Source organism: Vigna umbellata, chromosome 2 (assembly GCF_029865625.1).
Source record: "Vigna umbellata cultivar VRB3 chromosome 2, Vumbellata_1.0, whole genome shotgun sequence".
NCBI lineage: Eukaryota > Viridiplantae > Streptophyta > Magnoliopsida > Fabales > Fabaceae > Vigna > Vigna umbellata.
This window is the reverse complement of record NC_142166.1, coordinates 34,306,231-34,378,319: the sequence shown is the minus strand read 5'-3', so window position 1 is coordinate 34,378,319 and position 72,089 is coordinate 34,306,231. Positions and strand designations below refer to the sequence as shown.

The following is a 72,089-nucleotide window of genomic DNA, read 5'->3' as shown; positions in this document are numbered from 1 at the left end:
TATGTGTGTTTTGAAATGTAACTGTATGTGTTGATTGTATAAATTAAATATTATAAGCTTACCCTTGCATTTCCATTGTGTTGTCTACTGTTCATGTATATCCGTCTTGTCCAAATGCAATGATCATCCGTTGTGGATGTGAGCAGATGGTGGTGCATCCCTTGAGCAAGTGCTGGAAGAAGAAAATTTGGATGAAGCCAATCTGGTAGAGGTTGAAGTGAAGGCCGAGCCTTAGAGGCGCTCGTTAGAATAGGAATTGTAAATGTTAGTGCTTAAAGAACGTTCGGCCCAGTATTTTGTAAGGCCGTTCGTCTTAATCATGTATCCCCCTATTTTGCGTACGTTGTTTTGTGCATATAAGAACGTCCGTTTTGGGTTTCCTTTGTATGCGTTTATAAGCGTTCCTGTACTGATGCTGTTTAGGCTTTTGTGAATCTGATTTAATACAAAGACTGTTTGTGATTACTGTTAATTGTAATTAATTCTGATTTATGGTGATTACTGTATTTTGGGATGTTACAGTAGTAAATTATATTAAAAATATTAAATTTTAAAAATATTATTTTAATTTACTAAATTACAATTTTTTATATTTTTAAAATTAATTTTAATAATTAATTTTAACTTTTTTTCGCTTTATAAACATTTTTACAATTAAGTATATTATTAACAATTATAATTTTATACTACTTTTATAACTAGAGATATTTTGGTAATCTTCAAATTTTACTAATTAAACAATTTTTTTATACGTCACATCTATCAAATCATACACTAATTTTCACAAACTTTATTTTCAATTTTACTCTCACTCATTTCCAAATTTACTCAAAAAAACAACAATCAATTCATCCTTAAATTCTTTTAAATTCATTCATTCACTCTTCGAAATCAATATTTTAAAGCGAACACACTCTTAATACGATTTATAAATATAAACATTAATGTAATTTATCTGAAAATCAAATATGTAATATTTCGTTGAAACAGGATATTGATTAATTTGAATTTTTTAAAGATTAAAATTGCCGAGTAAGTGCAACTTATAGTCACTTATAATGGTAGTTTATATATATTATCTATTCATTATTTTATTTATTTTTAGTTATATATACGACAACAAACATAAATTCATATATACTATAATTTCTTTTAAATTGTTTTTTTCTCTTACTTTTATATGAGATTATGAGGAAGTTATTTGGTTGTTTAAAAATCAGAGTACTATAAGGACTACAATATTAGTTTATAAAGTAATCTCATCTCTTTTTTGTTGGCATTTTAAGAAGGGAAATGATACTTTAACAACAGGTTTTGGCAACATTTTGACATGGGACAGGTGTCAAAATGTTACTGGTCCAAGTGGAAAATTGGAATGAAAATTTTAAATGACGTGGAAAGGGAGTGCATAAGGGGTTTGAAGTTTGGCGGTTTCAATTTCACTTTTCAGAGTTTGAAATTGGGAGCTTCGTAGAGAGAGAAGAGAAGCTTGAGAGAGAGAGTCGAACCCTAGATAGCCCGTGACCGACGGAAAGCCGCTGGAGTGCCGCCGGAGTTCCGATGTTCGGTCGGCTTACAGACAACGTTTAACACTGTCGTATTTCTTCCACCCAGCCAGTTTCAATTCGGGGTCGCTGTAGCTCCGGCGTTCGCAGACGAAACGAAGACGACATCGTCTTCCCTCCGACCCAGCCAACTAAGGGCGTGTTTTGAGTCTCGATTCCTCCCACCCGCTTCCTTCCTTGTGCCTGACCCTTGCGGTGGCCACAGGAGTGCCGCCGGAGCATCGCCAGAGTTTCGCCTGAACGGAGGATGAAAAAGAAAGCTTTTCGGGATTGTTAGTCCACCCCACACATTTTTCTTCGTGTGTGTTCCCACTGACAGACGTTGTGTTCATTAAAGGTTGGTTTATTTTTCAACTTGTGTGGAATGAATTTATAATAGATATATGATGTTGTTTATGTATGATGTTTAGGCCTTTTGTAGAATGTTGGGGAATATTGATGAAATAATACTTGTTCTTACATTTCATATTTATGTATTGGTTGAACATCACATTTTATTTCAGAAATTGTTCAGAAATATATTGGGCAGCTGAAGTTCAGTTTGTTGCACTTAATTGACTTTCATGTGCAAAAAGTTATACCCAAGTACCCACTTTTTTTGCCTATGGTACCATTTCTGTTCCTGGTCTATGAGTCTTACAAATTGTGGTTTTTGTGGCACGAATTTGTTAATAAATTCTTAAATTATTGTTTCCAAATTACTTAGAAATATAACAAATGAGGGAAAAGAAACTAGGCACCCCAAAATGAGTGTGGTGAACTTAGTTGGCCTTGCTGTGCAAAAAGTTATACCCAAGTACCCACTTTTTTTGCCTATGGTACCAGTTCTGTTCCTAGTCCATGAGTCTTACAAATTGTGGTTTTTGTGGCACGAATTTGTTAATAAATTCTTAAATTATTGTTTCCAAATTACTTATAAGTAGAACAGATGAGGGAAAAGAAACTAGGCACCCCAAAATGAGTGTGGTGTACTTAATTGGCCTTGCTGTGCAAAAAGTTAGACCCAAGTACCCACATATTTTGCCTATGGTACAACTAAATATAGTTTACATATAGTTTATCATTATAATATAATTATTTTAATATTTACCAATTAGTGGTTATGGTAATAATTACTATTACCGTAATGTTATTGACGATGATGTAAAAATGTGGCTATTTAATTTTTCATTTTTATTTAATTCGAAGGAGCGTTTCACAATTTATTGAAACGTTACATTATAAGTTATTTATAGTAGTGATCAATGCTAATTAATAAATTACTATTAATTTTTTGTTCTCTTTTGCTTGTGTATTAATAAATGCTGACAATGTATGTTATCATTTTCAATTTCTTCTTTTACTTGATTTTGTATACTGTAACATCCCAATATCTCACATTGGATAATTCATATTATTACATTTACGGTAACATCCCGTAATCTCACACTTAAAAATTCACAGTTGATATACATATTTTAAACTCAGATTTCAACTATAAACTCCTAAGTATAACTTGAATCCTTCTAACTTATCTTCGATCTCTTTCTTCATTGGTATTGCTTCAGACGACATTCCTTCATCTGCTCCCGTATAATATCACGCATTATACGATCATCGCATTCACATGCACACACATGTAAGGGTGAGCTAACAATTCAATACAATAAACATACCTCGATATCAAACCATACTATGCTCACTATACCAGATCAAATTACATAAACAAATATGAGTTACACACTAAACCACATTGCATGCATCAATATATATCAAACACCAAATCAGAATGCATACACCAATATGCATCATGCATACACCAATATGCATCATGCATACACCAATATGCATCATGCATACACCAATATGCATCAAACACCAAATCAGAATGCATACACCAATATGCATCACGTCCATCCATCCCAAAAGTCATACAAATTGACTATATCGCATACATTCACATACTCTCCACATAAATCACATCATTATAATTCACAATCATATTCAGATGCATAAATTCAAATCTAATAAAGTCCAATTATTTCAGAAATCATACAAACTGAATATATTCCAACAAGATATATTACACAATAATTTAACAGTACATAATCTGTTCAATAGGATTTAAGTTAAAAACTCGTCGAGTATACTTCCAGGAAAGAGAGGTGCGTCACAATGGACAACTTAAGTACCAAATCTTTCCTTAGCCAAAGCGTTCCTCAACTAGTTTTTAACAAATTTCTTATTTACAGATTTAAAACAATAGCATATAATATTAACACCGAAAGTTAATATAGATATCAAAAAATAGAAATTAAGCAATATTGAGATCCCTGAGAAGATACGAAATTAATATCTATAAATCTGTAACTCCGATTTCAAATCTGAATGGTCACAATAATTCACTATTTGTTATAAATTACATATTAAAATTTCAGGTTGATCCAACGGTTAACTAGATAGATATTGAGGTTTTACCGAGGTAACTCAGGTGCAGAATTTTAAGTGGTTTTTGGTTATACTCAAAATGCGGAACTAATTTCCCTAATCACAGACATTTAATTTCAAATCTGAACGGTCAAAATGACTTAATATGTCTTATGAATTACATACTAAATTTTGGGCTCAATCTAACGGTAAATGAAATATATATAAAATTTTTACCATGATAACTTAAGAACAGAAATATAGTGTTCATCAGATTTTTCAAAACTTAAAACTTATTTTCTCCAACCATAGACTTTCAATTAAAAATCCGATCGGTCAAAGTGTATTAATATATCTTAGGAATCATATATAAAATTTTCAAGTTGATCTAATGGTCAAATGAGTCATAATATATATTTTACCGAGGTGACTAAGTAACAGATTTACAGGGGTAATTAATTTACTCAAACATGCAGGATTTATTTCTCTAAGTACAGACTTCTAATTACAAATCCAAACGGTCAAAGTGAAGAAATAGGTCTTAGGATTCATATATTAAAATTTTAGTTAAATCCAACGGTCAAAATAATTAAAAGAAAAGTTTTACCATACTAACTCGAAAATAAGAAAATTATAATCATGAAAACTAAATTTATATAACTGAATAGATAACTACCATTACCAAAATTTTAACATACTCATAACTCATATTCATTATCATAACATGGATAAAAATCATATACAAGAAGGATTAGCTCCCCTTACCTCTATTCCAGACTTAATCTCCTACTCCGAATTTGTTTCCCTGAAATTCTTCAGAACCTCTACTCTTCTTGCAACTAAAAATTTCTCCCTAACTCTTTCTTCTCTATTTCTCAAGCTCTCACTTGATTCCTCTTTTTTTTTGGTGCCAAATACCCTTCCCTCCTATGGCTATTTATAGGTAAAAAAAATTTACTATTCATTAATATTTTAATATTATTTATTATTTTAATATTATTTAAAAAATAATATTTTAATCATTTACTCACCAAATCTGATCTTAGTTTCTACCTACTAATTTCTTCCATGCTAAGGAATCTTAATGCTGAAAATTTATTTTTATTATTTTTTTTTTTTACTATTTACTATTTACTATTCACTTTTTACTATTCACTATTCAATTTTTACTATTCGATTTTCTTAAAAAAAAATACTAAATAAGTTATCAAAAATTTTAACTTCTCCTTATAAAATTACTATAATTTTATATCCAAAATTTACATTTTTCTATCCACTAAAATTATTATTACTAATAAAATGCTAAAATTTACTACTATATATATATATATATATATATATATATATATATATATATCTTTATTTTTATGGGTCTTACATTCTCCCCAACAACAAAAATTTTCGTCCTCGAAAATTGGACATAAAATAAGGTTATGATTATTTCACCTTATCTTCTAATTTCCTTGTAAATTCATTTACTCTTCTTTCCCAAACTACTTTGACTAAGTAGATGATCTTTCCTCTAAGTCATTCTATTCGATGGTTTTCTATACTTAGGGGTTGCCCTCTTAATGAGACATCTTCTTTTTTTTTTTGTAGTCGCATCTACTTCTAAAATGTGAGAAAGATCTAACACACACTTTCTTAGTTAAGTAGCATTAAAACTAATTGAATGTTGACTGATGTGCTTAAGAGAAATTTCCTCGTGTGAAGAGCTTCTCCCACACTCGTGGTTGAACTTACTAATAAGAAGATATTACTCTAACGGTTTTCTCCTAAAATCAACATACGACTTCTACCTACTGAGATTCCTAAGTCATAATTGACTTAATAATAGACCCAAAATCTCCTCTTTTTACAAAAACCTTTTAATTTAAAATCTCATCACCTAAAACAAAAATAATCAACCATTAACTTCCATACCAGATTTATGTAACCTAACCACTCATAGTAATAACTTATGCCAAATCATCACTTATAGCTCAAAACTTTCAACTTCCAACTTTTTACTCTAACCTATAATGAACTACTCTTGGTTTTAGATTAGATTTTCCCCTTAACTTCAGGATTTTGTTTTTGTCTTTAGTTGACAATTGGCAGCCCCTGAATTCTTAAAATCCCTTGGATGTATGAAAATAGGTGGGGCTCTCTCCAAATTGCTTGTCCGTTTCTTCACTTGTGCCAAGATCACTCATAAACTATAATCACAAGATTCGAGAAAACTTTTCATTCCTACTATAACTAGAAAGTGATTCTCCTTATAGATCCTTATTTAAGACTTCCATGACCATGTAAAACTCTAAGAATCGTTCTTTTTCCGTAACAATTTTCCATTATATTTTCTCAACACAGTTTCTACTCCTAGAAATTGTACGCCTCCAAAAGCCACTTATGTTTACCAAAAATTTTACTAGATTGCTCCACCTTACCCTATACTTCTATTTTCCGTAAAATTTCTAATTACTCTGATGATTACACGGAGTCCAAAACACTATTACTAAATAATTCATCCTTATGTTTTCTTTTCTATACCCACTTAACAAGAACTTGTCCAAAACTAATACCTATATTGAGTATGCTTTATAACATTCATAGGAACCCTTCCACACTTAATATCATGCATCATTTCCTTCACTCGTCCTTGATGGACTTATCTGATTCTTGGTAATATTGCCTTCACCCTTAACTACACTTAATGTTCAACAATCAACTCACAATTCTTTAAGACCATAAACTTCTAAAAACATATTGAAACATGACCAAACCATCCTTTCGATCATACTCTAGACTACAATATCTATCCTTCACTTGCATTGGTCAGATATCCCTAAAATACTTGTCCTCATCCTTTATTTAACTCACACTAAATGTTGAACCACTATTTTCTTCACCTGATAAACACTTCTGAAATACTTAACAAAAGTAGAATAATCAAGCTTCTTTCATGATTATACTCCAAATTACCTCAACCTTTATTTAATTATTTTCCTAGCAACCATTACTAGCCTAAGTTAAAACATTCTTCAAGAATTAACTTATAAACTCTAAATCTTAGGAATATAAATTGTGTCCTCAAAATACCTTCCCACATCCTAACCTAATATGAATCCACAAACTTAATGTTATCCGTAACCCAGTACCTAACAACTGCGTATCTTTGATAAGACTCAACAGATCACTCAATCAACAATGTTATAATTTATGAAACCACTTATATCAATAAGGCCGAATTTAAAACTAACTAGCTTCCTTATCAGTACTGCACCTACCCATTTAAATAAACTACGTATGCCACATAAGTTAAATCCATCCTATAACATTAAAATATAGCTTAATGGTTACACTAATTAATCCTCTAATACTTGAAATAACTCCCATAGATATAAAGAATTAATGGGTCATCAAAAGATGTCATAGCACAAAACCATTGTGCCAAGTATCCCTTCCTACCACTCTATTCAAGAACTTTTTCAGGCAAGTACACCTTCCCAACCATTTAACCACCATGTTACTTCCTACCACTCGTCTATAGAGATTATCAGGCAATCAACCACAACGCAACCTCAATTATAATGTGCTCCCCGAGATCAAAACCATATCCCAAGGATATTTAGTGTTAACCAAATCTCAAATTTTTATCTTATGCGAACTAAAAGTAAGTATAAACAAGTTCACTCATACACATCACTGGATAGAGATCAAGGTGCGACATATAAATCTTTACTCATCCTTTACATCACTATTGAGGTTTGAATACTACCATATAACTATACCTGATGAAATTTCTCCAATCACAACCTACAACTTCTTAATTATTCCAAATTCCCTAATCACATTGCAACCCTCCTTTTTATCTATTTCCAAACTCTTCTTCTTCCTTATCTTGTCATGTTCATAATAATATCAATTCAACCTACACTACCTCTACTAACTTTAATATTCCAAAATCAATAAAATTTACAACCATAAATCATGACATTTTAATCCTATCATAAAAATACCAAATATTTGCATAAGTCGAAAGCCAAAATTTTCGTACCTGGATTTTCTCCACTACTCCTCATACCACAATCACATACTCTCAAATCTTATCTCTAATACATTTACTAAAAAAATCTAACCATCTCCTTTTAATCATCCATTTAGCTTAAAATCCTTCCAATAAAAGATCTCGTGTCCTCTTAACTTATAAATTTCTCCTCCTATTAAACTTTCTCTCAATCCTCTTTATTCCTTATATAACTTCTCATCTACTCTTCTTCGTCTAATATTTGATTTATTCTTAATCTACTTCAGTATTCCTATCCTTTTTTTTTTTTTTTAACTTTCTCTTCAAATCTTCCACCATTTTCTTTCTTCAGATTCCAATCATCACTGATACATCAATCCATGTTACCAATCTCACACAATGTCATTCCGTTTCTCATCAACACTTCCTTCTCTTCTGACTTTTAACGTTATTGATATACTAAACCAAACTGATTTCTCAAACCTTGCTACATTCATGCTTATCCAAAGCTTCTCTAAATCTAGCCTTTGAACTCAACTCCTTTTTGTGAAACGTAAGATATCTGATCTATTAATTTTTGTTCTAGAAACTTCTAAAAATTTTACTTCTAAACACCAACATCTTCACTCATCCTTTGAAACTTAAACTCTAGTATTATATTTCCCTATCAAGGCTTTAACTAATTCTAATATCTTTCCTCAAACCCTCAGAATTAAGAAAGGAAAATCATCTATGGTAAAAGTCATGAGTAGTTAGACACAATACTCTACTACCTAGATTTGGAGGAAATGGTAAATTATACCATTTAGACTCAATTCTTCACAGAGAAGACACGGAAGACCCACAACACAGAGGTCATCCTAAGGACGAACTGCTCTGATACCATTAATGTAACATCCCAATATCTCACATTGGATAATTCATATTATTACATTTACGGTAACATCCCGTAATCTCACACTTAAAAATTCACAGTTGATATACATATTTTAAACTCAGATTTCAACTATAAACTCCTAAGTATAACTTGAATCCTTCTAACTTATCTTCGATCTCTTTCTTCATTGGTATTGCTTCAGACGACATTCCTTCATCTGCTCCCGTATAATATCACGCATTATACGATCATCGCATTCACATGCACACACATGTAAGGGTGAGCTAACAATTCAATACAATAAACATACCTCGATATCAAACCATACTATGCTCACTATACCAGATCAAATTACACAAACAAATATGAGTTACACACTAAACCACATTGCATGCATCAATATATATCAAACACCAAATCAGAATGCATACACCAATATGCATCATGCATACACCAATATGCATCATGCATACACCAATATGCATCATGCATACACCAATATGCATCAAACACCAAATCAGAATGCATACACCAATATGCATCACGTCCATCCATCCCAAAAGTCATACAAATTGACTATATCGCATACATTCACATACTCTCCACATAAATCACATCATTATAATTCACAATCATATTCAGATGCATAAATTCAAATCTAATAAAGTCCAATTATTTCAGAAATCATACAAACTGAATATATTCCAACAAGATATATTACACAATAATTTAACAGTACATAATCTGTTCAATAGGATTTAAGTTAAAAACTCGTCGAGTATACTTCCAGGAAAGAGAGGTGCGTCACAATGGACAACTTAAGTACCAAATCTTTCCTTAGCCAAAGCGTTCCTCAACTAGTTTTTAACAAATTTCTTATTTACAGATTTAAAACAATAGCATATAATATTAACACCGAAAGTTAATATAGATATCAAAAAATAGAAATTAAGCAATATTGAGATCCCTGAGAAGATACGAAATTAATATCTATAAATCTGTAACTCCGATTTCAAATCTGAATGGTCACAATAATTCACTATTTGTTATAAATTACATATTAAAATTTCAGGTTGATCCAACGGTTAACTAGATAGATATTGAGGTTTTACCGAGGTAACTCAGGTGCAGAATTTTAAGTGGTTTTTGGTTATACTCAAAATGCGGAACTAATTTCCCTAATCACAGACATTTAATTTCAAATCTGAACGGTCAAAATGACTTAATATGTCTTATGAATTACATACTAAATTTTGGGCTCAATCTAACGGTAAATGAAATATATATAAAATTTTTACCATGATAACTTAAGAACAGAAATATAGTGTTCATCAGATTTTTCAAAACTTAAAACTTATTTTCTCCAACCATAGACTTTCAATTAAAAATCCGATCGGTCAAAGTGTATTAATATATCTTAGGAATCATATATAAAATTTTCAAGTTGATCTAATGGTCAAATGAGTCATAATATATATTTTACCGAGGTGACTAAGTAACAGATTTACAGGGGTAATTAATTTACTCAAACATGCAGGATTTATTTCTCTAAGTACAGACTTCTAATTACAAATCCAAACGGTCAAAGTGAAGAAATAGGTCTTAGGATTCATATATTAAAATTTTAGTTAAATCCAACGGTCAAAATAATTAAAAGAAAAGTTTTACCATACTAACTCGAAAATAAGAAAATTATAATCATGAAAACTAAATTTATATAACTGAATAGATAACTACCATTACCAAAATTTTAACATACTCATAACTCATATTCATTATCATAACATGGATAAAAATCATATACAAGAAGGATTAGCTCCCCTTACCTCTATTCCAGACTTAATCTCCTACTCCGAATTTGTTTCCCTGAAATTCTTCAGAACCTCTACTCTTCTTGCAACTAAAAATTTCTCCCTAACTCTTTCTTCTCTATTTCTCAAGCTCTCACTTGATTCCTCTTTTTTTTTGGTGCCAAATACCCTTCCCTCCTATGGCTATTTATAGGTAAAAAAAATTTACTATTCATTAATATTTTAATATTATTTATTATTTTAATATTATTTAAAAAATAATATTTTAATCATTTACTCACCAAATCTGATCTTAGTTTCTACCTACTAATTTCTTCCATGCTAAGGAATCTTAATGCTGAAAATTTATTTTTATTATTTTTTTTTTTTTTACTATTTACTATTTACTATTCACTTTTTACTATTCACTATTCAATTTTTACTATTCGATTTTCTTAAAAAAAATACTAAATAAGTTATCAAAAATTTTAACTTCTCCTTATAAAATTACTATAATTTTATATCCAAAATTTACATTTTTCTATCCACTAAAATTATTATTACTAATAAAATGCTAAAATTTACTACTATATATATATATATATATATATATATATATATATATATATATATATATATATATATATATATATATATATATATATATATATATTTATTTTTATGGGTCTTACATATACAATTTTGGCCATTGTTGTTTTAGTCACAAAATGATGAAAGGATCAAGGAGTTTTGATTTAGTGCAAATTATGTTGTTTTTAGTCTTATGTTTTTCATTTAATGTACCCCAACCACCATGTCAAAAAGTTTGGCACATTTACAACTTATTTATTATGAAAGAAATGGGTGTTCAAACGATTGAACACATTTAATGCTTGGTTGAACGGATTCAAATACGGCCAAACTTCTCCCAATGCCATTTAACATTCTTGTAATTCTAATATTACTTTATTGTACCAATTGAATGGACACGTCTCACGATGCAGTGTTGAGACTTTTCGTCAAACCTCTTCATTGTGTATATATTTATCGTGTAGGCTTGGCTAAATGGAAAGAGCCAAACATCTGGGTTTTGCATTTTGAAATAATGGCTTCCTCAACCTCCACTCAAACATTAAGAATCTTGTGGAAATTTGGATCCATCCACTTATCTCAATTGGTAAGCATGTTCTTCTTAATTAATTTACTGTCATGAAAGTTAACTTATACTTGGTTACAACTTCTTCAGGACATTGGGTACGTTGATAGGCACTTTGTTGCGGCATTTGAAAATGAATTAGGATCGACGTGGTCGTTGGTGGACAACAATGGTCACACACATGTGGTGACTTATAACATGGATAAAATCAATCCTAAAGTAACTAATGGCTGGGGTGAAATGAGAAACATATACCCTCAAAGGTTGAAAGATTCCCACATAAGCTTCGAGTATGTGGGTAATAATAATTTTCATATCACCATATATTTGGTGCTTGCTCCCAAGAGAGTAGGGAATCTTTCATTTATGATTCTACCAATTATCCTGATACGTCATTGTTTGCGGTGAAGTTGACAAAATCATAATCACAGGGAAGTCATTTGGTACGTGGTCAATACAATTTTTTTTGGAATATACTTTTCATAAATTCCACAATGTCCATTACTTGATATTTGTTACTCCACAGGACTTGCAAAGTGCATTTGGGAATTTTATCAGGAGCAAAGGCTTGACAGAGGTTATGCTCCTTGGACACAAGGATGGCATCATGTGTAGAGTTTTGGTTTCTGTCACTCGCAATTCAACAAAGTTTGGCAAAGGATGGAAGGCATTTTGCATGGAATATGGGTTGAAGGAGGGAGACGTCCCTGTACTCTTATACATCCAATCTCAGTCTAAAGCATAATCTACAATATCAATTTATGTTAATGTCTTTCAATATTTATGTTCTAATGAAAATCCAATTATTACTTCTTTGTGTCAATCACGTTGGTCTTGATACAATTGTTCTATTTCAACTTGCTTATATTTTACTTAACTTCATTTCGTATGGTCAAATAAAATAAATAAATTTATTAAAAGCATTGCAATAAAACATTTGTCGTAAAAATCATCACTAACATTTTCCATTTACTTTATAATATACTAATAAATAATCAAAAACAATAATTTATGTGTAACATGAATTAAAATATTGTAACAAATACAAGGTTTATTACTAAATATTTGTTTACCTTTTAGACATAAAAACACATGTCCTAAGTCAAATATTGTCTTCAATATATTAAATTTAATTTTTGTACATAACTAGGACTTTAGTTAAAATATTTGGGTACTTATGTTATCAGTTTTGCACATAGGGGTTTGTGAACTTCTAAAACCATCTTTCAACCTCACAAAAATGGCTTCCATGTTCTAATAATATTTTGTTACGGCATCCTAGCATTTCCATCAACGTAAATTACACCTTAAGTCACCAAATAATGAACACAAACAACAAATGTAACTTTAAAATAAAATGTGGTTTAACACTGCAAATAAATGGGTACTTATGTTATCTATTATGCCCACTACGGTAGACTTACTTCGACATCAAGGTTTTCAACTACTCTTGTCAGTTTCAAAAAAATCGATGCTAATACACAATGAAAAAACACACAGCATGTAAATTTTCTGAACGAAGAACAATTGTACATTCCAATAACGTGTGGGATCGAAGTTCATATAATTGGGTACTTACTTTATAACTTATGCACACCAGGGTACACTACCTTTTTCATAAACGGTTTGTACTTGTAATATTCACCATCATGTCGAAAATTAGTATATTTTAACAAGGTTGCTAAATTATGAATAAATAACACAACCTAGGTCCCAAAATTATGTTAAAAACAACAAATGCACCTATCAAAACACAAATGGGATCATAGTTCAATTATGTGGGGACTAATGTTATTACTTTTGCTCACCACGATAACCTAAGTTCAACATTGACTTAATCAATTTGTAATGTTCAGTTTGAACAACGATGTTGTATGACCAACAATATATTTCAATTTAATTCCTTTGTTATGATTTCCGGTCTAACAAAAACAAGAACCAATTCCAAAACCTAATTTCTTTCAACAACTATGCCAAAAACTCCAAAGTCATGCCTCAAATTCACCATCATTACCATACAAACTTCATTTCAAATAAGTATATTTCATGTTCATCACACTTCATTTCAACTCCCTAGTTCTGTCATAAACCATTACAGACAACAAAAATCAAATCATGACAATTCAAAAAAGGATTCCAATGTTTTCAAAATTCAACCAAGTTTTTTAACAGGATTCCAAAAATCATAACATTATGTAACACTTAAATTCCTATTGTAATTCAACTTATTGAAGTACTCATTGTTTTCTTCTACCATCTGCAGTATAAGGACTTCTTTTTACGACACTCTTAAGTCGTATTTAGGGTTGCGCTTTCATACCATCATACATTGTGCTTTGTTGCATTTCAAAACCACCTTCAAACATCGGGGTTTGCTGCTCATGTTGAACCGGTGTACTTTGACAACGATCTTCACTTCCCCACAACGGTTCTTCCACAAAATCTTCACCCTTATCTTCATTTTTTGCTTCAACCAACTTTCTTAAATCATTAATACTACTTTGCATGTTCGCAATAACCTGTGTTTGTTCTTCTACAATAGAAATTAAATTTTCCTTATCTCCTTTATTTTGCTTCTTAAATGGAATATGAAATTTCTCACAAGCGTCTTTCACCATACCATAACAAAGCTCTTCTTTGGACACACCAACATCAATAACAACCTGCAATGTCATTAACAAATTTTATTTCATAAAAGCACAAATCATAAATTACTTTGCACCAACACATTCGTCTAATCAACAACTACTCATCGATCCCTTTGCCAAAGCAGTTTTGATAAACTTCTCCCCAATATTGATATCAATCCAGTTCAACAACCTTGGGTATTTTGTTACCCGTGTACTATAAATGGACTTCGATGTCACAAAATGGTGACAAAACCATACTTGCAAATTTTTAATCCATCAACAATGACAATAAAAATGATGAAAACAATAACAAATCATTGTCTTTGATTAAAAATTACATAACAAACATGTACCTGCAACAGGTAAGCACATCATTGAACACGAAAATGGCTTTTGCTTGTTCCATTCTTCATTGTTGTTGAAGCACTACACACACTTTTAATAAAATACTGAAAAACTAAACTGCCCTAATTGTACTTACCTACACACCCCAACTCCCAAACAAGGTCAAAAAGAATTGGAAATACTACTCCACTTCGATTGGGAAACAAAAACTCTGATATCCCTACCAATATATACAACCTGCAAAAATGTTCTATTGGAAAATTTTCATGTTCCTCTAACAAAAAGTCATATACCATGCTCACATCTACTTTCCCCTCAGGGAAGTACTCCCTACAAACACTACGATGCCCAACTTTATTTAAATCTATCACTTCACCAACAACAGGCAACCCTAACGACAGACACACATCAAATTCAGTAAACTTAATAACTTTGTCACCAAAATAAAACCTATTAATGTTATCTACCCATTGACCACATAACTTAGATAACAAATTTCTACCTATCTTAATACAACCTGACAAGTATAACAACCAATTAAAAACAGTCTTCTCAATGTAACCCTTATGCTCGGAAGTCAACCGTTCGTTCAAAAGACCTATCATCTTGGTTTTGCAATAGTGTCTGAACACTAACTGCATAAGAAGTCATGCTTACTATTTAAATACAATCAAACAATAAATGTATGCAAATCAAATACAATCCTACGTACCTTCTTCGTTGTCTCTCGACCTTTACTTTGTTCATCAAGTTCATCCATCACACTACACCAACACAAAACAACCATAGACAATATATCAACCACAACCATCAAAATAATGTTACCAAAATCGGGCCTCAAAAATTACAAATCAAATAAAACACACCTACGCACAAAGGATTGTCACGCTCGACACTCCGTCGGTCACGGGTTCGGACAATAGTTCCACAACCGGAACTCCGGCGGATAGGACACCGCGCCAGTCAAGGGAATGAACCAAGTGGGAACACGCTACTACCTCAAAAAGCCACAATGTCTGCCTAGGTCGGAGGAAGAGGGACTCTATCTACCGTTCACGATTCCTTCCACAATCGACACTCCGACGATGCCACAAAAACCACAATTTGTAAGACTCATGGACCAGGAACAAAACTGGTACCATAGGCAAAAAAAGTGGGTACTTGGGTGGAGCTTTTTGCACAACAAGGCCAACTAAGTTCGCCACACTCATTTTGAGGTGCCTAGTTTCTTTTCCCTCATTTGTTCTACTTGTAAGTAATTTGGAAACAATAATTTAAGAATTTATTAACAAATTCGTGCCAAAAAAACCATAATTTGTAAGACTCATGGACCAGGAACATAACTGGTACCATAGGAAAAAAAAGTGGGTACTTGGGTGTAACTTTTTGCACAGCAAGGCCAACTAAGTTCACCACACTCATTTTGGGGTGCCTAGTTTCTTTTCCCTCATTTGTTCTACTTGTAAGTAATTTGGAAACAATAATTTAAGAATTTATTAACAAATTCGTGCCACAAAAACCACAATTTGTAAGACTCATGGACCAGGAACATAACTGGTACCATAGGCAAAAAAAGTGGGTACTTGGGTGTAACATTTTGCACAGCAAGGAAAACTAAGTTCACCACACTCATTTTGGGGTGCCTAGTTTCTTCTCCCTCATTTGTTCTACTTGTAAGTAATTTGAAAACAATAATTTAAGAATTTATTAACAAATTCGAGCCACAAGAACCACAATTTGTAAGACTCATGGACCAGGAACAGAACTGGTACCATAGGCAAAAAAAGTGGGTACTTGGGTATAACTTTTTGCACAGCAAGGCCAACTAAGTTCACCACACTCATTTTGGGGTGCCTAATTTCTTTTCCCTCATTTGTTCTATTTCTAAATAATTTGGAAACAATAATTTAAGAATTTATTAACAAATTCGTGCCACAAAAACCACAATTTGTAAGACTCATAGACTAGGAACAGAACTGGTACCATAGGCAAAAAAAGTGGGTACTTGGGTATAACTTTTTGTACATGAAAGTCAATTAAGTACAACAAACTGAATTTCAACTGCCAAATATATTTCTGAACAATTTCTGAAATAAAATGTGATGTTCAACCAATACATAAATATGAAATGTAAGAACAAGTGTTCTTTCAACAATGTTCCCCAACATTCTACAAAATGCCTAAACATCATACATAAACAACATCATACATCTATTATAAATTCATTCCACACAAGTTGACAAATAAACCAACCTTTAATGAACACAATGTCTGCCAGTGGGAACACACACGAAGAAAAATGTGTGGGGTGGACTAATAATCCCGAAAAGCCTTCTTTTTGGTCCTCCGTTCAGGCGAAACTCCGGCGATGCTCCAGCGGCACTCCGGCGGCCACCGCAAGGGTCAGGCATAGGGAAGGAAGCGGGTGGGAGGAATTGAGACTCAAAACGCGCCCTTAGTTGGCTGGGTCGGAGGAAAGACGATGTCGTCTTCGTTTCGTCTGCGAACGCCGGAGCTGCAATGACCTTGAATCGGAACTGGCTGGGTGGAAGAAATACGGCAGTGTTAAACGTTGTCCGTAAGCCGACCAAACGTCGGAACTCCGGCGGCACTCTAGCGGCTCTCCATCGGTCACGGGCTATCTAGGGTTCGACTCTCTCTCTCTCTCAAGCTTCTCTTTTCTCTCTACGAAGCTCAATTTCAAACTCTGAAAAGTGAAATTGAAACCGTCAAACTTCAAACCCCTTCTACACTCCCTTTCCACATCATTTAAAATTTTCATTCCAATTTTCCACCTGGACCAGTAACATTTTGACACCTGTCCCGTGTCAAAATGTTATCAAAACCTGTTGTTAAAGTATCATTTCCCTTTTAAGAAATTTATTACATATGGAGTGTTTTAGATTTTGTATATAACGTTAAATGGTTCAATATGAATCCATTTTGGATTAGGATGGTTAGATTGTGTTCTGATTATTAATTAAAATTTTTTATAAACATACAAAGGAAGTCCAAAATTTTTTCCTAATTATACTTTAGCCATTTTTTTCTTTTTAAAATTGTATAGGAGCCTTAAGTTAATTAGATTGGACCAGCTTTGACCATTTAATTTCTTGCTTTAAATGAATAGAATTCTAACTTCTCTCAAACCCAAAAAATTCAATAGTCACAAATTCATCTTAAATTAATGGACATAAATAATATGCACTCAGGTGTGATTATTGAAAGCTTGTTTAGAGAGTAGTTATTGCTTAGATTTATAATTTTAGTATTATATAAATCTCCAAGTTTACAGAGTTTTTATATAGTTTGAAAGTTTAAAACTATTATTTCTCATTAAAGACTTATAATTATGTATGCTATTTGAATTATTTGAAACATTCTAAATAAATTACATTTACTTGGAATATTTATTGTAACTATTGAAAATATTAATGTTTTTTAAATATCTTTCAAAAGATTACGAACAATAATTTTAACTGAATTAAGAATCATTGATTATCATATCATGTTTTTGAGAAAATATATTAACTTATATTTAAATAATTATCATAAATAATTAACTAACTATAATTTAAAAATATTATTATTTAAAATAATCAATTAATTTGTTTCTTATTTGTTTTTAGATTCATTTAAGGATAGTATAATCTATAATTATTAATAATAATTTATTAGCTTTGTTTTCTTAAAGAAATATATAATTTTTTTTTCTAGATAGAAATAAAGGACTAATAATTCCAGAATTTAAGAAACTTTGTCTTCCAAACGCGACTTACAATGAATTGTGTTTATGTGAAGTTAAAATTACATGAACTTGTAAGAATGTGAAATGTTGTAAGAATAATAATAATAAAAAATAATAATAATAATAATGATAATATTATTAGTAGTAGATTTTATTTAAATTTATTTAAATGTTGTTATCTTTAATTAAATGTTTAAAATTCAGGTTTTCGATATAGATTTTTTTATATTTTAATAACTATACATTTTTTTTATAACTTTATATCATTTTTATATATTTCCATATAACTTTTTTATATATTTTTATTGCTAAAAAATTATATTAAATAATTTTAAAATGCTTTTTGTAAATATCCGTAAATATTAAAATAATAAGCAGATACCTTCGTAATGACAACCCCACATATATGAGAATGAATACGAGATGATATTTATCCAAGGGAAGCTATTACCCGTATCTGTTCCATCCTCTTCAAAAAGTAACAGGAAATTACTACCTGTATTTGTCCTGTCCTTTTGACACCTACTCATAATTATGAAAATCCAAAATAATATGATAACGTGTTTTTATAAAATATATTTTTAAAGTAAAAGACTAGAATATTAAAAAGTAAAATCAAATAAATATTATGATAAAGTTATTATTGTTTTCATTGTTCTTCAATAAAATAATCTTCATTTCCGTTTTTCTTTTGATTTATGTATCTTTCTCACTCATTTATTTTCCTTATAAAATAAAACATAAATTCAATTGAGAAATATTTCGCTTTCTCTTTATTTAATGATGTATACCTGATTTATTTTTCTTAAATAAGAAAAAGTAGTTTTCATAAAATGCTCGTGGATACTTTCTCATAAAAAGAAATTAGAAAATAAAAATTTATAAATTAACACTAACTAATATATAAATGAAAATGTTTAAAAAGTTAATATGAAAAAACTTGTATAAAGGAATTTTAGTTTATGACAATAATTTTTTTTTAATGGTTTTTAACTTTTCTTCTAAAAGTATAAATTTCGTTTATCAATCAGGTTCATATATTAAAATGGTTAAGCTGTAATATATATATATATATATATATATATATATATATATATATATATATGATTTTTGAAATTAAAAGAGAAGGAATAATATTGTTTAAATATTTTGAACATGTAAAGGTTGAATTATAAATTCAACAAAAGTAAATTCTTAAAAGAGGTCTTATAAATACAGCAATGCTCATTTAAGTATTGACCAATTCTTTGATTGTTGCATGATAATTAGATTGAGCTGGAGCTCATACTAAAGGGAAGAAAAGGGGATCACATTGAGTTGAAATGTTCCACTTGAATAATTCAACCTTTTTTTCAATAAAAAGAAGAAAAAAAAATCCCTAATTGTATAATGAGTGAAGCTTTGATTAAGATCAAAAACACCTAAGAGGGTGACATCAAATACGCATCCATATGCAAATTGACTAATTCTAAATCTCCATTTTCTTAGTTATTTTCCACCCTCTCTCTTTATTTACTATTTTATAATATTAATTATTACAATTTAAGATTCATCATAACTTTCATTAAAAAAAAGAAAGTGATTTATTATTAATTCACCAGACTGTGTTGGTAGGAAGCATCGTACTCCCAAGTCAAGTCACAGGTCCAGAAAACTGGCCATAATGTATGTTGGTATTCTAAAACATACACTTTTATTAAAAAAAACACTTTTTACAAGGAACTAAAATATAATATTCAGTTAAATGCATAAACTTAAAATATATTTAACTATTAAAAAATTATTATCCAATCTAACCTAAAGTAACCACCCATGGCAAAAAAAATGATACATTAAACAAAAAAAGACAACATAATGTGAAAAATGAAACATTTGGTATGTTCCACAAGTGGGACCCATAAATCGTGGCGCGTAATCCGACGTGTAACCGAGGTTGTCGGATTCATGACCACATAAAACACGGCCACAATCAAACACAATAATACACCAAAATTCAAACCCAAGAAATACGAAAAAAGTTAAAGAGTTTGTGGGATTTGGTCAGAGTTGACTACAAAGGCTTCTAGACCCAAAACTAAAGACTCTTTGTTGCATTTCCACACCCCAGAGACAACATAACAATGACTCACTGCCCCTTCTCTTTCGAATCCTTCTTTGCGCCAAAGAAATTGCTGCAATTCTTCACAATTTCCTCTGCCCTTTCCTTTTCTTTTCCTCTCTGCAACAATCTTCGTTACCCTCTACAACCCTTTTTCCCTTTCTTCTTTTTCAACTCTCTCTTGTCCATCTGCTTCCTTCAATTTTCTATTTTTTCACCTTCAGCCACCTTTCCAGTCTAACCTGCTAACCATGCCTGCCACAGCTAACTAGGTACCTTCATCTTTCATCCATTTTTTCATTACATTGTTTTTCTGGTGCACACGTTACAAATGTTTTTTCATTTCATAAGACTCTGTATCTCTGAATGTAAAATTTTCAATACGTGGTGTTTTTATACTTTTTCATTTCCTGCAATGTTTGTGAAGATTGAACTTCGTTTTATGTGTATGTGTATGTTTGTCGTTTCTCCACTTCTAGCAGCATACTTGCTTGCTGTTTATTCACAAAGGTTTGAAATAGGAGAAAAATGAGAATCTGTGGCCGTGAGATCTTCGGTTTTGTTCCCTACGGAATACGGTAGAAGAGTTTTAAATGGGGTAAGTTGAGAATTATGGATTTATCCCGTGAAACACGTTCCACCTGTTTTGCCATGATTTTCTGATTCTAGAAAATGTTCATTTTAAAGGGCATTTTCTTCTTTGGGAAATGTATGTTGGGGTATGTTATAGTTGGTATAAGTGACAAATTCAATTAGCCCTGAAGATCACGTCTGTCCCAAATTTGGAATGTGAGGGAGATTTTTTTATTATAAAGTTATATTGTTCGCTGCATCTTGCAATTTCTCCTTTTCCATAACTAACTTAGAAATTTTATTGCAACAATCCAAGCTAAACTTTATTTATTTGTTATTTGTGTGCAGACAATGTTGGAAATTTGATCTTTGACATCTTCATCTCTGTGAAAAAAGTTGTGGACTGGGCGACCTTTGGACTGTAATCAATTACATATCTGAGCCAAATGTCTGGTGGGTTAGTTCCTCCAGTTCGGGTTGTTAGATGCCCTAAATGTCGGTTACTTCTTCCAGAGCCTACAGGATGTGATTTGTACAAGTGTGGTGAATGTGGCACTACTCTTCAAGGTGAAATTCTATTTTATATTCCAATCTTTTTTATCACTTATTTTCCTTGATTGATTGAAGTACGTCGTCTTATTTATGTTAACTCTATGAACCAAATCATGCTGCTTCAATCTGATGCCAGACCCCTTGTGCATCTAAATTTTGCTAATAAATTCAATTTTTTAAATGGGGTGCTAATTCTATTTTATACACTCTACATCTTATGGATATGAGTGACTTAAATCCTTTTATATGTCTCCATACAGCTAAGAAACGATCAGGTGTGAATGTTAGTTCTCAATCCAGTACACAAGAACCTATTGCAGCTCCTGGAAAGCTTCTGGTTCCCTCTCGGGAATGTAGTTTGAACGAAAAAACAACTTCTTCTGCAGATTGTCATGTGGTTGGAAATAGTAACAGGGGACAACTTGTTCCGTTTATTTTATCAGATGAAGAACAAGAAACTGAGTCGGATATCTATAATTTGTCACACAGAAGGCGTAGAATGTCCAGCAAAGGTTGTTCAAATTCAAATAAGACCAATCACTCTGAGATTGAGGAGGTAAATGAAGGAGAGTTGGTAGAAGAATTGAAAGAGGAGTTTGTTTGTGCACTGGATGAAGATGGCTATAATGATAGATCAGCTTCAACTCTGAAAGGGGTAACATCTGAAAAGAAAAATACTGAAGTTGACCTAGAAGGAGCGAGAGAGTTCATTTCTGAGTCAGATGGACAAAATGCCAACAAAGGCAAATCAGTTGTAGTAGGTGCCGTCCCTAATAAAGTAGAAATTACTGAAAGCATTGATTCAGAAGGAGAAGAAGAGTTGAATGGTGGAAACTTGTCATCAGAGGGAGCAGAAGAGGAGTTTAGTTCTGCATTGGAAGAAGATACCAATAATTATAAATCAGCTCCAGTCGGTGAAAGCCTTGAAGTGAAAATCACTGAAATCAATAGAGCAGAGGAGTTAAATGATGGAAAATTGTTTGAGGAAGCAGAACATACACCGGATGGAGAAGATTCCAAAAACAATCCATCAGTTATAGACGGTGGAAAACCTGAAGTGGGCACTACAGAAAGTGCTTCTACTACTATAAGGTCAAGTACAGAGGAGGAAAACATTTTATACGTTATGCCTGATAAACTTGAAGCTCCACCTGCTAATCTTGTATCCTCTCATAAACAAAAGACGCAAGCTCAAAAAGATGTTCACCGTGGCTTTGATCGTGTAAGGTCTGTGAATACAAGAGATAGCACAGAATTAATTGATCACAGTTCAGAGCTTAGTGATATTCATGTTGGAAAATTGTCCAAGTCCCCAATTGCTAAAAGCTCTCATGCTTATGATGGCAGCCTCTCTTCTTATGATGCAATGGATGAGAGGTCAACTAGCCAATATTCAGGTTCGTTTGACAACACTCACACCATTACTAATGATGTTTCTGAGGGAAGGACCAGAAAGGGTAAAGGTCTTGTTCAAAACTTGCTCTATGGAGACTTTGGAACACAACGTCAATCACATTTGTCCGATGCGAAGCACCATGCCAAGAAAGAAGATGGCTGGGGTAATCAAAACAAAGTGGTTGAGGAGACTACAAGAAATGGTCATCGACGCTGGAAGAGCACAAAGAGAGACGAGTTTCCTCCCAAAATTCCTTTTCATCGAAGTAGTTCTCGTTCTTACTATGAAAGCGGAAACTCATCAAACCATATGCATGATGAGATCCACCGCAGCTCGAGCTTTCTTTCACATGAATCCTTTGAGGAAACTGACCAAGAGAAGACGAAACTGTTCAACATGATTCATAAGTTGCAGGATCAACTGAACAGGACTCTATACACGAGTAGAGCAGCAAATGGAAGACTGTCCAAGGGTGTGGCTTACAAGGGAAATCGTATTTCTGCTTACCATAATAATGACTTTGATGAGGGGAGAAGGTTTTCTTATGGTTTGGATTACCCTTTGTGTAATGGAAGATGTAGTCATGGAGTCAACTGGCACCAAAGGCATAATAAATCCTCACGGATACCTTATTCAGCTGAGGCAACAAGCAGTGCATTCAATGTTGATCATTCTTGCTACCATTGTCGTTCCCAAGAGAGGCAGTTTTCAGCAGATATCTCACCACATGGTCTTTTCCAGCATGAAAGGCTACAGAGGTCCTGTGCAGGCCGAGACTGTTGCTCTTTTTCTAATCACTCCTATCCTTCAAGTCCACAATGGTTCACAGGTTCTAAACTTCCACCAATGTACGGACGTGAAACAAAATCTGATGATCAGAGGCGTAGGGTTCCTGAGTTAAGTAGATATCTAAGGGAGAAAAGGAACTTGGTAGCTAAGAGACACCACAGGCCAGTGGCAGGTGGAGCTCCTTTTGTCACTTGTCATAAATGCTTAAACCTGTTGCAGCTACCTGCAGATTTTCTCCTTTTCAAAAGGGCATGTCATCAGCTGAAATGTGGGGAATGTTCAGAGGTGCTCAAGTTTTCACTTCATGGAAGCCATATAGATTTATTTTCATCAAATAATGCTATTGGCTCTCCATCAAGGGACCTAAACGACCAAAGCCGGTTGATTAGTAGCAGCAGTCTACCTTCAGCATCACATGCAAAGTATTACCGTTATTCACCTGCAGAGGCCATTTCATATTATGATGATTATAGTCTTTCTATCTCTAAAAGCTACTCCTCGGAAGGAGAGCCTATTTCTTTGGCACATTCTCATCAGTTTCATGGCAATGAATATGATAATCCAAGAGTCTCTCGTGGTATATTTGAGCCTTCAACTGAGAAGGAGAACGTTGCTCCAAGATATTCTAGTGCAAGGAAGGGTTTGGTGGAGACAGATGAATCAGCTATCTTTCCCACCAATATGTCTGGATCTAGGAAATTGACATCAGAAATGTGGGCAAGGCCACCACAAAAAAGTTCATCACTTCATCTACTGATGGGATATTCTTCACCAAGTCAAGTAATAAGAGGGTCTCGGACTTCTTTTGAAGGTGACTAAGGAGCTCACAGTTGACAAAATCATTAAAGAGAACTATAATGTTTGTTGAAGCTGGAAGGATCAAGAATGGGGGAGTTCTGTCAGAATTTGACATGTAATAAGGCATCCACATGAAGACTTGAAGTGATTTTCTTTTTCTTCCTGATTTTATTTTTTTGTATCACAAGCCATTTATCTCCATTATTCAATTTTTGTATACAATTTCTGTAACATGTACTCTGTTTATAATAATCGTCATCTAATGATTTTGGTGTATAAAATGTTTAGTATCTGTATTTTAAACTCTTCAAAAATAAGAGTCAGCGTCTTGACAAAGAGTGAGCTTAGCAAGATGTTTAGAGTACCGCTACATTTGAAATCACCTTTTATACCAATCATTAAATGAATAATATATAAATATAAAGTCTTACAAATTTGCTATTTTAAGATCTTGGGTTAAAGATTATTGATTTTGTGTAAACTTATTATATATACTTTTACATCCTGTATATAAAAGATCACATTTTAAAAGAAAAAAGTATAGATATTGTTTTTTTTTTAATTTAATCACCAGCTATAAATGTAATTTGTCAGGACCTATTAAATGCATCTAAAGCCATATGTTAGACTCATTAAATGCAACCCACGACCCCTGCTCAGTTGCATTAAAAACGCACTCACAAACTCTGACGCACTAATGCCAAGTGTCAAAATGGAAGATTCGGAAGTCAGTAAGTGAAGTGCAGGTGTCAGAAGAAGAGTGCACGACTGTTTGGACGTGGGGCAAACAAAAATGATTTCTGAAACAAAAACCTGCCACACTCTTCTGCATGCACCTTCTTCTTCCCAAACTCTGAATATCCATTTTCTCCTCCTTCTCTCTAGAAACTTCCCCTTCTCTCTACCAAAACTCACCTTTTCTTTGCTCCGATTACCGTTCAGACACCGTAGGAGCACTCCCGGCGTCCCAAGCTACAACTTGAAACGAACAGTTTCGAATTCTGAAACTGGTAAGTTTCCTTTCCCTTAGTCGTTCGTTCTTCTGGACATGCAAACCAAGTTCTGGTTGCATGAGTCCTTAGTTTAATTCTGAACCCCTTTTGGTCTGTTGTTTGATTTGAAGAGTAGTTGAACGTTGAGGGTAGAAGGAATCTTAGTTTGACAAAACCGAGTTGCGGTCTGTAGGACGTTCGTTCACACTAGAGGTAAGGGAAGCTTATTCAATTTAATTCGTATGTTTGTATTATGTTGTATGGACGTTGTGTGAGTTGTATGAAGCATGAATTTATGATATTTGATTTTTGTATAGGATTATGATTATGATATGATACATGAGAAATATAAAATGTACTATGATATGAGTATTTGAAAATATGAAACTTTATGCTGAGAAATGAGTTTAATGTTAATGAAACTTTGAATATAAATTCCCTATGATAATGAACGTTCGTCATTGAACGGTCTTTGACCGTTCGGTGCTGTTAGTAAACTTCTTTGAATTGAATTCTTTCATTTGGAAAGAATTCTAGTTGAGGACGAACGCCCTCTTATAAGAGTGCTACGTTTGAGCGTTCGGCCAAACGTAGATGCCCTAAGTGTTATGTGAGAAATTGAGAAGCTTGTAAATATACATTCGGACACTTAGTCATTCTTAAAAACCTAACTTCACCATCTCATATTATATTAATTTCTATTTCTATTATCAGCTCGAATCAGTGATGGGTCTCGACCCAAAGCGTTCGTTATGAGTGGCGCTCGGTCTTATAAACGCTCGTCCTCGTACTTAATTACCAAACGCGTGGAAATAGCGTTCGTCCAAATTTCAGTAAATCTGTGTACTGCGTTCGGTCATTGACTGGCAGTCGGTTTTTATAATTGAATTGTTCTCGGTATGGTCATTTAATCGTCTTGAGGTGCCTTTATCTATTTGGATTCGGCCTAGAGCCTTCTTACTTAAATTATTCTTTGAGTATTGATCGGATCTTCCTAGAGTCAGTTCATTCAACTGATTCGAGTGGTAAATGACGTTCGTCAAATATTATGTGTCGGTTTTATTCTGTTCTGAAACAAGGATTTCTCGATCTTGTTTTTAACGTTCGTCCTCGTTATGAAGAGGGCTGAACGCTCGTTATTTTATGTAATTGGAACGGAAGATGAAAATGATATTAAAGTGAAAAATTATAAAGAATGAACAGTATATGAGATGAAATGATGGTTGTGGATTTTGAACGAGCGTTCCAGGGAGGAACGACTCTTGGATGAAGTTGGAATTTGTAAAGTATGAATGTGGACAAAGCTTAGCTGGCGATTCATCCTGATGTTCCGTGAGTGCTCGTCCTCACGTAGAGGGGAGTAGGTCATGTGTGGGAACGGCAGGAGGTCCTAGTCCTTAGAGGTACTTTGGATGGAAGGGACTAACCTCGGGTGGCAGCTGATGATAAATTCCAGTTACTACACCACCTAGGTGCACGAACGTCGTAGCTACACAGAATTCATACAGTTTGGACAGTCAGTCTAGTATCAGGAATTGATTGAACTCAGAAATTGATTGATTTGTATATTGGAATGTTTGATATGTTGAGAAATGCCTGTTATTATTTGAATTAAATTAAATAAGCTTACCCTGCGTTTTCCTTGTGTTGTCTTGTTCTGTACGTCCGTCCTTGTCTTTGCAATGATCATCCGTGTGGATGTGAGCAGATGGAGAGGCATTGCTTGAGGAGACGCTTGAAGGAGGAATCTTAGAGGAAGAAAACCTCGTCGATATAGAAGTGAAGGTCGAACAGTAGTACGTTCGGGTAAATGTTTAGCGTAGTTAGTTTTGTATGTTGCTTTTGAACAACCACTCTCCCCTTTTGCTTAATTTGACCGTTCGGTATTTATGCGTTGTAAACCGTTCGGTCATTTATGTTTATTGAACATCTTTAGATATTTGTATTAGTTTATGTAAGGTCGTTCGGCCACGAGCATGCTTTATTTCTTTAGTATAAGACTGAATAGAGATATTAATCAATGTGAATATTCTATTTATATGGTTTATTACTGTAATTATGGGATGTTACATAATTCATCTTTTAAATTATGTCCATCTCACTTTTAAAATGGTTAAATTGCTTAAACAATTTACAAATTGGCACAAAATTGTCATCCTATCTCTTCTCCTTCCGCAGTATTTTATTTTCTTCCGTTAGTTTCCAAACTTGTAAGTTTTATTAGATAAGAGCTGCCATATATGGGCCGTTTATTTTCTCTTCTTGAAGTATAATTGGGATATAAGGTTAACTTCTAATCCATTTCCTTGGAAAAAATAATGGAAACCAACCTAAACTATTATTCATATTCTTTTTTATACTACACAAATTTTATTATTATAAATAATCATTGATTCATATCATTAAAATTTCAAATTATCTAATGAATATACTTTATTTAAACTTTAATATACAGTTTAAATGTTAGAAATCATAAATGTATTCTTTACTTTAACTTATAAATCCATAAAATCACAATATTATATATGTATTTTTATACTATTTTTTATATTTTTTAATTACTTAAATAATTTTAATAATACCCAATAAATTCCAGGGCAACAATTAAATCTTGGTCAAAGCTCAACAATTAAATCTTAAATTAATGTCTTTATAAGTCGGATGTCAAAATCATTGATGCTTGCCATTTCACTCTCCCCTGTTATCCCAAATTGTTAACCTTAAACCCTGGCAATTATTTTCATATGGAGAAAACTACATTTCATACAAATTGATCTGGTCAGTTTTATAATAGTTTGACTTGCTGGTGCACATTCAAGTTTTCTTTCTTTTGGTTGAGAAATCTGAAGCAAATCTTCGATAGCATCAGCACATAAAAATAGGACAAGAACATCCTTTCACATACATAGCTGTTTTATCTTGAGTATAATAATTCATATGCGATGGGAATCTAACTATATGATTCAATCAATCATCTGTATCTGAACAAGACTCTGAATCTTCATGGGCTTGCAACTCGAAAGGTCTCAGTCTGTTTGTATTGGCTTCCAGTGGAGGTAGTCCATCATCATCACTGTCCTCCAGCTCATTCTCTTGTTGGGAGGCAGAAGTTTCATTTAATTCATCAACCATTGCAGATTTAAAACTTTCAGGCCTATATGTTGGCAAATGATTGAAAGAGTGAGCATAATACCTTGGGCAAGAGTACCGATAGATTCTACCATAAAAAATCCAAAATTTTATATAGAAAGTAAATATATGGTTATTCAACAAGGGAACCCAAAGCAAGTGATTATACAAAAATCAAAGCAGGAAACAATACACACCATTCAGGAGTTTTCTGTAGTTCTCGAACTTGATCGTAGAAAAGAACTTGAGAAACAAGGCATGCAACCTTGCTACCCGATTCAAGAGCCTTTTCCTTTCCAGTTACATCAACAACAACAAAGCTCCCTGCAACATGAGAAAGAAGGGTTAAATGTTAAACTCTTTGGCAGATGGGTTGGAGTAACAAAATCTTAAAGAACACATATACATAACAGAACATGCAAATAACTCAAACAATGTTTCTAGCAGTACACACTGCAAATATGTTTGAGTTTGACAACGATGGATTGTTTAACAAAACAGATTGGTGAAGTTGACATGGCTTCTAAATAAATAAATTCTACGCTCCATATAGACAAATTCATTCTTAGATAAATTTTTTCTGAATTCTCGAACAACGAAGCAGTAAAGGCTTAAATAAAAACAGCTTGTTAAGTACATTTGAAAAGGAGACAAACTATAACTATCCATTCCATGACATGGTCGGTGAATAAACTATCACTAATGTCCAGATAGGAAATCAGCAATTATAACAACCATTTGATTACTATTATCAGTGAAGCAATTGATTTTGTTTCTAAAAACTAGTAACACAAATTAACATGGCATAGTGCTGAATTGCTTTTTAAATAGGACAGACCTAGTTTAATCCACACGCTTTTCCGAAATTTGGCAGGGAAAAGAGCCAGTGATTTGTTGCCACATGCATCCTCGACCTTCACACGTCAAAATCCAAATATAAATGAGAACCTATACACACATAAGTAGTATACACATTATAAAGGGGTGTTTATATTGAACAGATTGATTTTAAGAGAAATCATAAAAGGATACACGCAATCCCTGCCACACTATTACAAACTATTTGCTTTCACAAAAGTATCAATGTTTTGTTTACTACCAGAGTAGAACTGCAACTTATTGTCTTTTTTAATATGTACTTTACCTCTCATTCTCACAGATGCAAACATTCAAATAATATTCCTTGATGCTCCACCAAAGTTTGTCAGTTTGACCAGTTATTTTCTCATTTTCCTCAGCATGAATAAAAAAGAAAGTTTGGAAGATTTCGGACTGGTAAAGCAATACCTCAATGATATTAGAGCCTCGTAAAGACACCACCTGCATGATGCTTTGCCCATCTTGAAGCGTGACATGTTTTTCCTCTGTAGCCCTCTTCAAATTCTTCCTTCCTCCTCTCATGGCCACCTAAAACCCTGATGTTCTATTTGACAAGGATTCTCACTACACTATTGTGTATCACAAATGGCAATTTAACAGACTAACCCAAAAGACAACGTTACATAATTCAATAATTTATATTCCATTCTCGCATACATGTTCAGAAACACCAATAACATTATGTGTCCAAAGGCAGCTGTGCACAACAATATTTCAACCATCAAATAGGGGAAAACTAAAAAACCCAACCCTTGACAGAACCAGCAGCTGTTAACAGTAGATGCCATGAAAACATAGCCCACTCTCTCACTGTGTGTGGGCTAAAAACAACAGAAGTTGTAAGTACGTAGGTCCACACATGGTTTGCTTGAGCACTAAAACTGCACCTCTTATGTTTTGCAAAAGAAAAATCCAAAACGAAGTAATTTAGTTGTTCGAAAAACAACATAGAACTTACTAATTCATTGCCTACATAACCAATTCAAAAGAAAGTTTACATAAACAGTTCAAAACCCAGTTAAATTAATGGGTTCTGTGATTGAAGAGTTCGAGCAGAGCATCTTTTTGAGGCAAAATATATACCAATAAAATGTCAGCGGCAATCAAATTAAATTTCAGAGTTTCTCTTCAAAAGCAACAAAGAACATTAGCGCATTAACCAGCCAGCAACGAACATCAGAGTAACATCGCAAACTATATACAATGCAGAATAAACATTTTATCTCATGCGTTCAAGCCAAAAATTAAAAGTACACAAGATTAACTCCCCCATACCTTGGTTGGTTATAGCTCTTCACACGGTCAAACCCCCGGAACCCAAGATTCTCTGTCTTCTATGGACCCACGGTCAAACCTCCCACGGTCACAACCCCTCTTCACGGCAACTCCGCTTCGTTCTCCTCTCCTTCAATCTCCCTCACTTCGCAACTAAAAAAACGCTCCCTTTTTCCACTCCAGCCCCAAAAACTCCCGAAGAATCTCCCTCTCTCTATCTCTCAAATATTCGCGCCGCTATCTCTCTCCCGAAAACCCTAATCGCTAATGAGCAAAGTAAAAAGAAAAGATAGTTGGGCTTCGATAGCACACATTTTTTTTATGGTCGGAATTGGTTTCCTAGAAAACCGAATTGTAAGTTATATATATATTTTTTTATAATCTTAAGATAGAAGTTATATATATATATTTTTTTATAATCTTAAGATAGAAGTTATATATATATATATATATATATATATATATATATATATATATATATATATATATATATATTTTAAGATAGAAGTTATATATATATATATATATTTTATAATCTTAGCTTAAAATTTTATATTTTAAAATTCTGATTTTTATTTTTGAAGTATTTATAACAAAACATTTAAATAACTTTTATTCAACAATTCAATGGTATATAGTAAGATACCTGAGACGAGCCGTCGACATCCATCATCCAGTGTTACAATCGCTTTATCCTACAGGTTTAGCAGCGCTCGTCAACCCAGATCAAACATGTTTTGCGCACGTTAAAAGTCAAATCAGATTAACTCAATCAGGTCAATCCAGGTTTAGCACTCAGTCAGGTTAAACAATGTTGGACCATGGCCCAACATTTAAGTAATTGGACTGATAGCTCACCAGAAGATGAAATAGTCAAAAAGATCTGATTAAAGATATGAATGACGCGGATTACGAACAACTAACCAAATTTTAAGGTAAACTGTTTAAGGTAAGTCTGTTATAGATTTTATTAAGGTTAAATACAAGAAAGAAAAGAAAGACCAGGTACGTTCTATTGAATACGGAGAAATACTCTATTAGGAGGAGAAGATTTTTCCTTGAAGAGTTGAGGCTTCATAACCCACATCTGACTTGAGAGTCGGAGTATCTTCGCAGGTACACCCCCCTCTATTGAAGTGGAAGCAGAGGGAACGTGACCGACATCCAGAAAGGTGAACCGGTTGTATCAGCTAAGGAGAAGTAAGAGTTCCAAACATTTAGAAGCAGCAAAGCTACACCAGCAAGGTCCGTATCTCGATCCCAAACATCTATACCGAAACAAATGGTATAATGTATTTATTGGTGCACTAAACACCACCCATCACTATTAAATTCACTCATCCATCTAAAATAAAAAACATGAAACAATAACTTGAAAGCAAACTCATTCAGGAAGCTTAGAGAGACGTGTTTTTTTGGAAATTAACTACATCTTGTACAGTAGTCTAAAAATTATAGGTTGATAGTCATTTGAAAGCTCTTTGAGTCTAGATTCCAACAAAACAAGAATCAACTCATTTGGAGTTCGGTGAAGAACGTTAAGAGCAAAACAACTAGCAAAGGTCAGAGTTGGCAAGAATATATAAAGCGTTAACTTTAACGAATAAACTACACCTACTCAGATGTCCAAAAATTACAAATTAGTAGTCATTGGAAAGTTTTTTGAGTCTAGTTTCTAATAAAAAATAATCACATCATTTGGAGGTCTGTGGAAAAAGTTATCATTAACATAGCCAACAAAGCTCAAAGTTGACAACATGTTATCTCACTCAAATTGCCTTTGGCTATTTATGTGCCAACAGGTGGATCCTGCAGCATAAGTTTTTGTACAAAACCATATTTTTGTTCGTGTAATCGTTTACAAGGCCCTTATAATCGTTTACACGAACAAAAATCTCGCTTTGTACAAAAACTTGTGCTGTAGGAACCAGCAGTGGGCACATAAGTAGTCAAAGACATTTTACGTAATTTTTTTCATATTTCTTGAATGGATGAGAGTTCTTTTTAATGTTTAAGTGTGAGTAGAGCCTGAAAATTGGGTTTTGGGTAGTCCTTGGTGGAGGAAAGACCCAATGTTGGTGTCATGACCAAGTCAGGTGAAGTCCTAAAACAAGTACATGTCATTTTGTCTCTTGTAATCGACTATAAGAGCCTTGTAAATGATTACACGAACAAAAATCTGGTTTTGTACAAAAAGTTGTGCTGCAGGACCCAATTGTGGGCACATAAGTAGCCAAAGAGATTTTTCGTAATTTTTTTCATATTTCTTCAATGAATGAGAGTTCTTTTTAATGTTTAAGTGTGAGTAGAGCTTCAAAGTTGTGCATTGTAACAACATTATATGTCATATTTCTTAATTAATAAAATGACAAATTTTCCTTTGACACCCCGAAAAATGAAAATTTTGGTCTATTTTAGGTTAATTTTTCCATTTTTTGACCCAAGAGATGATAATTAACTTCAATAGAGGACAAAGTGATTGAAATTAGTGAATGAAACATTTTCTTTAATTTTAACTCAAATTGTCTTGCATAACAATGGCTGAAACGCAGCTGACATTATGACTACATCGAACATTAAAAGTGGTAATTAACTAATCATTCTCCATAATGGCGTCCAGTTCCATAATGTGGTCGTCGCCTATTCCTAGTTGGATTTATCCTTCCTTGTGGAGGTCTAGGTGGTTCTTCTTGTGGAGGTCTAAGTGGTTCTTCCTGTGGAGGTTGTGCTTCAATATGTTCTTCACGTTCATCTCCTCCACAAGCAGCAGAGGAAGTACCTATTTCGTTATGACTTTCAACAAAATAAAACGAGTTATCATAAGGTCCCCCAATAGCGTGGGCCAAAGGTGGAGTAGGGGCATAAGTTTCAAACAAGCTTATTAACATACCATGGATGCAATATACACAACTTTATGTTTTTCTTGCGTCTACAACAACATCTTTGAAGTGTTTTGGTCATCTAGGATTTAATTGATGACAATAATATCAGTATGTGATGAGGTTATGAACAACCACAATTGAAGATATATGTAGACAAAGTCTACATAGGTAATAAATTTGCATATGATCAAAAGCAAGTAAATAATTAACATTGGCAGACCTCTTTAACACCACCACATTCACATGTCCATGCTACATACTAAATTGGTTGTAAAAAATTAAATACCACATCATTTTTGTTTTATTATGAAAGAATATAATAATAATACTAAAGAAATGAATAATTTAATAATATTTATAATAAAGTTGAATTGGAAGTATGTGTTGAAAAAAAAAGAATGGACAGTACTTTTCGCGTGCATGGAAATAGTCATATTTCACATGGCAAAAGTGAATGGGTACAACTAAATCAAATTTAGTAGACCCCATTAAATTCACCAAAATCTCCATCTGTAAAAAAATGACATCCAGTCATGCGTAATGCATGAAAATAATTAACTTTTGCACATGAAAACAATAAATGTGAATTGCTTCATAGAAAGTGGTGCAAATGTGGACAAAACATTAAGCGTGAGTTTTCAGACCTTCAGCATGTGTGAAAACAATAAATGCACTCATTCACCTCTACTTGTTTATTTTTAACCCTTACATTAAAGTGATACACAGTGTGCACAGTCAACATTTCAGCCTATAAATGAAGGAACTTCTACCTTATTCCATCAATCCAATCAAGTCACTAAGAAATCATTGTAAACAGCCATGACATCTACACCATTACATGTGTTAGTGTACTTCAATATCACTATCTTCGTAGAAGAAAACTATTCCAAAACATACATTAGTTTCCAAACAGCTTGGGTCACCATTGTTGATACGATGAGTATTGTCGAAGTGAAGCAAACAATCCTTAACCACTTCAACATGTCAACGTTAAACCAATATCAAGTTGAATTACAATACAGGTTATCAATCTACATATGTGGTGGCACTGCACATTATCGTTCATGTATAATTTCTGCAGATTACAACTTGGAGGCAATATTTTTTATGGCAACACAAAAAGTTGTGCAGGTTCATGTTGAGATAATGACATTTATTACACCAATTCAACCAAACACAACCGCTAATGAAGTTTATTACGATTTGATGAATAACTTCAATTTCTCACTAAATCTTGATTGAGGATGACCTACCTTATTTTTGAAAAATGTATTGAAGTATTGCATGTTATTTATCGTTGTTCCACTTATCTAATTTTAGTCTACACATTAGTAAATGAATGTATTATTGAAAGTGACATCATCAATTAAGCTACTGTGCAACTTTTACCTATAAAACATGCACTTATCAACCATTTACAATACACACATTCAAACATCTAAATTTACTCTTCATTGTGTTTTCTTCTCCATTCAAACATCTTCTACCACAACTTAAAAGGACCTTGTTAACATGGGTAACTACTTCTTTTTTAAATATTTTAACCAATTAAATGTCGTCTTTATTATTCTTCGTTAGCCGTAATCATTACTATTTTCTTAAATATTTTTGCAACATACGCAATGACTGAACCGCGATGTAACTATTACTACAATATCATTAGGGAAACCAATCTCGAAGCAGCAACTTTGATTGATCAAATTCCAAGACAACAATTCACACTTGCGTATGATGAGGGCAAAAGATGGGGTCACCTAACAACAAATCTAGCCGAAGCAATTAACTCAGTCCTGAAGAAGACAAGAAATTTACCAATCTCCTCCATAGTATTGGCCACATACACAAGATACAACTCCTTTTTCACAGAAAGACGGAAACAGATAACTGCAATGATAAGTGCTGGTCATGTGTATTCTAAAAAGGCCACGAAGGTCCTACAGGATGTTGATTCGAAATCAAACACCCACAGGGTTGCTGAATTTGATAGAAATACAACAAGATTCAGAGTCGAGGAGATGGTAAACCCAAGAGAAATACGACCTGCAGGAAAATTTGTTGTCAGATTGAATGAACGATGGTGTGATTGTGGGAAGTTTCAAAAGATTCATCTATCGTGTTCACATGTCTTAGCAGCTTGCAAACATGCTCATCACGACTTTAACATTTACATTAGTCCCTACTATAGGTTGGATGTCATCATGAAAGTGTACAATAATATGTTTGGGGAGCTACGACATGAAGAATATTGGCCACCATACCGAAGCACAAAAATTTGGCCTCATCCAGCCACAAAAAGGAATGCAAAGGGTAGACCAATATCATTCAGAATCAGGACTGAAATGGACATCAGGGAACGAGCACACCCACGAAATTGCTCATACTGTCAAACCCCAAGCTACACAAGAAATCATTGTCCTCACAATCCTGGCATTAGAGGGTCCATATCCCATTATGGAGATTGATTAATTAAATACTAGTTTTAATGTTCGATGTAGTCATAATGTCAATCGTATTTCAGACATTGTTATGCAAGACAATTATGTTAAAATTAAAGAAAATGTTTCATTCACTAATGTCAATCTCTTCGTCCTCTATTAAAGTGAATTATTGTGTCTTCTGTCAAAAAATGGAAAATTTGACCCAATAACTACGAATTTGTAATTTTTCCATCTAAAATAAGAAACATGAAACAATAACTGAAAAGTAAACTCATTTAGGAAGGTTAGAAAGACGTTGTTTTTGGGAAATTAACTGCTTCTAGTACAGTGGTCTAAAAATTATGGGTTGGTAGTCATTTGAAAGATCCTTGAGTCTAGATTCCAACAAAACAAGAATCAACTCATTTGGAGTTCGGTGAATAAAGTTAAGAGCAAAACAACCAGCAAAGGTCAGAGTTGGAAGGAATATATAAAGCGTTAACTTTAACAAATAAACTGAACCTACTCAGATGTCCAAAACTTACAAATTAGTAGTCATTGAAAAGCTTTTTGAGTTAGGAGGTATGTGGAAAAAGTTATCATTAAAATAGCCAGCAAAGGTCAAAGTTGACAGCATGTTATCTCACTCAAATTGCCTTTGGCTACTTATGTGCCCACAACTGGATTCTACAGCACAAGTTTTTGTACAAAACCATATTTTTGTTCGTGTAATCGTTTACAAGGCCTTTGTAATCGATTACAAGAGACAAAATGGCATACACTTGTTTCAGAACTTCACCTAACTTGGTCATGACACCAACATTGGGTCTTTCGTCCACTAAGGACTGCCCAAAACCCAATTTCCAGGCTCTACTCACACTTAAACATTAAAAAGAACTCTCATCCATTCAAGAAATATGAAAAAATTACGTAAAATGTCTTTGGCTACTTATGTGCCCACAATTGGTTCTTGCAGCACAAGTTTTTGTATAAAACAAGATTTTTGTTCGTGTAATTGATTACAAGGGCCTTGTAAACGATTACACGAATAAAAATCTGGTTTTGTACAAAAGCTTGTGCTACAAGATCCAGCTGTGGGCACATAAGTAGCCAAAGGCAATTTGAGTGAGATAACATGCTATCAACTTTGAGCTTTGCTAGCTATTTTAACGATAACTCTCTCCACCGAACTCCAAATGAGTTGATTCTTGCTTTTTTGGAATCTAGACTCAAAGAGCTTTCAAATGACAATCAACCCATAATATTTAGACCACTGTACAAGATGCAGTTAATTTCCCAAAAAAAAGTTTTTCTAAGCTTCCTAAATGAGTTTACTTTCAAGTTATTGTTTCATGTTTCTTATTTTAGATGGATGAGTGAGTTTAATGGTCATGGGTGGTGTGTAGTGCACCAATGAACACATTAGATTATTGAATTGTTGAATAAAAAGGTCAGTTAGATAATTTGCTATAAATGCTTAAAAATAAAAGTTTTTATAAAAAAAATTAAAATAGAAAATTTTAACCTAATTATTTCAGTATGGATGTGTGGGACTGAGAGACTAACCTTGTTGACGTGTCTTTGCCGCCTTTGGACGTCTATGTCACTCGCTTTCCTGCCATATGGACCGCTCCCTTGTCCTTCGATGGGTGGCTCGCGCTCCTTAAGTTTGCACCGTTTGTTCTCCTTCACCAGCAGAGGGGGGATACACCTGCAGAAGACACTCCGACGCTCAAGTTAGGCGTAGGTTATGGAGCCTTAGCTCTCAAGAAAGTGATTTTGTTATCACTGTGGAGTATTTTCGAGTGTGAGTAGAACGTACTTGACTTTTAGCCTTGGCCCTGTATTTATAGGTTATCACAAGCCTAATAAAATATAAACATACTTACCTTTAAATATATTTACCTTAAAATCTAATTAGTTGTTCATAAACAACTTTATGAATATGTTTAATCAGATATCTTTGATTATTTTATTGTCTGCTGGATTATTAGCCCAATAACTTAAATGTTGGCCCAATTGTGGCCCAACACCTTTTAACCTGGTTTGACCTAGTTGATGAGCGCTGTGGCCCAACATCATTTAACCTAGTTTGACTTGGTTGACGAGCGTTGTGGCCCAACATCATTTAACCTGGTTTGACCTGGTTGACGAGCACTGCTACAGTAGATAGACCGAACGGTCTTGGATGCTAACCGTTCGACCTAAATATCATACTATACACTTAGAATTCGGTTTCCCAAAAACCGAATTCTGACCTTAAAAAGAAGTGTGCTACTTGTGTAAATAGAAGGCATAGTGTACTATCTGCGAAATATTAAATCCGTTTTGTGCTATGTCAGGAAACAAATCTCGATCGATCCATCAAAAGAAAACGAAAATAAAACCATTTTTGTCTTCCCGTGGATTTGAACTCAGCACAAAAAATCACACATACACGTCACTTTTAATCCAGCACGATAATCTCTTATTAATTAGGATAATGATACTTTAAGAACATAGTTTTACAACAATTTGACACGAGTCACGTGTCAAAATGTGACTGGTCTACATAGAAATGAAATTAGAAAAATTAGAATGACATAGAAATAGAATTGAGGAAGGGTTTGAAGTTGCAAGCTTCATTTACTCATTTCAAAATTAATCTAAGGCAAACTTAGAGAGAGAATCCAAACCCTACAGAGAGTGTCGCTTCCTCTCACCCACTCATTTTCGTGCGTCTTCCCAAAAGCGTCGCCAAAGTGTCGCCGTTCACGAAACCCATCCACCCATTTTCATGTCCCAAAAGTATCCTGTTGAAAAATTTGGTTGATTTGGTACTTCATTTTTTAAGACCGCAATTGATTACAAAGGCAATAAATTGGATTAAATTGTTCGTGATACAACATCGTTGCATGGCCAAGGAACAATATTTATTAAAACTCATGGTGCAGAAACAACAATGATAGCAAAGGAAAAATGAGTGTCATCTTCGTAGTTTACCTCCCAATGCAAAATCTTTGCCTAAAATACCCACTAATTTTGCCTTTGCTACCATTGTTGTTTCTGCACCATGAGTTTTAATAAATATTGTTCCTTGGCCATGCAACTTTATATAAATGGCATAGTAATTGGTTTCACATTAGTTTTAAGTTGAAAAAATGATTAGAAATAAATTAGGCACTCCAAAATGAGTGTCATCTTCGTAGTTTACCTCCCTGTTCAAAATCTTTGCCTAAAATACCCACTTATTTTCCGTTTGCTACCATTGTTGTTTCTGCACCATGAGTTTTAATAAATATTGTTCCTTGGCCATGCAACTCTATATAAATGACATAGTAATTGGTTTCACATCAGTTTTAAGTTGAAAAAATGATTAGAAATAAATTAGACACTCCAAAGTGAGTGTCATCTTCGTAGTTGACCTCCCTATGTAAAAGCTTTGTTTGAAGTGTTATTATTTATTGCAAAAGATAAATATAACGTTGCGCAAGTTTCGTGCAGTTGCCAACGTTAATTTATTTTTGTTATGCAACGTGCTGCCAACGTTTTCCGCAAGCAAAGGGCTCCAACGTTTTGCAACGTTTAAATTAATTAAAATATTATTTTTCTAAAAGATATTTTGGACTTTTGGGATCATGGGCTTGATCCATGAACTCTATAAATAGGGAGCTCCTCCTCCATTCCAAAACACACAAAATTTCATTCTTTCTTATTCTCCTCTTTTCTGAGTTTCATTCTCTAGCTCTTTTTCTCTTCTAAAATTATTCTGGGTTATTCTTATACTCTGTTTAGAGTTCCTTGCTAGTTCTGATATCCTCAGAAATATCTGAGAAGTTCCTGTTGTATCCTGGGGGGCTTGCGCAATACACCGCGGATAAGTCCTTAAGGGCAGTGACCTACACGCCTCAGGAAGTATTTTGTTTGTGATCTTTATTCTACTTTTGTCAGCTTTTACAACATGAAGTACCCACTTATTTTGTTTTTGCTACCATTGTTTTTTCTGCACTATGAGTTGTAATCAATATTGTTCCTTGGCCATGCAACGATCTTGTATCACGAACAATTTAATCCAATTTATTGCCTTTGTAATAATTTGCCGTCTTCAAAAATGAAGTACCAAATCAACCAAATTTTTCAATAGGATACTTTTGGGACACGAAAATGGGTGGATGGGTTTCGTGAACGGCTACACTCCGATACTCTGGCGACGTTTTTGGGAAGACGCACGAAAATGGGTAGATGGGAGGAAGCAGCACTCTCTCTAGGGTTCGGGTTCTCTCTCTAAGTTTGCCTCAGATTAATTTTGAAATGAGAAAATAAAACCTGCAACTTCAAACCCAACATAGATTATTTTGATACTTTTGCCCCTGTGACTAGGATTTCCTCTATTCGAGTGTTGTTAGCTTTAGCAGCAATCCATAGGCTAGTGATACACCAGATGGATGTTAAAACTGCCTTTCTAAATGGTGATTTAGAAGAGGAAATTTATATGACTCAACCTGAAGGGTGTATTGTACCTGGTCAAGAGAAAAAGGTATGTAAACTTTTAAAATCTTTGTATGGATTGAAACAAGCACCAAAACAGTGGCATGAAAAACTAGATAATGTATTGTTATGTGATGGTTTTTCACCTAATGATGCTGATAAATGTGTGTACTCTAAATTTGAAAATGGTGATTGTGTCATTATATGTTTGTATGTGGATGACATGTTAATTTTTGGTACATGCAATGAGATTGTTACTAGAACTAAATTATTTCTAGGATCGAACTTTGAAATGAAAGACATGGGTGAAGCCAACGTAATTTTAGGTGTTAGAATCATAAGGAAGAGAGATAGTATATTACTATCCCAAGAACAATACATTGAGAAACTTCTTAAGAAGTTTGGGTATTATGATTTCAAACCCGTGAGTACCCCTTATGATGCTAACTCTAAATTAATGAAAAATAGAGGAGAATCATTATCTCAGCCTCAGTATGCCCAGATAATTGGGAGCTTACTGCACTTGATGAGCTTTTCTAGACCCGATATTGCTTATGCAGTAGGTAGACTAAGTAGGTACACTCAATGTCCAAATCAAGAACATTGGGATGCACTTTCCAGGCTTATGAGATACTTAAGAGGTTCAATGGATTATGCCATTGAATATAGTGGATTTCCCGCTGTACTAGAAGGGTATAGTGATGCTAACTGGATCTCTGATTCAGATGAGACAAAATCCACTAGTGGTTATGTATTCACACTTGGGGGTGGTGCGATTACATGGAGATCTTCGAGACAAACTATTATTGCAAGATCAACAATGGAATCTGAGTTTGTCGCTCTTGAGATGACTGGAAGTGAGGCTGAGTGGTTGAAAAACTTCTTAGCAAACATTCCACTAGGAATGAAACCAACCCCATCGGTGTCAATACACTGTGATTGCCAATCGACAATAGCTATAGCTAAAAACAAGAATTACAATGGAAAGAATAGACATATTCAATTGAGACATAATTTGGTGAAGCAGCTGCTAAAGAGTGGAACTATTTCCATTGACTATGTGAAGTCAGAACGGAATCTAGCCGATCCTCTGACAAAACCCTTGGGAAGAAATATGATCTTAGAAACATCGAGGGGAATGGGACTTAAGCCACTAGCAAACAAACAAGTGATGGTAACCCAACCTTTGTGACTGGAGATCCCATGAATAAGGTTCATATGGGTAAAAACAAGTCATTTGTTAGTTCTGATAGCACTAATTTGATTTTAAATCAAATATGTCCATTCCTATGGTGTGTGTGAAAGTGCTAGAGACTGCATAATTGAGAGGTTAAACTTTGTAATTAAACAAAGTTTTTAATGATCTTCATATCCCTTACGGGTGGTGTATGACTTGCAGCATACATTTGATGAAATCACCTATATGAGTGTCAAGTGGGGCCGCTTGCATGAGATATTGGCATGATCTCTAGAGCACTCATGAATACCGGGCACGCGCATGGCCTATTAAGCGCATCACAGCGATAACAGCAAAGATTGTGGGGGTGTAATGTGATTGATAAACCTCTAACACACTCAAGTATCTTTGGTTCATATAGCTTGCTATACCAACTATATTGTGTGTTAAGTTTATCGTTCTAGGACTGGTTCATATAGCTTGATATACCAGCTCTGATGCATTACATCTTATAAAACCCAGGATATTTTTTCTTTCTTTCTTTCAATCATTGTTTCTTATCTTTTGCAATATATGGGGGATTGTTATTATTTATTGCAAAAGATAAATATAACGTTGCGCAAGTTTCGTGCAGTTGCCAACGTTAATTTATTTTTGTTATGCAACGTGCTGCCAACGTTTTCCGCAAGCAAAGGGCTCCAACGTTTTGCAACGTTTAAATTAATTAAAATATTATTTTTCTAAAAGATATTTTGGACTTTTGGGATCATGGGCTTGATCCATGAACTCTATAAATAGGGAGCTCCTCCTCCATTCCAAAACACACAAAATTTCATTCTTTCTTATTCTCCTCTTTTCTGAGTTTCATTCTCTAGCTCTTTTTCTCTTCTAAAATTATTCTGGATTATTCTTATACTCTGTTTAGAGTTCCTTGCTAGTTCTGATATCCTCAGAAATATCTGAGAAGTTCCTGTTGTATCCTGGGGGGCTTGCGCAATACACCGCGGATAAGTCCTTAAGGGCAGTGACCTACACGCCTCAGGAAGTATTTTGTTTGTGATCTTTATTCTACTTTTGTCAGCTTTTACAACATGAAGTACCCACTTATTTTGTTTTTGCTACCATTGTTTTTTCTGCACTATGAGTTGTAATCAATATTGTTCCTTGGCCATGCAACGATCTTGTATCACGAACAATTTAATCCAATTTATTGCCTTTGTAATAATTTGCCGTCTTCAAAAATGAAGTACCAAATCAACCAAATTTTTCAATAGGATACTTTTGGGACACGAAAATGGGTGGATGGGTTTCGTGAACGGCTACACTCCGATACTCTGGCGACGTTTTTGGGAAGACGCACGAAAATTGGTAGATGGGAGGAAGCAGCACTCTCTCTAGGGTTCGGGTTCTCTCTCTAAGTTTGCCTCAGATTAATTTTGAAATGAGAAAATAAAACCTGCAACTTCAAACCCTTCCTCAATTGTGTTTCCATGTCATTCTAATTTTTCTAATTTCATTTCCATGTGGACCAGTCACATTTTGACACGTGACATGTGTCAAAATGTTCTCAAACTATATTGTTAAAGTATCATTATCCTATTAATTAAACCACATATTACTCATAATAACAAATCTTTTCTAAGAAAAATTTATAAACCACATAAAAATATTTGATTGTCATTTTTAAATGTTCAAACTCATTAACATGTTATTTTGTATGTAATATAAAAAAATTTATCTTTTTTATTTTCTTTTGATTTTTAATTTTGGTTTTATATAATTTTTCTTATTTTATTAACAATTTTCATAATCTCTTGCCAGTTTAACTATCATATTTGAAAAGTTATTTTTTAAAAAACTTTCAAAGTAATTTTCATCTTATAGTACTGTTAATTATAGGTTTGTTTTCTTGTTCAAGTTCATTGAAATATGTATCAAACTATTTTTAAGATGTATATTTAATTATTTTTATTCTTTTTTAATATTTTTATTTCTGATTTAGTTTCATTACATAAAATATTTTTTTGATAATTTTTTATATAATTAATTTTATTTTTTAATTAATTTTGTATTTATAGTTTTATCAGTGCAATTATAAAAAAATATTTTGTAATTTATTAACTATAACATAATAATTTAATGTTATTATTATAAATCTTCTTTGTCATTGTAAATATAAATTAAAATTTAAAAAATAAATATTTATGTTAAATTTCAATTATTATTAGTTTAATTTTTATTTTTATTTTGTTTTAACAATAAATTATTACTTTTTTAATGTATAAAAGAAATATTTAATTAAAATTTAGATAGTCACTAAAAAAGATATTTAAAATATTTTCGAATTAAAGTACTTATTTTTTTATAACTTTTTAAAAATATTTTTTTTTATTAATTGTATTTCATTAACTTTGAATTTAATAAATATTTAAGTTTTAAGAAATTTTATTTAATATTATAATTTGATATAAATATAACTATAATTATTTTTAAATATTTAATATTAAAAAAAATATTTTTTATATTAAATATTTTATAATATTATAATTCCCATTAGCCATGAAATAGACCTATAACCATCACATCTATGCATGCTAACATATAACAGGTTTTACGTATATTTACTACTACCATTACCCATAGACAAACAGAGTAAGGCCATGGGCACTTACAAGACATAGAACATTGTACACACGTTAACATCTAATGTTGCATCGTAGTATAATTAATTAGTGTCCAATCATATAGTTCAGAGTTAATAATTATAAAGTTAATAATTAGTGTCCAACAAGTACATAAGCATCGGGTTTAATAAAAATTCCATTTTAAATTCGTAAAACCTGAGCATAACATCAATTGTAATTCTTACAAATCTTACAGCATTACATTGTATCAACAAAATATGTATATAATAGTCAGGAATCATAAAGCAAACGGAATTTACACAAATATCAATTCTTTGAATCCTAGAAATTAAACTCATATGTAAGGTTTTTGTATAAAGAAGAAAAAGAATGGGGAAGTTAACTAATCAGCCTATGGACTTTAACCTCTTCAAGACTTATCTTCTTTGCCCTAATCACCCCACAAATACCTCAATCACACATATAATCATGCAGTGTCAACCACTAAATCAAATGTAATTTGTTGATAATATACTCATTTATTATTATTTTAAGTCTTTTTTTCTGTTAAATATATTTATTATTATTATTATTTTCTTTTATTTATTTACTTATTTTAAAATTAATTATTTTACTCCAAAAATTATTTTCTTTTGTTTTTCTCAAGGCATAATCATATTCACCAAAGAATAAATTTTTTTTATTACCATGAATATAGATTGAAATTTAAAAGATAAAAAACTTATGTCAAATTTAAACTATTATTTATTAATATATAAAAAAAAGATTTAATTAGAATTTAGATAAAGCGAGTAAAGAAATATTTAAAAATATTTTTAAACTAAGATAATTATTTTTTTATAATTTCTAAGAATATTTTTATTTTTATCGATTTTATTTTATTGACTTTGTGAATTTAATAAATATTTCGATTTAAGAAAATGTATTTGATATTTTAGTTTAATATATATATATATATATTGTTTTTTAAATATTTCATAATATTATTTTTTTCTTATTTGTTTTTAAATAATTGATTGATATTACTTGACGAGGATGAAGATGAAAAAAATATTATACCTGTTAAATAAAATAATTTTTTACTTTTAGGAATATATATATGGATGATGAAACTCGGTCACTTCCCACCTCATTATTATCTCTAACCTCTAATAACATTTCATTGTTAAATTACGATAATAAGTGTTGTTGTAAAAAGAGAAAATCCTCATAATTAAAAAATAATAATTCTCTGTAGAATACGATGCATGAATTTTGGAAATTGTTGGCATAATTTCAATGGTTGTGGCTTGCAAGGAGCAAATACTATCATCTTTCGTTAAAGTCGTGGTTAAAAAAGACATTTAGACGATTTTGGCAGATGAAGACACAACACATTTGGAAATTGGAATTCAGAGGGGACTTTTAAACATTGACTTAATTATTCTAGAACCATCTTAAATTTAAAAAATACTTCATCAACTCTATAATTTTTTAAATAAAATATATTATAGTTTCTAAGTATTTTAGAATATTGTTAACTCAACCGAACTATTTAAATTATTTAAACTATTAATAATAAATGTATTATTTTAGGTAAATCTTTTAATATGTTAAACTATGATTTATTTTAGTGTTAGTGGTTCTTGGTAATTTAATTTTTAATAACAAATTAAAATAATAGTTGAGTTTAGTTTTCTTTTCCAAACAGTTTAATTTTGTATACAATTCAAGAAATAAATATGCAACACTTTGTAGTGTTTTATGTTTATCTTTATATCATTATTTCCAAACATTATCAACCCATAACGTCTACGTTAGTGTGTATAGAATTTTTTGTCTGAAACATAGACTATTGAATTATAGTTAACTAATCCTTCACGATTTCTCCAGACACAACTTTGAATACAAATAGAAAACGAAGCTCCTCTTTCTCCTCCAAAGCCATAGCCAAAAAATGAAGGTTTCTAGTAGCCATGGCATTGCGCACAACCTCTACCACCCCTCTCTTGGTTTGAGCAACATCAACAACAGCCACATGGTTTCATGTAAAAATCCCTTCACTTTGAAGGTGAGGACTACTTATTTGCGAAACCATAATTCATATTCAGCACACCAAATGAAGGGTAGTGGGAGTTTTGTGGTGGGTTGTGGAAGTTGGAGTGTGGTGAGAGAGTTGGAGAAAGAGTTAGAAGCAGAGATGGAGAAAAAGGAAGGTGGAGAGAGTGTGATGGGAAGGTATAGGCACAAATGTGGGGAAGGGAAAGGGGTGTTGGACATGTTGGAGTGTTTGGAGAAGGAAGCTATTATGGGTGAAGATGAGGGAAAGGACCCTATGGATTATAACCGTAGGGCTCACATATTTCATGCAAGCTCTAGAATCTTTCAAGCTTTCAAGGAACTCAACGACAAAACCCTGTGACTGTGATTTTACTTTTTGCAATAGAAATAAATAAAGCTATCAAGACAATAATGACCAATTGGATCTTGATTACCTTGTACACATGGATAATATCATAATATCACTACACTTATTGTTTACAGTTCTCCATGTGATATTCTGCATTTCCATTCATTTCATCCATCTGTCACAGCGTGGCTTAGCACTTATAGTGGCCCAAGAGCTATTAGATTTTGGTTTAAATCTCTCTGAGTTTCCCTGCTCCTCGTCACATTGGTTATGTTACGTTATTGAAGCCGCAATCAGAAATTTTGATATCTAAACTCTATATTTCTTAATTATTTTTCATGCTGGTTATGAAAAGCATTTACTTAAATTTATGATTAACTATGTCGGCTATTTCATTCTCAATAATTAATATAATTATTATACACATAATTTTTTAAAAGAATTTCTTATTAATTTTTCAGTATATTTTTCTTAATCGAAAAATCAAAAATGCTTATTAGAGTTTATATTAAATATATAAAAAACGGAAAGGAGATTTTAAATACATGTCTTCTCTTATAATTAATAGATTTAATTAAGTTTTAAATTATGGTAAATTTAGGAATTTTCAATCGAATCTTTCAACTAAGACCTATCTATAGCTGACCATTTCGTTTCCAAATCATCAAGGTTGAATAGCTTTAAGTTCTATATAAGCAGAACCTGAGAAAAACAATGGAGAAATTTTATAAAAGATGAACTTCTAACGTTACAGCGAACTACAGTAATACGAAAACCTGAGTTAAAACCGAAAAAGAATAAAAGTACATTTTTTTTCTGCCTAAAAATTTTCTACATGTAACAGTCTGATAGAAAATTCCGGCACGACTGCTATTCGAAACCATAACGACACTCGTACCTTCTTCATACCCTAAATTGGTAACAAATGGCAAAGCTCTAGTGTGACACACAACTGCACTAACAGAACTTCCAACGGTTATTGCAGACAACACAAGTGACATAGGTTGTCATAGGTTCATCAGCACTGCGAGTCTGCATTTGGTAATAGGTGCACTTTCTTTGACCACATCGGCCACACTTAAATTGATCGGTTGTAGCTTTTGGTTGCATTCCACGTTCACATTCAAACAAAGCTTTCTCAGTGATTTTCTGATTTTCCTGCTTCCTTTGCTCACTAGCCATTTCTGCTGAGCTCATGTTGATCAGTTGCTCAGGCTCAACAACACCAAGCAGAACTTTTCTCCGGAAATCAGGGTTATTTGAATCCTTAAGGTTAAACATTAAGGACCTGTACTTGACCTTCTGCGCTCCATTTGAAGGACCCCATTTTTCAAATAATACAGACTCCACTGTCACAGCAACTCGAATAGGATCAGAAGCATTGACAATCTCTACAAGATCTTCATCAGCCTCTCCAGAGACCTTGGACAAAGCCTCATGGAGAAGTTCCCTTATTTTGTCTCGCGTTGCATCGTTAGATTTGATCATAGTTGTTAGCTTTGGGGGAGTTGCAGAACTGGATGAAAATTTCTTTGTTCCAGAGAATGGCTTTACCTCCTTGGCTGACTTTTCCACCTTGACACTTGCAGCACGATCAGTTTTCTCATTCTTGACATCATTTTGTGCCTTTTTCATACTTTCTGACTTTGATGTACCATTCCTATCATTTCTCTCAGCCTTGACAGTTTCACCTTTTTCAACTTTCACCGAAGGACTTTTCTGCATTTTCCCAGGTTTAGATCTCTCCCCATTAGCTGATTCAACTTTACTATCAACACCCCCGTTTTTATTTTTGCTTGTTTCCTTGATAATTATGCCTTTCCATATCTCAATTAGGTCAACAGCAAAAGCCCGAATTGTCTGCCTTGGGTGCTTAGTGAGAATTTTAAGATGTTTCCCTACCTGAAAAATGACATTAGAAAAAAGGCATATTTAAGTTTGAAATCAAGAAGATTTGAGATCAGTTTAGTGTTCCCATATTTTTTGAGGGTAGGAATTCACTATAAATGAAAAATAAATGCTAAACCTGTTCCTAATGTTTTTCTTCCCAACTTAAGGCAGCGATACCAAACTGATCCCTGAGGTGCTGTCATCCCCATCCCATCACATGATCAGAATGCAAAGTTCACAAACACAGAAGCCAGCAACATAGTAATATCCATAAACATTCCAAAGTTTTTATATGCTACAAATATTCTAGAAAATTATCTTGTTCATCTAAATACTTAGGTTTCTGCACTATCTGATTTAGTTATTTGTTTCATTTTGGAGCTCTAACTTGTTTCTCCATTTTAATCTCTGAACCGATGGATCCTCCACTGGCAACTTAGGATAGAATAAGAACTTGAATTTAAAAGTTAAATTACAATAGAGCTTTCCAACATTGATAGCAGGCTTATGATTTTGATTATCAAGAAAGTACATATTTACTAAGCCAGGATGCACAAATACCCACCAGAACGAAATTATAACAAGAAACAAAGTTCAAAGCAAGGCCCATCTTCTGGAGCATTAGTCCAAAAAGCCAACAGAGCACAGAAGCCACACACGTAGAAAGGGAGTTGTGTAGTACCAATTCACTAAACTAGTGTATATCGTGCAAGACCCATTTGTTACATGCCCATTTGTTACATGCAAACAAAACACTCCAATCTGCAAACCCATCCTAGTAGAAATTATATTAATAGACATGAATTGAAATTTGTCAAAGAGAAAAAGGAAAAGTATGAGAAGGGGGTGTTGAAAAAATCCTTCGAAATAGATGCATAAGGGAGTGGAGAAGACAAATGAATGAATATAATTGATTTGGGATATAAAATAGGTGTGATTTGATTTAATTTGATAATCAAAACTTGTGCTCGTAAATGCTAAAAAAATTGTCTCTTGTCCTTAATGAGAATCACAGGGCATCAACCATACCGAAAATGTTGTGTCTTGTCCTTAATGAGAAATATTATATTGAAGGATAAAATGAAAAATAATAAAAGAAAATAAATTATACTTTTAATGAGTTCCAATCGTGAGGGGTTTGATTTCAATATCAAATCATATTATTTCCAATTTCAATGTTTCCACACACAAATAAAAATTGCTTTCCATAATCCACGACAAATCCCACAACAATTCTCTCGTGGGTAACATTACAACACTTGATAAATCCAGCTTCATCCCCAAATTCAGGGCGATACTAAAATTCTTTATTGAAGAGGTTAGTTGAGGGAACACAACTAAAACTTTTATAGCCCCAACATTATGAAAACTTAATCTTAACACCTAAAGATGCCTATAACACGGCCGCACCTTATAACTGCAAGACCCAATTCCTGTAATGCATAAAAAAGTTACTCTAATCTTCGCATTTAACCTTCTCAATAACGATTGATCAGAAATTTGACCCCATCCTACCCCAAACACGCAACAAAGAAATATAGTGTTTCTTCCTTCTTTCAACCACAATCTATTCGCAGAACCAAGTGTACGAAAAAAAACCCAAATGATAAAGCAATGCAAATCCATTTCAAAGCACATAACACACAAAAAAGCAAACATTATACGGTGTAGATATGTATTGGGTCTCATTGGGTTTTCAATGAAACCCTAACAGTTATAAGACGGCAACCACGTCTCATGACACAACATTGCAAGCACATGTTTCACACACACAAACACAGCACCTCAAATTGCCAAATCAATCCTGCATTTTCTAATTGAATAATAAACCCAAAAAAATACATAAAAAAGACACAAAAACTAATAGGAAGAAACGAGAAAAATGACCTGAGTGTTAACAAGAATCTTATAATTAACGGGAAATTTCTTAAGCTGTTCCAGGGCATCGATGCATCGGCTCTCCTCGTGCTCAGCGTCGCCGGAGAGGGCCGCGTCCGCCGCCTTCTTCGCGGCGTCATACAATTCCACCAGTTCCTTCTCCATCAAACCCGACCCCTCTCACCTCCTGATTCCCCAATCATATCAAAACCACAATAAAACAAAACAATTGAATAAAAAAGGTGAAAATTTGAGCGAGGAAACATTAGAGAAGAGAGTGAGAACTCACTAACAAGAATGGTGCCTGACGCTGCTGTTGTTGTTGTCTCTTGCGGCGGCCGTGTCGCCAGTGAAAGGAAGAAAAGAAATCTGAGGTAACGAGACAGTGTGAAATATAAAGGGAGGGATCATCACGGATCAAACAGATCCTACGGTTAGTATTGCGTCTTGTGTCTTAGGCGAGCGAACATTCTCGATCCGGTAATTCAGATAATGTTAATTTCTACTGAAAAGGCAAGCAAATATATATTTTTATATTATTTCCGTTTCCTTTAAATATTATAAAGAATCTTTCATCTTTTTAAGTGTCATCTGTTTTTTTTTAATATGTAAAGTCATTTTAATTTAATAATAAATAGTGTATAAAGTTATTCAAAATATCTTAATTAGTTAATACTGTAAAAAAAGGTATATACCCCTATATGAAAATTAAACTCTTTTAATATGTGGGCGGATAGTGTTAGAGTTTAATAATCACTTGTTGTGTTGAAATATATGTAAATAATGCATATTTTTACACAGAATTAATTCCAAAGTAAAATAATTATTTAACCCCTTTTTTCAGAAAAAAAAATATTTTAATTGAAAATTATGAATATTAAATATAAATCATTAAGAATATTTTAAAGAGTTATTGAATTTGAAAATATTTACTTTGCAGGTTTATTTTTTGGGATGGAAAAGAATTTGAAGGGGTCATAAGGTGTTTAAGATGTGGTTGGAAACAGTCATATATATGTTTATTATTTATTTTTAGTTGGATAAATGAATGAAAAATAATATTTCTAAATTGAAGCAAACTTTTTTTCTTTTTTCAAGTAGTTTGCTTTTATTTTTCTCTGTTATTTTGTCTGTCTTTTAGGGTTGGAAGAACCTGAAAGATACTTGGCGTCTGTAGATAGTTTAAAGCAGAACCTATATAAACAGTATCACCTAACACTCACACGTGCAAGGAATTACCCGAATTGGAAGAAAGAAGCATCTTGAATTTGAAGGGCTACTTGATTAAACTCATTATGGAAACTTTTATTTGATTTTTCTTATAAATATTATAGATGTATTAAAAATAATGTGTCAGTCATTATTGAAAGTTAGAGCTGACAAAAAATAATATTAAAAGTGAAACTGTTTAGATTATTTTTACAGAGAAAAGTTAAATACATTTTTTATTTTAGTTTAGTTTATTTATTATTATTTTTTTTTATTATAATAAAAAAATCTAAATACTATATTAAAATTAATGAGATAATTAACATTTACTACATTAAATTATATATATATATAATAACCTAAAAAATATTGGTAAGTATATTAAAATAATGAGACCGAATATTTTAGTATAAAATAATTTTATAATATAAATAAAATTTTTTAAATTCGTCTCATCTTCTAAAATATAGTCTATCTCTATAAAACATTTTCTCTTTGTTTTCTCTCACTTCTCTATGATTTTTATTCCTAAGTCATCTATTCAACGATCAGGAGGTGTCTAGGTGATCCTTGCGGTAATGGTATCTATCTGACCGATCAATTTATTGATTAGAGCAAGTAAGTTTTCATCCATTTTCTAGGTATTTTCTTGACTCTTGATCATGCAAGAGAAATCTGTTTTGGATGTGTTGAGAGTTTATCTACCTTGATTCTTTGTTCAATCGAGGTTCTAAGGTTGGTCTCTAATCACCAATCGGTAATTTGTAGGTTTTTTTAGAGATTCCTTGTAGAGGAAGCAACTGTCGAGGATTTATAGAACTGTGAAGGTTTTAAGAGGTAAGGGAAGCTAAAGTTTGCTTTAATTTGGTAATTAATTGTGCATGTTTGAAGAGTTTATGAGTATTGAACTGGTTGAACTAAATTTTTGTTTCAGTATAGAGGTATAATATTCAATTTGACTATTTTGAGTGTGAAGTGATGAATTATGATTGTGAACTGTATGGAATGATGTTTAGTTTGTTATTGAATGTGTAATATGTTAGTAATCTGTGATAAAAAGGTATGGTGATGAATAGGTATAATGTATCTTTATTTAGAACTAGTTTTCAAGGAAGTGGATTAGTGAAAACTTGAGTTGGGAGTTCTAGGCTCAAATGGTCAGTTTGGGGAGTCTTGGCAAGTCATATGAGACTTGTTGGAGTTCCTAAGTTGTTTGAAATTGTGCTAAAAATGGTCGAATTCAATTTAGGTCCATAAGTTGAGGCTTGGTAGATTTTGAAGTTTAATCTTGTTAGTAAACACTTTAGAATGAGTTTAGGATGGTTTAGACACAATTGTTTAAGCATAATTGTGCATATAACACGATCTAGGAGGATTAGAAGTTGGAAAAATTATATCAAATTGGTTGAGATTGGTGCATGTTGCAAATTTTGAAGTTTAATGTTGCATAATTATACAGACTCGCTGAGCGAGTGGTCGTGAGGTCTAAAACACCGTTTGTGGATTTGCCTAGCGAGTTGGGTCGTTGGGTGAGTGGTCGTGAGGTCTGGACCATTGTTTGTGGATTCGCCTAACGAGTTGGGTCGTTGGGCGAGTGGTCATGAGGTCTGGACCAGTGTATGTGGATTCGCCTAGCGAGTTGGGTCGTTTGGCGAGTGGTCATGAGGTTTGGACCACTGTTGTGGATTCGCCTAGCAAGTTGGGTCGTTGGGCGAATGGTTGAAAGTTTTGGATTAATGTCATTTTATTCACACAACGAACTGGGTCGCTAAGCAAGAGGTTGGGTCTAGGATTAATGTCAGTTTATTCGCACAGCGAGCTAGGTCGCTAAACGAGGGAACTTTGTGGTCGCTCAGTGACCAAACTCGCTGAGCGACTAGTTCAGGACTTTGCTTTGTTCTTTTCATCTTCGTTCTTTTCATCTTTGTTCTTGTTAAGTTAGAGTATTGTTTTATTTCATTTTGAAGGGTGTATAAGCACTTTTGAGGTTATATGATTATCAAAGTTATGTGTTATGATTAAAAGTTAAAGTACGTGGTTTCAAGTAATGGTTTCAAAGTTATGTAAGTAAGTTTCAAAGTGGAATCTCTTGGTGAGGTTCAAGTATGTTTAGAATGAATGCAGGAAACTCAGTCTTGGGGGTTATCTTGAACTCTAATGGTCTTTCATTCTCAAGTAGAGAGGATTGACACATGTGGTGAAGAGTGGTAGGAGGTCTTAGTCTTAGGTTCTTTCAATATGATCCAAGGCGTGGAACAGACTAACCTTATGAGTGTGGTAGGGTAAAACCCGTTGGCAATAGCTTTGCAAAGTAGTAGAGGCCACCACAAGTGCACAACCCACCATAGCTCGACAATCATTCTAAGTGCGAACAGTCAAGTCTAAGTCATAACATGTTTAGGATGTTTGAGGTTAATTGTTCTATATGCATAATTGATGATTTTTTTATATTATATTTTTTTATATCTAACTTACCCTTTTGTTTGTGCTTGTGCTTTGTATGTTGTTGTGTTATTTTCTTTACAATGATCATCTTGTGGGTGTGAGTAGAGGGATATGAGGTTTCTCTAGAGCAGGCGCTTGACGGAGGAGACCTTGAGGCGTAGACTTTCTTTAGACTAGTCTTGTAAATAGTTTTGTTTAACCGGTTGTATATAAAGTTTAAATTCTATGGTTGTTTTTGGATAACTGTCAGTTTAAACTTTATACTCTAGTTAATAATTGTTCTATTATATTAGATCGGTAATGACTCTTTATATAGTACTTTACTATATTTTTGGGATGTTACAAAATATATATATATATATATATATATATATATATATATATATTTATATAAATAATTTGTGTGCAAAACTTTTCGTATATATTTAGAGAGTATAACACCTCCAACATTTATTTTCTCAATTTTCATACTTTATAATACTTTCATTTTCCATTTTATGTATTGTCCCTTTGAGTGTGTTTTTTTTTTAACTTTTATCACTTAATAAAAACAAACAAAATCTTAAAGAATAAAACATCCCAAAAAATTTTAAACTTAAACAAAAAATTTTACATGAACTAGAGAAAATTGGCACTAAATTTTCTTTTTACACTTTAGCTCCACCATTTCTTAATACTTGCTGATGACAAATCCCTTAGCCATGGTCAATCACTTTCAAAAGAGTGAAAGTCGTCTTTGAAAATAGTGTCAACTATACCTTGTGGACCACCATTGGAGTTATCATGAAGCATGGATTGAAGAGTAGTGAGGAATTTAGGCTATTGTATTCAACCATGTAGTGTAAGTTTGTGTAAGACTTGTATTAAGGCTTAAGTAGCATAGGATTTTCCTTAAGTTAGACATCCAAACCAAGTGGAAAGTGTGTGTCATGTGTCATGCTTCCTTTGGAGAAGATTTACTTATTAGAAATGGTCACATGGCACCCTAGGAGTGGGGAGGAATTTCTTTTTGGTAGTGGTCACATGTCCCTCCACCATTGGAGAGGATTTGCTTTTAGTAGTGATCACATGGCACTCTAGGAATGGAGAGGATTGTGTTTTGTGAGCGGCCACATATCCTCAATTGGAGAGGATTTGTGGACACTTGCCCACTCCTTAGAATGCCTCATTTTTTTGCCAATGAGAGCAAGGTGGGAGATCATACTTTTAGGATTAGAAGGAGACACCCTTGGCCTATAAATAGATATGTCTCCACCCTTGTAGTTCATCTTGATTAATGTAATGTTATGTTGCCAAATTGTAGCCATATACATCCTTGATCAAGACTAGAACAATCTTAAAAGTCCTTATAGTCACCTACCTCATGGAGTTGGCCTAACTTCTCATTGAACCATCAAACTACCTTCCATCTTCACCTCCTAGCTCAAAACCGTGAGCTTACCATCTCACCACCATCATTTGCGTGACCAACACACCTCCCCCACCTCATTTCCACAACCATTTTCACCTTAGGGATCATCTCCTTGCATCCTTCTAAGCTACAATAGACCTAACCAAAAAGTATGTATCCCGACTTCAACCATGTTTAAACTCATTTTACAATGAAAATCTAACTCATGACAACTAAAACTCCATTTCATAGACCTTAAATCATTTCTACCTTTTCTGATGCATATCTTAGCAACTTAGGGGCTGAACAAATCCTAAATAACTCAAAGACAGTCCCCAAACACTCCACTTTGTCTCAAACCTCCCAAATCAAAATCTCACTCTCCAAAACCTTTAAATTGAGCCTAAAACCTTCCTAAACCACCCTATTGACTCATACTCATTTCCATATCAAATTTTTATCAACTCAAGCTATCAACAAGTTCTAATTGATCCTACAATATGTTCCACATTACTATTTATCCCTTTAGACCCTTAATCCTAAAAATCACCTACCAAAACCTCCCCTTTTGACCAAAATAGTTCATAACTCAACCCATATCATTTCTTTTCAACACATTAACCAATTCATCACCAACAATTTCACAACAACAACAACATTCAAGTCAATAATCACATTTAACCATAATCATTCAACCAAATTCAATTATTCAAACACACTTATTACTAACACACTTATTTCAAGCATATAATTCAACATACATTCAACTCACATACTAATAACTACCATTTTGGGTATAACACTCAACATACATTAATTCCACGTACCATTAACTATCAGTTCGTGCTTCATAATACAAATTAAAGACAAACAAATTAACTTCTTTTACCTTTTAGAAGACTAATCACTCTAGAGAACCTTATTCCACTCACCTAGTTCAAAGAGCTCTATCTGTACCTACAAAAAACAGAAACACGATCAGGGTATACTGTTAGTATCAGTGATCAATAGAGAATCTTATAAAAGATTGGACATTACATGTAAAATGAGCGGAGTCCACGTGCAATAAAAGAAAGAAAAGACTAGAGAAAAAAAGTCAAAACTAACTTACTTAGACATAGAAACTAATCAGTCTGAATTGAAGAGTTTCCGGCCAAGATCACTACTATGGTATAAGTTTTTCAATCAAATGAGTAGAGAAGAAGAACTTCTAAAAAAAGTCAGAAAACTCTAGAAAAATGATTTCTAAAAAGATAATGTGTTTTAAAATAATGAAACTCGTTTATAACAAATCTATTTATATTAAAACCTTTGAATATTAAAATAATTAAATCTCTATTTTTAATGCATTGTCACTTCTAGATACTATTTTCCAAATCTTTACAACGAACATGAGTAAGAAATATTTATTAAGAACATGTTTCGTCATATGAAAGAAAAAAATCCCAGAAAGTGTAAACATAGAAAATAATAAGGTAACCATTCCAATATTATGCATGGTCTTGTTTTCTAGTCCTATAAAAAAAATTATAAATTTAGTCCTACACGTGTGTAATAGTGTCCTTGTCCTTTGTACTATTAACTTTGACATATTTGTAAATGTCACAGATGTACTATTTGCATTATTTGTATTTCACCTGTAATTATTTTAAAGTGAAAACATTATATTTATTATTCTAACATAGAAGACTATAGTTTCAATTAACTAGTCATTTCATTAAAAGAAAACAAGCCTTCATTAAAACATGATAAAATATGTTTATGTTTCTGTATAATTTCTAAAATATTAAATACGTTTGTAAAATTGCATGTCTTTTTTTTCTCCAAAATTTGAATATATTTTATATTTTTGTTAATAATGACGGACAATTTCATTTTCAATGCTCATAAACCTCAAAGGTCAAAGCATTAATATAAAACCAACATCGTGTTTTTCCTTGGTGTGACTCAGCATGTGTTTGCAATCTCTATCCACATATGAAAAAAAAAAAAAATCCCACTGAAAGATTGAACAGAACTCTGCTCTTTCTTTTGTCAAAGCAAGGTGGAGTAGACTCTGAGCTTTTCTATTTTGATTTTATCTTACAAGCAATATAACAAAAGTTTAAATTTTTTTTAAAATAGTACGGCTTATCAGAGAATGGTTAGGACTATTTTGCAATTTTTTTTAAAAATTAGGCAATTGTAATTGTTTTAATATTATAGTTAACTTTTTAAGTGAAACCTAAAACTTCTACAACTTCAAAGTTTATATTATGACTGACTGAAAACATAATTGTAGTTAGTTTGATATTATGAAATATTATGACATTTTTTTAAACTTAGGAAATTATTTGAAAATTCACTTTAAAAGTAATTAATAATATAAAGACTGATTATTAAAAATATATCTTTTAACTTTTTTCATTGCATTTTGATTTATAACTTTAACAAGGACAATTAGTTTATATTCCCACCTTTTTGGCCTGAGCACCTTTACTCTAAGGGTAGCTCCATTAGAGAAATAATACACATCATAAATTCAAAACCTCCTCATTGTACATGGCATAAAATTCAACAATCTGAGTCATGAAAAAGACCTGAGTGACAAGAATAAAACAAAAATTTATCCTAAAAAAAATCATTTCATTAGATGCTTACATCCGAATAAAAGTTACCAAAAGATCTTTAAAATAATGTAAAACAATGGAACCCAAGAAATGCAAATGAAAACTAAATAAAATGGACCCTGCATTGAAGATTATTCAGGAATCTCGTGTGCCCAGTTCTTTTTAATTGAAAGGTGAGAAATTCCAAATGTACCATCTTTGGCAGAGAATGTTATTGCCACAAAATTCGAAATGGTGGAGCAAGAAGGAAGTTGATATAAAACAAAAAAATCCGGTAAAACCACCAGCACAGAATGCTAAAATTTAATATCCAAATTTATAACATAAACCAGGTGCTAGAAGACCTCAGCAGAAAGTGACATTATTCTTTGAGTCATTCTTCACATGATCCCAAAATTCAAAACATTCTTCTCAGATGCCAACTCATTTTTGCTCAGGTTCTGGCTTCTCCAAGAATGTCTTCTTCAACCATCCCCATGGCTGTTTATGATTTAAACAATACATGAATTCACTAAAAATCAACCAGAATCCAGATATGACTATACACACAGAAGCAAAATAACAGAGACACAAATACCAAAATAGAGAAACCAATGAATAGGCATGATATTAATAAAGTCAGGAAAGATACTTAAGCAAACTTCTTATAACATCCTAAAGAGAGTTGGCCAAGAGCACTGGAACAGACCGTGAAACAGTTCTATTTTGGAAGCATTATCACAGTCCTTTCTACACATTTAACTATGTATGTCTAGTTCATCATGTTGGGTTATTCGGAGAAAAGAAGAAAAGAAAAAGAAAGGTCATATACTAAGGTATACTACAAGAAAGAGAAGGAATGTCGGTGAATCATAGGGGTGAGGATGACAAAATAGAAAATATTCATGTCATTAAGTCTTAAGAGCAAAATCAAAGGCTGAGCAGTGAAAGAAAAGAGGAAGATTTGAAATTGCAGAGAAAGAGAGTAGAGGGGAGGATAGGTAGTGCAGGTGGCAATGGTTTGAAGGGAAAAGGGAATACGCTTGGACGAGAGGTTCTGAGCATCAGCAGGACTTAGATTCATATTTGAATTCCTGGATTTTTCTATTTGAGTGAGGTGTAGCCTTCATTAATTTTAGCATCTAAAAATCAGTCCATAATTCTATCGAAGGTATTTGACACACGTCATCACAATCAAGAATAATCTACATCTTCAAAAAGTTGGGGTAACTTCATTGGCACAAGCACAATTTTTTTTGTAGTCACTCTTCATTCTCCAAGAAGCTCGGGAATATGTGATGAGAAAATTTTCATTTTATTTTTTCTACTGTGACAAGGAGGGAATGCCAAATTCAACAAAGAAACACGCTCAATAAGATACCCATTAAAAGCAGAACATATGAACTATTTTTTGTTGGAACTTGAGAGTACAACAGAGAAGATTTCTAACATCATCACAAACAAAAAATCTAAGAAACACATTTGGTGCACCATAAAGAAAAAAATAGCAAGTGAAAATGTACGAAACAACACCCCGTATTAGGCAATTATTAAATATCAACGAAACGTGAATCAATCTTGAATAAACCAAGTATTCAATTGTTTTAATGTTTGGCAGAGCTGGTTCTGATAGTTTCAATTTTAAACCGTTAAATGTTATCGATCCATTTGCCCAAACTTATTTTAACCACAAAAATTAATTTGAACCGTGTGTCACACTGTAAAATGATTTGGATGGCAAACAAACATGTAATAAATTTTATAAAACTATGACGTAAATACTTGTATACCATTTAAAATTACAGCAAGAGAAGAGCCAGGGTTAAAATAGAGCTTAAAATCTCCCTAATTGCATCAATGAACTTTTGATAAATGGTTATGCCAGCCTAATTTGTTCCACTTTCTTTGCAGTCCAACCACAGAGGAGAGGAGAGGAGAGGAGGGATGGGAAGCACAGAAAATCGAAAAGGAGGGGAAAAAGTCATTTTTGTTTTTTTCATTTTACCTCATTTTTCTTTCTTCATTTCATTCTTCCTTTCATTCTTCCTTTATATATAATGTTTGAGTAGATGAATTTCATTCCTTAATTTCTCTTTCGAAAATCTTCATTTAATGAGGATAATAAACTGAAATTGACTTCAAAGTCTCACCCCTGAATTTTTCACAGCCTGAGATTTAACAAAGGAAAACAAAATATCTCAAAGTTAACAATGCACAATATCACTACACAAACAGAGACCCAAATGTTGACACAATTTACCACGAGACTGCAAATTAAAACCCATTAAGCAAACTCAAACACGTGATCGTTGAATCAACCCTTCAGACAGCTACATCGGAGATAGTTAAAAAACAACGCTCCAAAGAACATTAAAATTATAAAACGAATTCACACAAGGCAATCCAAATATGAGTTTAGATAAAAATAAATAAAAATACACAAAACACATAAATTCGATAACTAAATTTCAGATCAGTATGTAAACTCGCCAAATGCGAGGAGCCGAACAAGGCACAGTGCGCAAATCCTTGACATCAAGGCAAATTCGGAAGCCAGAAACTAAAAAACAAATGAAAAACAACTTTAACGGAGGGAGAACAAGGATGCTAACCTGAACGAGGTAGAGACCGCCAGTGGCGGCAGCAACGCCCCACATGGCAGCTGCTTTGACGTCCGCGGGTTGTATACGGAGCCTCGCTGGTAAACCGGCCATTTTCTCGAATCTCAATTCTCAAATCTCAACTGCGAAAGGGAACCCTAGAAGCGCACCTTCGATTTCAATCAATTCTAAATGATACAGAATTTTTTATAAGATGAAACATTTCAAGTTATTTAATAATATTTAATTACCAGCTGTTCTTTTGTTTTATTTAATGTACAAGAAAAGTAATGCTTAATATATTTGGTATAATAATAAAAGAAAAACGTATGTGCACTAAAATTTACATATTTCTTTAATCACAGTTTCTGTATTTATAATATATGTATTTATTTTTATGATAATTGTTTTAAAATTAAAAATATCATAATTTCTTATTATAGTTTATAAAATATAGGTTATTCATATATATATATATATATATATATATATATATATATATATATATATATATATATATATATATATATATATATATATATATATATATATAGGGGTTTGCTAACGCGCGTACGCCTGTTTTTCAGTTGGTACATTTTAGCAATGTGTACCGGATTTTAGTAGACAAAAATACCCTTATATATCATGGATTCTAAGTTTTAAGGTTAAGGGTATTTTAATAATTTTCATTCTCAAAACTTAAAAAAAAAAAAAAGAAACCCCCAAACCCTTGCTCACCTCTCTCATTCCTCTCAATCCTTTCTCTTTCATCTCTCTCACTCCAACCTTTTCTCTGTCATCCCTACTGTAGTCCCAATTGAAAATATCAGAAACACTTGCCTTTAAACAATTTGCCTTTGTAAAGAGTTGAGTCATTGACATATTCACCTTCAGGCAAAGGTTCATTCAAGATCTCTTCAATTTCACCATCTTCACTAATTTCTCTAATTTCATCATCTGCATATGTTGAATCATCATCTCTAAAAAAAAACCCTCCAGGCCAATTACCAATTCTTTCGGATGTCAATTATGCTTATGAAAATTAGATAAAATTATATACGACAAAATTATAAAATGAAAACTCATTATAAAGTCATTTTTTGTAAGAAATTGTTTAACAACGAGCGTTTCTGATTTTTTCCAGGCCAATTACCAATTCCTCTGATGTCATTATGCTTGTGAAAATTAGATAAGACAAAAATTATAAAATAAAAACTCATTATAAAATCATTTTTTGTAAGAAATTGTTTAACAAGTATTTCTGATTTTTTCCAGGTCAATTACCAATTCCTTCATGCTTGTGAAAATTGGATAAAATTAGATGAGACAAAAATTATAAGATCAAAACTCATTATAAAATCATTTTTTTGTAAGATTGTTTAACGGCAAGTGTTTCTGATTTTTTCAATTGGGGCTACAGTAGGGTGTTTCTGATTTTTTCAATTGAGACTCCAGTAGGGATGACAGAGACAGGAGGGTGTTTCTGATTTTTTCAATTGGAACTACAGTAGGGATGACAGAGAAAAGGTTAGAGTGAGAGAGATGAAAGAGAAATGATTGAGAGGAATGAGAGAGGTGAGCAAGGGTTTGGGGGTTTCTTTTTTTTTTTTTTTAAGTTTTGAGAATGAAAATTATTAAAATACCCTTAACCTTAAAACTTAGAATCCATGATATATAAGGATATTTTTGTCTACTAAAACCCGGTACACATTGCTAAAATGTACCAACTGAAAAACAGGCGTACGCGCGTTAGCAAACCCCATATATATATATATATATATATATATATTATATATATTATATATATATCGAGGTGGTTGGTGACCTCTAAATAATATGTAAGAATCAAACCGTCCATTTTGAATTTTATGGAAGAAGTTTACATCTACATCTTTTGATTTTTCTATGTTTAATGTTATTTTCAAATAAACGCAAACCCATTAAAATTGATTTGGATTTATAAAATATTTGATAAAAAAAATTGAAATAAAAAGTCGTGGAAAGGTAATCTTTGACTAAAATTAGGCTTAATACTTCTTTTGGTCCCTTTTTATAAGGGAAATGTTCAAGTCCGTCCTATCTTTTTTAAAAAGTTCAATGTCGCCTCAACTTGTGAAAAAAGTGTACAATTAAATCCTTTTTTGTCACGACGTTAAATATTTAACGATCTAGCTGACAGCGTGGAGTGATCTGTGCAACATGGTTGTTTACCTTCATAACGTGGCAATGACAGTGTTTTTCATTAAAGTTCACGTGGCAATGGTAGTGGCAGTGATTTTCATTAAATAAAGGCTTAGGGTTTGGTTTCCTCCGAATTGGTCTTTGAGGATTGGGAAGTGTTTGGGGAGACATAGGAATGGGTTCCCAAGGGTGTTCTTCGTTTTCGAAAAGCTGGGTCAAAGGATCTTCTCATTTGTCCCATGGTGGTGCTTGTAGGGGAGGTGGGTTAATCCCTACTTGTTACTGTGGTGATATTGCAGTAATCAAAGTGGCCAGAACTACGAAGAATGCTGGGAGAAATTTTTTGGGGTTGTCCTCATTACAAGGTTTGAAGTATACCCTTCTCAATTAATGTTTTCTTGACTTGACTTGATGCATTTGTTCATAGATCCCTAACATGGTGAATAACAGGGTGGATCTTCAATTGGGAGCTGCTGTAACTTTTTCAAGTGGTGTTGTGAAGACAACATGGATGAAAAAGATTGCACAATTATGAAGAGAATAAGTGAGATGAAAAATGCAGTGAAGGATTTGCATAAAATGCAGAAAAGGATGAAGTTGTTAGTTGTAGCTTTGTGTGTGTGTATTGTGGTTGACCTTGTCATTTTCAAGTTGTGTTTAGGTTGATTTAGTTAGATCGTGAATTTGGGTGTTTGTTATAAGTTGGCTTAATACTTGTTATGTATTTGGATGCTTGAAAATGCAAAGGTGTTTTGGTTGGTGTAACATTAGTTATGCAATGCAATGTACAAAATGTTGGAATCAGTTCCCCATTTGGTTTAAAAATTCATTATATGAAGTTAAATTCAGTGGAGATTATTCGAATCAGTCCCCCATTTGGTTTAAAAATATTGAAATAGGTCAACCCAATAATGCATATGATGATGACTAATGGCACATATTACAAATCTAAGTACAAGCTTTGACCAAAACATGATGAAACCACTTTGATTCATTAAATAAAGGCAGTACATAATCCCTCCATTTCATGTAAAGACACATAATACCTCCAATACATCATACCTCCAATACATATCAGTTGACCAACATAAAAGGCAATACATATCTGTGACCAAAGTAATAGTGAATACATATAACCTCTAATTCATATAAAAAGACAATACATGTTTGTGACCAAAATAAAGACAGTATAGTACATAATAAAGCAATTCATCTATCTATCTATCTTTTCTTCTTACTCTGAATTTTGTTGGACGGGATGATTGGGAACTTGGAGGTGGCTGTGATGGTTGTGTTGTTTCTGCTGACTGGGTTGTTTGTGGTGGCTGGGTTGCTTCTGGTGGCTGGGTTGCTTCTGCTGGCTGGGTTGCTTCTGCTGGCTGGGTTGCTTATGATGGCTGGGTTGCTTCTGCTGGTTGGGGCCGTAAAGGGCAGTTATTCATGTTGTGCTTTCTCTGACGACAAATGGTACACTTTTTCCTATGCCCTCCAACACACATTTGAGTGTCGTCCTTAGTTAACTCCCATGCCTCCAACTTCCTTTTTTTCTTTGGCCTCCCAGGCAACTTCCTTATCACTGGTGGTAGTACATCATTGAAATTTGTGGTTTGCCATAGTTGGGGACCATTGAGTGGAAAAATTATGGACGTATACACCTCTTCATATGTGGATCTTCTGAAGCAAGTAGGTATAAAATTGTCTGGATCAACATTACAATAGTTCATTGCTGCATTTGCATGACAGCATGGGATGCCACTGATCATCCACTTTCTACAGCTACACTCTTTAGTGTCCAAATCCACTGTGAACTTGTTCCCAACGGATGAAGTGTGTCTAACCTAAAAAATCTTTCGTGCAACCCAGCTGAAAGAAATGAAGCACATGAGCAATGAACGTAAATAACAAAATGTATATAAACTGTGGTGATAACATTACCTTGGCAGCCAAAATCTTGACAAATTACATTCGTTCTGAAGCCTCTTCTTTATCTTTGGGCATATTGTGAAGTCCATAGATGTCACCTTACTTCTGTTGGTGGCCCACCTTTTCATGAGATACACTCTGATATCCTCCATCATTGTGATAATTGGTTTTTCTCTTGCATGAATGAGAACACTGTTGAAAGCTTCAGTGATGTTTTTATCAAGGGTATCACACATTGGTTGACCTGTGAAGCGAGACCTTGACCAAAACCTGTTGCACAAAAGAATTCTCAAATGGGTTACAATGCATCTGTGACACTAAAGTGTATATAATGGCTAATGGGTTACCTTGGGGGAATGCCTATGAGGTATTTATATGCTTCAACATTGACTTCTTTAATTTTCAACATTTCTCTCTCCCAAGCCATGGGATATGTGCTGGTTGCAGCACTCCACATCAGATTTTTTAATACCTGCCCACCAAACATTTTCCTAAAGTTTGCATAGAGGTGCCTTAAACAATATCTTTGTTCTGCCCGAGGCAGAAGGTCCTGGATAGCTAAGACTAACCCCTGCACAATTAAATTTAGTAATAAAACCATATTCTATACAAAAGCATTAACTAAAAATGAATATAAGCTGCACATTATACCTTATGCTGGTCTGACATCCATGTGCACCCTCCACATACTTCAGTGCCCCCGAGGTCTTCAATTAACAATTGCAAAAACCATGTCCAGTTGTCTTTGTTCTCCACTTCTACTACTGCATAGGCAAGGGATAGCATTTGATCGTTTGGGTCCCTACCAACAGCAGTCAGCAGCTCCCCCTTGTAAACACCTTTCAAAAAACATCCGTCTAAACATATAATGGGCCTACAACTTATGAAACTATCTTTACAAGCTTTGAGACAAACATACATTCTTTGAAATATTGGGTCACCATTATGAGAGTCAACTTGAATCTGCACTGTTGACCCTGGATTACACCTCAACAGCTCATGTCCATAGTCGTACACCCTTTTATATTGTTCTTTGAAATCTCCTTCAACCTGTCTTGTGGCAATTAACTTTGCCCTTCTTGCCTTGGATATTGAAACATTTGTATTCCATTTTCTTAATGCTTTAGTACGAATATCATTCACCTTTAAACTAGGATTCTCAACTAAAGATCTATCTATCTCCTGACTTAACCACTTAGCATTCATTAGTTTAATATTAAGTTGCCTACTACAACTATGAGTATCATTATCTTCCTCAATTGCCAATTTTTCGTGACGGCAAATAACCACAATAAGCTAGCCATGGGCACTTACCTTGGCCACCCATGCATGTCACCCTCACCCTATGGTTATCATTTTGATAATTTTAGATCCCTCCCAGCATGAACAACATACCTTCTAATAGCATCCTTAAACTCTTCCCTGTTAGTAAAAATAGTGCCCACTTCCCACTTGTAATCTGCCATGGACTTCTGCTTTGCATATTTTTGAGAAAGAACCTACATATATTGTATCATCATTGTCATCCTCCTCACTTGCACTATTTTCAGGAGTTAAAAGCTTATCAGACTCCCAATCATCATCTGACAAACCCCTACATTATTGGGTTTCTTTTTCACTATCTTCATCCACGTATTCATCACCACTCAGATCATCCATTCCTGCTTCATCATCACTGTTCACTTCCACTTCCACTTCCACTTCTTCTTCATTATCAACCTCCCCTCCATCCTGAATGTCCACGTCAACTACTTGTTCACTTTCGACCTCAATTTCAGCCTCATTATCCACTTCCAATGCTTCTTCACTTACATCCTCAACTTCATCCTCATTCTCAACCTTCACTGCAACCTCATCATCTTCTGCATCCTCATGCTCAACATCCTCATTATCCACTAAATCCTCCTTCTCAACCTCCAATGCATCGTCATGCTCAACATCCAACCAATCCTCATTGTCAACATCCAGTAAATCTCCTTCTAAACCTCCAATGCATCGTCATTCTCAACATCCCGTGCATCCTCATTGTCAACATCCACTGCATAGTCATTCTCAACCTCCACTGCACCCTCCACTACGTCTGTAATTCCTTCTTCACCACCCTCAACATGTTCTCCTCCCATGCCATTACCCTCACCACTCTCTGCATGACCTTCACATAGCAAAAGAATCTCATTCTAATCATTTTCTAAGATAGTTGCTTCGTCCACCCCATGCACAACATATAGGTTCACTTTCCCCAAATACTTAGCCACATTCATCATGTTCATAGCTCCTTTATTACAGTGAACATGTTGGACATTGTAATATAATTCTTCTACTTGCATGTAACCCATATGGTTAAGTGAACATAATACTCCAAAATAACCCCATTTATCAGGGTCTACCTCCCAATTAACTATCTCCCTGCCTATATAATTAAAGGGGACTTCTTTGATCAAGGTCCCACCATGGTGGACTGATAACAGTTGAAAAACTGTTATTTTCATGCTTAAATTGATACTAAAAGCAACCTTTAACACTTAGAAACTAGCTTGAAATCATGCTTTTATTCATATTTTCAGAAATAAGAGAGCTAGATAGGTTTATGCTTGATTTCAGTGTTTTTGTGCAGGTTTTAAGGTGAATTTGGTGAAAGAAGTGAAGAAGGAGAGAGATGAAATCAAAAAAGACATCAAAAAGTGTAAAAGGAGAAGACGCAACTGCCGCTTAGCGGCAGTTTACCGCTGGGCGGCACTCAGGAGTTCACGTTGGAACCGCTGAGGGGCAAAATGGCCGCTGAGGGGAAGAAACTACTCACGCACTTACCGCTGAGCGGTACTTTACCGCTGAGCGGCACACTTATGGGCTTGGACCTAGATTTTTTGTAATTTTAGAATAGTATATAAGCTTTAGGACGTCCTAGGGTTTGTATCTTTGGTAGAAACGAAGCAACACTCTCTCTTCCACCCCTTTGAAGGAGGATCTTGGATGCTCAGGCTACCTCTTCACCTTTCTAGGGTTTTATCTTTCATTCTTTCATTATTGTTCATCTAGGTTCACCATGAATATGGTGAACTAACTTGTATGTTTGTTGGGGAATCAATGTAATCTTTTGAAGCTCTCATATATGGAATTTGTGCTTGCATCTTAATCTAAGACTTATGCTTTCTTTCATCATTAGTTAGGGTTTTTCCTCTTTGCTCAATGCTTGCTTTGTTTAACTCATTCAATGCATGATTATTGGTTTTGTCGATACGGCGTACGGGGAAGTCTAGATCCGGGGAATTCTCCCAATAGTATATTGGTTGCCTTAAGCTCCTATGCTAAAAAAACTAATTATTAGGAATGCTAGGAATCGTATGAACTCGTAATTAGGGAGAAGCCTTCTTGAAAGGTAATTTAGAGAGTGGCATTAACATGATGACTTGAATGTTGAATTCCTAAAATATATGAGAGTGGATAAGATGAAATTGACCCCCAACAACATATTCATCAATATATTTCATTGAAAGTGCTTGTCTTTTGTTTTAGCCATTGATCAACCTCATGCATACATGTTTATTTTCGTCTTTTGCATAGTAAACTCCATTATTTTGTTCTTAAGCCTTAGCTAATCACAAATCACATAACTAAACTAGGCCGTGAGTCCTTTGGGAGAACGATACTTGGTCCTTACCAGTTTATTACTTGAAACGATTTCGGTCATACTTGCCGATTGTTAAACAAGTTTGTGACATCATATTTTGGTGATCATAAATTTGTGCATCAAGTTTTTGGCACCGTTGCTGGGGACTCGTGGTTTAACTGGTTAATTTGTGTGATTATATATTATCTTTGACTTTAATTTTGAATTTTTGTTTTTATTTTTGTTTTTTTTTGTTTTTATTTTTTCTGATTTTATTTTATTTTATTTTATTATTTTATTTTATTTGAGTTGATTTGATTAGATTTTATTTTTTTTATTTATTTTATTTTCTGTTTTTATTTTTTTTTTTCTGTTTTCTGTTTTTATCTTCTCATCTCAAATCTTATATCTTCTCCTATATCTTTTTGTGCTAACCAAATATTCTAGGGTTTTGTGTTCTTGTGTATGCAGGAGGCAATTCGAACTAGGAGCAAGATACTGCAGAACCTCTTCTGAAGTTTAGGACGAGAGTAGACGGAGGAGAAGAATCCGAACATCTAGAGAACTTTTCCCTCCTCCAGAAACTCTGTTGCAACCATCACCACAAGGTTCTGACTATAGCACAGAAAATATGGAGAACAACAATGTCAGAAGAACTCTTGCTGATTACACCAATATAGCTGGACCTCAGCACTTTAACAGTATAGCTAGACCTAGAGTCAATGTAGCTAATATGGAGGTCAAACCAGCACTGATCCAACTGGTGAAAAGCAACCAATTCAATGGGTTATCTCATGAAAGCCATATGAGCACCTCACTACATTCAATGAGATTTGCAATACAGTGAAGATTAATGGGGTGCCAGATGAAGCGATCAACTTAGCTTGTTTCCTTTCTCATTGGGAGCAATGCTAAACTTGGTTGAATTCTTTCCCAGAAGGAAGTTTCACAGAATGGGCAGCAGTGGTAACAAGTTTTTAAACAAGTACTTTCCACAATCAAAGGTGACAAAAGGCAAGCAAGAGATTTCTTCATTTAGGCAAGGCATGGAAGAATCACTGGGGCATGCATGGGAGATACAAAAGTTTGCTAAGAAAACACCCACGCATGGCTTTGAAGAACAGGAGTAGTCTTAACTTTCCTTGGAGATTGGTTGTTCACAAACCAAGATGATGCTTGATGCCTCAGCAGGAGGCAATATTAAATGGAAAACTCCAGAGGAAGCCACAGAAATTATAGAAAACATGGCTACTAGTGACAACGAACTCAACATTGAAAGAGGATATCTTAGTCAGAAGGAGTTGTTACAATTAATGATGCTTTGCTTATTCAAAATAGAATTATCTCTCAACAGCTGGAAGAAGTAATTATGAAGCTTTCTCAAATACCACAAGAAATACAACAGGTCTCAATGGTTCAAGTGCAACAGCAAAAATGGCAAATGCAATCTATTCCAGTTGAGAAAACAACAAAACTTGAAGAGACTTTCAAAGATTCTGAAGACGAATGCATCTTATTGTCATAATGTAGATGCTGCATTTAAAAATATGGAGTCTATGTTGAGCAAATAATTGACAAGATGAACATGATAATCTCAGAAAGGAGTGTAAAACTGTTGTGACCAGAAGTGGTAGAGTGTTAGAGGAGAGAAAAAAGGAAGAGAGGAGAAAGAAAATGAGAGTGAGAGTGAAAAGAAACATGTGAGTGGAAGAAAAGTTGAGAGAGAGAAAAAGAAAAAAGAAGAAGATGAGAGAGAAAAAAGAGAGAGAGAAGAGAGGAGAGACAAAAGAAAAAGAGTGTGAAAAGCTACTTCCTTATCCAAAGAGTTATTCAAGGAAGGAGAAAGAAAAGCAGTTGGAAAGATTCACGGAGTTGTTAAGAAGCTGGAGATCATACCATTTACCCCCTCTGAAGCCATTGCAACAGATGCAGCATATGCAAAGTTTTTGAAGGAACTCCTCAAAGAAACACAAGTATTGAAAAGGAAACTATCAATGTACAGGGTAACTGCAGTGCAATCATACAGAAACTACCTCCTAAACTTAAAGATCCAGGAAGCTTCACTATTCCATGCACCATAGGAGATGTGAAAGTTGGAAGAGCATTGATTGATTTGGGAGCTAGCATTAATCTAATGCCGCTATCCATGTGCAGAACAATTCAGGGTTGGAAATTAAACCAACCAGAATGGCTCTTCAATTGGCGGACAGGTCTCTTAAATATCCATATGGAGTGGTTGAAGATGTTCTAGTGAAGGTTGACAAATTTGTATTCCCAGTGGATTTTATTGTGATGGAGATGGAAGGAATAGTGATGTTCCTCTTATTCTTGGGAGACCTTTTATGAAGACTGCTAGAGTTTTGATTGATGTAGAGAATGGTAAGCTTAAATTGAGAGTTGATGATGAAGAAGTCACTTTTGACGTATCCAAGGCCATGACATATCCAAATGATGACAAAGCATGTTTTCAATTTGATGAACTTGATGAAGTTTGTATGGTGCAAGAAAGGATGGTGCGAAATATTTCTCCATTGGAAAAAACTCTCATTGATGCATGTGAAGATTTAGATGAAGAAGAAGAGAAATTGATTGATGAATGTCTGATGGACTTGGAAACATTGAAAAAGAGTCCAGAGGAAGATCCAATATTCGAAATAATTGATAAGGAAGAAGCAGTCAAAGCACAGACACCAGAATTAAAAAGATTGCCATCACATCTGAAATATGTTTTTCTAGAAGAAGATGGAACAAAGCCAGTCATCATCAATAACTCTTTATCTCTACAAGAAGAAGAGCTTGATAGAAATTCTGAAAGCCAACAAAGAAGCAATTGGGTGGTCAATATCAGATCTCAAAGGTATTAGCCCAACTTATTGCATGCACAAGATTTTTATGGAAGAAGATTATAAACCAAGTGCTCAACCACAGAGAAGGTTAAATCCTGTTATGAAGGAGGTGGTCAGAAAAGAAGTGTTGAAACTGCTAGAAGCTGGTATCATCTATCCAATCTCTGACAGTGAATGGGTGAGTCCAGTACAGGTGGTTCCAAAGAAAGGTGGGATGACAGTAATTTATAATGATAAGAATGAACTTATTCCTACTCGGACAGTTACTGGCTGGCGTATGTGCATTGATTACAGGAAGCTGAATAAAGCTACTAGGAAAGATCATTTTCCTCTTCCTTTCATGGATCAGATGTTAGAAAGGTTATCAGGGCAGGCTTTCTATTGTTTTCTAGATGGATATTCTGGATACAATCAAATTGTGGTAGATCCAAAAGACCAGGAGAAGACGGCTTTTACTTGTCCTTTTGGTATCTTTGCATATAGAAAGATGCCTTTTGGATTATGTAATGCTCCAGCTACGTTTCAGAGGTGTATGCAGGCAATTTTTG

General features: G+C 33.5%; 7 protein-coding genes, 1 long non-coding RNA gene and 1 pseudogene across 12 annotated transcripts; 4 read left to right on the top strand and 5 right to left on the bottom strand.

Moving 5' to 3' along the window:
- The first annotated feature begins 20,547 nt into the window (after positions 1-20,547).
- Positions 20,548-25,104, top strand: LOC124822908 (uncharacterized). Of its 2 annotated transcripts, none has more exons than XM_047295004.2 (3): positions 20,548-20,896; positions 21,546-21,764; positions 22,010-25,104. In XM_047295004.2, exons 2-3 carry the CDS (start codon positions 21,644-21,646, stop codon positions 24,751-24,753), a joined length of 2,865 nt encoding a protein of 954 aa, XP_047150960.2. In that variant the 5' UTR covers positions 20,548-20,896; positions 21,546-21,643; the 3' UTR covers positions 24,754-25,104. The 2 variants fall into 2 exon arrangements, with proteins under 2 accessions (XP_047150960.2, XP_087962730.1); XM_088106604.1 differs by lacking the exon at positions 20,548-20,896 and adding an exon at positions 20,963-21,222.
- Positions 25,105-28,483: 3,379 nt separating this feature from the next.
- LOC124822907 (Nucleic acid-binding, OB-fold-like protein) lies at positions 28,484-31,357 on the bottom strand. 3 transcript variants are annotated; one of them, XM_088106602.1, is made up of 5 exons: positions 31,008-31,357; positions 30,141-30,301; positions 29,692-29,767; positions 29,051-29,177; positions 28,484-28,878 (listed from the first exon to the last, which is right to left on the bottom strand). In XM_088106602.1, exons 2-5 carry the CDS (start codon positions 30,252-30,254, stop codon positions 28,692-28,694), a joined length of 504 nt encoding a protein of 167 aa, XP_087962728.1. In that variant the 5' UTR covers positions 30,255-30,301; positions 31,008-31,357; the 3' UTR covers positions 28,484-28,691. The 3 variants fall into 3 exon arrangements, with proteins under 3 accessions (XP_087962728.1, XP_087962729.1, XP_047150959.2); XM_088106603.1 differs by having other exon boundaries at positions 30,141-30,268; XM_047295003.2 differs by having other exon boundaries at positions 30,141-30,276; positions 31,008-31,356.
- A 4,044-nt stretch (positions 31,358-35,401) lies between these two features.
- On the top strand, positions 35,402-36,351 carry LOC148203856 (uncharacterized). The gene is made up of 2 exons (XM_088107787.1): positions 35,402-35,405; positions 35,468-36,351. The coding sequence occupies exons 1-2, from the start codon at positions 35,402-35,404 to the stop codon at positions 36,349-36,351; spliced, it is 888 nt and encodes a 295-aa protein (XP_087963913.1).
- A 10,063-nt stretch (positions 36,352-46,414) lies between these two features.
- LOC148203855 (uncharacterized) lies at positions 46,415-47,117 on the top strand. Its single transcript, XM_088107956.1, has one exon. The coding sequence runs from the start codon at positions 46,532-46,534 to the stop codon at positions 46,994-46,996; it is 465 nt and encodes a 154-aa protein (XP_087964082.1). The 5' UTR covers positions 46,415-46,531; the 3' UTR covers positions 46,997-47,117.
- A 570-nt stretch (positions 47,118-47,687) lies between these two features.
- Positions 47,688-51,198, bottom strand: TFIIS (transcript elongation factor IIS). 2 transcript variants are annotated; one of them, XM_047307428.2, is made up of 3 exons: positions 51,042-51,198; positions 50,762-50,939; positions 47,688-48,886 (listed from the first exon to the last, which is right to left on the bottom strand). In XM_047307428.2, the coding sequence occupies exons 2-3, from the start codon at positions 50,915-50,917 to the stop codon at positions 47,942-47,944; spliced, it is 1,101 nt and encodes a 366-aa protein (XP_047163384.2). In that variant the 5' UTR covers positions 50,918-50,939; positions 51,042-51,198; the 3' UTR covers positions 47,688-47,941. The 2 variants fall into 2 exon arrangements, with proteins under 2 accessions (XP_047163384.2, XP_087962727.1); XM_088106601.1 differs by having other exon boundaries at positions 51,046-51,188.
- Positions 51,199-58,504: 7,306 nt separating this feature from the next.
- Positions 58,505-61,140, bottom strand: LOC148203853 (uncharacterized). The gene is made up of 2 exons (XR_015784271.1): positions 60,997-61,140; positions 58,505-58,885 (listed from the first exon to the last, which is right to left on the bottom strand). It is a non-coding gene; the product is annotated as an uncharacterized LOC148203853 (long non-coding RNA).
- LOC148203854 (uncharacterized) lies at positions 58,790-61,137 on the top strand. The gene is made up of 2 exons (XM_088106598.1): positions 58,790-58,887; positions 60,978-61,137. Exons 1-2 carry the CDS (start codon positions 58,790-58,792, stop codon positions 61,087-61,089), a joined length of 210 nt encoding a protein of 69 aa, XP_087962724.1. The 3' UTR covers positions 61,090-61,137.
- A 3,784-nt stretch (positions 61,141-64,924) lies between the features above and the next one.
- On the bottom strand, positions 64,925-66,294 carry LOC148203852 (uncharacterized). Its single transcript, XM_088107786.1, has 4 exons — positions 65,740-66,294; positions 65,436-65,659; positions 65,129-65,358; positions 64,925-65,028 (listed from the first exon to the last, which is right to left on the bottom strand). The coding sequence occupies exons 1-4, from the start codon at positions 66,292-66,294 to the stop codon at positions 64,925-64,927; spliced, it is 1,113 nt and encodes a 370-aa protein (XP_087963912.1).
- Positions 66,295-66,687: 393 nt separating this feature from the next.
- LOC148203851 (uncharacterized) lies at positions 66,688-67,424 on the bottom strand (annotated as a pseudogene).
- Positions 67,425-72,089: the final 4,665 nt, after the last annotated feature.

Coding starts and splice junctions, on each gene's coding strand:
- LOC148203855 (XM_088107956.1), top strand. CDS start 46,532: ATGAAGGTTTCTAGTAGCCATGGCATTGCGCACAACCTCTACCACCCC.
- LOC124822908 (XM_047295004.2), top strand. CDS start 21,644: ATGTCTGGTGGGTTAGTTCCTCCAGTTCGGGTTGTTAGATGCCCTAAA. Junction 21,765..22,009: donor ATGTGGCACTACTCTTCAAG/GTGAAATTCTAT, acceptor GTCTCCATACAG/CTAAGAAACGATCAGGTGTG.
- LOC124822907 (XM_088106602.1), bottom strand. CDS start 30,254: ATGAGAGGAGGAAGGAAGAATTTGAAGAGGGCTACAGAGGAAAAACAT. Junction 29,768..30,140: donor GAGGCTCTAATATCATTGAG/GTATTGCTTTAC, acceptor TGACGTGTGAAG/GTCGAGGATGCATGTGGCAA. Junction 28,879..29,050: donor CTACAGAAAACTCCTGAATG/GTGTGTATTGTT, acceptor GCCAACATATAG/GCCTGAAAGTTTTAAATCTG.
- TFIIS (XM_047307428.2), bottom strand. CDS start 50,917: ATGGAGAAGGAACTGGTGGAATTGTATGACGCCGCGAAGAAGGCGGCG. Junction 48,887..50,761: donor AGATTCTTGTTAACACTCAG/GTCATTTTTCTC, acceptor GTCATTTTTCAG/GTAGGGAAACATCTTAAAAT.
- LOC148203854 (XM_088106598.1), top strand. CDS start 58,790: ATGATCCCAAAATTCAAAACATTCTTCTCAGATGCCAACTCATTTTTG. Junction 58,888..60,977: donor CTTCAACCATCCCCATGGCT/GTTTATGATTTA, acceptor ACTTTAACGGAG/GGAGAACAAGGATGCTAACC.
- LOC148203852 (XM_088107786.1), bottom strand. CDS start 66,294: ATGAATGCTAAGTGGTTAAGTCAGGAGATAGATAGATCTTTAGTTGAG. Junction 65,660..65,739: donor GGATGTCAGACCAGCATAAG/GTATAATGTGCA, acceptor TTAATTGTGCAG/GGGTTAGTCTTAGCTATCCA. Junction 65,359..65,435: donor CTCATAGGCATTCCCCCAAG/GTAACCCATTAG, acceptor TTTGTGCAACAG/GTTTTGGTCAAGGTCTCGCT.